Raw genomic sequence first — 72,089 nt, forward strand, 5'->3', positions numbered from 1 at the left:
CATATGCTATAAACAGTCTCAGTGAAAGCAACATGCAGCAATTGACTCTTAGTGTTAGACTTTCTGCAATGCTTTTGATCCAAGCAACTTCTTTATCAAATCTCTGAGCAGGCTTTGGCACATGAAAAGTACTCAAGACTCTGCTCCAAATCTGTCTAGAAAACTCACAATCAAAGAACAAATGTTGCACATTCTCATTCTCTTTCAAGCAGAAAAAGCATTTAGGATCACAAGAGATATGTCATTGCAATAATCTGTCCTTAGTGACAAGTCTATTCCATAAAGCCAACCAAAGTATGAAAATACTTTTAGGGGAAGCAAGATTATTGCAAACAACCGTTTTCCAAGGCATCTTAGGAACCTGAGGTCTAATAGCATAATAGAATTTTTTTAATCCTCATTTTGTTGCCCTGAATAAAGTCATCCCATCCCCCTAGATCATTCACTACATCTCTACAACTCAGAATTTTCTTTAAGAACCAAGAGCATTTAGCAGGGATAGGGGCAGTCCAGCTATCTTTATATTTGAAATAGTAAATGTGAACCCACTTTACCCATAAATCATCAGCTTTATGAGCAATATCCCAGAGAAGCTTTGTGATAGCAGCTTTGTTACACTCAGGGAGAGAAAGAAGATTCCAGCCACCACAAACTTTAGGAAGACAGACACTGTTCCAAGAAACTAAGGACTTCCTAGGAGGAGCAGAAGAGCCAGTCCAAAGGAAACATCTGAACCTAGCTTCAATCTCCTTCAGGATCTTCTTAGGCAAAATGAAAATTTGAGCCCAGTATGTCTGAATGCCAAAAAGAACACTCTTAATTAACTGAAGCCTCCCAGAATAAGAAAGGTGTTTAGCCATCCACCCTTGAATTCTTGCAGTAACCTTTTCAACTAGAGGCTTACACTGGGAAATAGTAAGCTTCTTAGAGGAAAAGGGCACACCAAGATACTTGAAAGGAATAGAACCCTGAGAGACCTCAAGAAGATCACTAAGCTTAGTCTGAATATCAACAGGAACACCACCAAAATAGACTTCACTTTTATCAAGATTAGTAGAGAGACTTGAAGCTTTGGAAAACTTAGAGAAGACATGAAAAAGAAGCTTAACAGACTCACTGTTTTCTCTAGATAACATAAGAAAATCATCAGAAACATCATATGAGTTAGGAAAAGTTTCTCACATCTAGGGTGAAAATTGAAATCAGGGTTCAAGCTTAGCTCATAGAGACATCTGGATAAGTATTCCATAGCAATAGCAAAAAGAAAGAGGGACATAGGATCACCTTGTCTCAAACCTTTCTTTGCTTCAAAAGGAGGGGCAGGAATACCATTAATGAGAATAGAATAGTAGACAGAAGTTACACATTTCCAGATCCAAGCAATAAAAATCTAAGGGAAGCCAAGCTCTTGAAGAACAGTCTTAAGAAAATCCCATTCAACTTAGTCATAAGCCTTCTTCAAATCAACTTTAATCATAGACCTAGGGGTAATAAACCTGTGATTATACCCTTAATAAGCTCAGTTGCAAGTAAATTGTTATCACCAATGTGCTTCCCAAGAATGAAGCCTGCTTGAGCATCATCAATGAAATTTCGAATAACAGAAGCAAGCCTAGCAGTAATAATCTTGGAAATGAGCTTATAAACCACAGTGCAACAAGCAATGGGCCTAAAATCCTTGACATGAGAAGCATTGGGAACTTTAGGAACCAGAGTAATAGAAGTGCAATTCCATTGCCTTTGCAAAACCCCATTCTCAAAGAAATCAAGCACACTAGCATAAATATCATCTTTAGAAACATGCCAGACTTTCTTAAAAAAGAAAGAGTTAAAACCATCAATACCAGGGGCCTTTGAGTTGTCAATGCTCTTAAGAGCACTATCAATCTCAGAATGAGAAACAGGCTGGATAAAAAACTGCTGAGCATAAGAACTAAGCTTCTTACCTCTTCTCATAGTGACCAAATCAACAGCAGGGAGACAAGGAGCCTTAGTCCCTAAGAGAGACTTATAGAAATCAAGAATTTCAGTTGTAACAGCAGCAGGGTCCTTGAGCAAAACCTGATTAGAATCAAAGATAGAATATATCCTGTTCCTGGCTTGTCTAGTCTTCATCACTGAAAAGAAATAGTGAGATGCCATCTCCAAGATTAATCCAATTGATTTTGGATTTTTGCTTGAAAATGCTTTCCTGAATATCATTCCAAAGCTTAACAACTGCAATAGCATCAGCTTCCTTAACATGAAGCTCACTGTCTTCTGTATTCTGAATAATCAAGTTCTGAATGTCTAAAAGATCATTGTGAGCCTGATCAAACTTCTAAGAGACATTGCCAAAATGCATGCAGTTAAGAGATTTGATACTATCTTTAACAGCTTTAAGCTTCTGCCAGATTCCAACATTACCAGTATTCTAAGAATGGGAGACAGTGTCTAAGAATTCAGGGTGATCTGCAATACAGTTCATGAATCAGGGCCTCCCCTTCCCAGCAGGAGCATAACAAATATCAAGAAGTAAGGGACTGTGATCAGACAAGGAAGGGGCAAGATAGACAGTCTCCACATGCCCATAAGCATCAAGCCAACTTTGATTACCAAAAGCTCTATTAATCCAAGTAAGAGTCCTAGGACCAGAATGAGCTTTGTTAGACCAAGAGTAAAAAGCCCCTTTAATCTTAATCTCAGTAAGATCCAGCTCATCAACAAAATTCTGAAAATCTCTAGTTTCATACTCAGTAACACTATTTCCATTAAGCCTATCTTGAGAGTTAAGAACATAATTAAAATCTCCAACACATAACCAAGGAATTTGCTGCAAAGAGATATTTTTAATACCTTCCCAAAGAGGAAGCCTATCATGAATAGAGTGCATACCATATACAAAGGTGTGCTGAATCTTAGAAGATAAGTCCTTGTTACAAACAATGAAATGAATGAATTGCTCATGGATTTCCACAATGTTAACAGTAACTCTATCAGCATTCCAGCCAACCCAAATCCTACCCTTAGGAGAGCAGCAATAGTTACAAACCCAAGTCCAGGAAGGGCCAAATTTCTTCTGAACACCAATACTATTTTTAGCTTTCACTTTTGTCTCAAGAATACCAAGAAATCAACTGAATGAGAGTGAAGAAGCCTCTTTACAGAAGCAACTTTTCTAGGGTCATTCAGGCCCCTGACATTCTATATAGAGAAAATCATGAGACCAAAGGGGAATTAACCTCACCCCTGATTGGATTGATAGTAAAACCACCATCACCTTCTGTCTCATCTTCAATTAAAGCCACAAAAGCATTTGAGGTAACAGCTGGCTGATTAACTCTAGTATGTTGGCTCTTTGTTTTCCTCCCAACTATTCTCCAACCTGCATCTGAGTCATTCTGAGCAGTAGAAACATTTGGATTGATGACAGACTGCCCATGAATAGTGAAATCAGCAGTAGCAGCAGTAGCAGGAACAACATGGTTGGTTTTAGCAACCCAGACTTCCTGCTTGGGAGCTGTAGTCACTGACTGCTTGGGAGCTGCAGTCACTAATTGCTTAGAAACTGTTGGAGCTTTGGCAGAACAATCATGGCCAACTTTATTGCATTTAGAGCAAAAAGGTGGGGTCCATTCATAGACTACCTTAAGTTCCAGAATTTCCTTTGAAGGGCTTTCCACAAACACAGATTTAGGAAAGGGCTTGGTAACATCAATCTCTATCAAAACTTTGGCAAAGGAAACTCTTAGTTGTCTAGTAGTGCATTCATCAGAACAAATTGGAATACCAAGCAGACTACCAATACGACTAAGAGTTTCAGGACCCTAGCAATTTAGAGGTAAGTTTGGGAACTTAACCCATAAGGGAATAGTTCTCAAAATCTCAGCACCAAAATCAAATTTAGAGCTCCAAGGCTTAATGCATATGTGGACCAGAACAAAGAATAGTGTCCTTATCACTAATTGAACAACAATTAATGATAAAATACCCATCATCATGCCAAAATATATCTGGTGTTTTTACATTGTTCCATTGTTGAGCTATAAAACGATGAACAACAGTAATAGTAGGGTAATGAACCACCACACAGAAAACTAAGGCATTAGACCATTTCTTATTACCTTCCATAAGTTTAGAATCCTACAGCTGAGCTATCTATTTCCCATCTTGAACCATCGGGGCAATATAGGACAGGGGAGCTCCCTTAGCAGTCAACTTCCCAAAAAAAGAACTAGGCCGATCTTCACCATCTGTGTGTGTATTCTGCTCCGAGGGAGGTATTGAATGAGAATCGGGAATAGTTGGTTCAGTTCGTTGAGCAGCAACTCCAGCATCCAATGGAACAATAAACCCAGAAACCCTAGGTACTGTGTAACACCCTAATAATTCTCTCTTAAAACCTGTAAATACCCTGAACAAAATCCAAGAGAACTACTGGCGTGCTACCGCAACGTGTTCAAACGTTAAGGCTATATCAGAAATTAGCAGCGGAAAAACTAAATCAGTTATAAATAAGTTTCAAAACCAATAACCAAAACCAAACTAAATCTTACAAGTTGGAACCATTAAGGCCCTTATTCAAAACCCAAGTTAGTTAAAATAGTATAAAATGAAATTGAGTTTAATGAATTCAAAATTAAGTAGCAAAATAAGTAGTGAAAAGTAACCAACACTCCACTCAAAATCCCACAACCCTGATGCGAATGCTGCGTATGTAAGAACCTGTGGTTAATCTGCTCCCCGATATTACAAGTGTAAAAATTGGATCGTCACAGGGTCATTGAAAGGCGAAGGCCATGACCAAATAAAGACATATAAAGCACACAATCAGCAAAGCTGAGTACATACAAGCTGCGAAATAAATTAAGAAATACCTAACATGTTACTAATAATCAAGCATAAGCATCATTAAATTATAGACTTAGCACATGACTCAACCATCAAATTTATTAAGACTTCACTAGTTAATATTAACTGACTCATTTATTTATTTCATTGGATTTAGCAATAGACAAGGTTGTCCAACCCATGTCCCATTTGGAACATCAATAAAAGAAAAACCCCATGCCTCCTTTCGGAAACATCAATAAACATCCAACGACCACGGGCGCGACTCCGTGACCGTAGTTAGCATGAGATCTCACCTAACTCCTAGTTTTAAAAAAATAATATTTGAAATAGGAGACTCGTAAATCATACGGCCTCGATAAAAGTACACGACTAATACCCCATGTACCCCAACCCCTGATTGTCATTACTCCAGATGTGCACCAATCCAGAGTTTTATTGCTCATCCATCTTGAACTTTACGTGATTTACAGGTTTAGATTTGGTGATGACTCATATACATTACAATACAAACATTCCAAAGACAATTCAACCAAACATGGCAAATTCCCAATTTAAATTCTTGATTTATTAGTGACAAACAACATTTATTAATTATTCCTTTACTACCTCGGTGTATGAACACCTTGAATGCATAAGGCACCCCAAAACCTTAACCTCGTCTTTTCCTCCTTTACTCATCCTGTTTGCATAATCATGAATGAGTAATGATTTAATCTTTACACCAATCACATACCTTTGCCTTTAAGCGCACCTTGCATAATTAGAGCACAAATAATACTTGCATTACAAACTAGTGCACATCATTTGAAATTCACAATGTATAACCAAAAAATTTAACCCAGTCAATCCTATACATGGTACTAAGTTCTCGATCCGTCCTTAAACATGCACCTACAAGCAAGGTTTCGTAACTTGTACGTACCTTGAGCAAACGAATTGGTATGCCACTTTATTAACTATAAATCACCTTCAATAAGCTCCTCTCCTAAACTAATTAATAATATCTCAATCAATACCCAATCAATCAAATTTACAGCAATACTAACTTACTTTTAAAACCTTCAAAAATCCAAATCCAACAAAACTTTAAAGCCTTCCCTTTAGTTAAAATTAAAGGTTTATATATAGTTCTTTAAATTTTCTTCATAAAAACCTTAAAATACACTCTTATACATGAAATTACAGTAAGTTTAAAGTTTAATAAAAATCATAAAATTATTTAAAAACCCCTAATAATCTCCCTTTTTAATGGGTGATTAAACCCTCTTTATAAAACATCAAAAGTAATACTTAGAAACTATTTCCAGCACTTAAAACTTCAATAAAACATATACTTATGCTTAATTAACTTTAAACATAATTAATTTAATTAACCAAACTCAAGGATGATATTTTAAGTATAAAAAAACTTCGTTAAAATCAAAAACTGCCCAAAAATCATATTTAGAGGCTGAATTTGGCCACGAGATGGTGGTGCTCACTACTAAAGAGAGTGATTCTTTCTTAAAACATTGTTTCCACGTGAAAAACACTAATTTTTTACCAAAATCAGATGAGTTCAGAACCTGATCGGGATTAAAACGGGATTAATATTAACGAACGGAAATCTAAAAATTAAAACTCGAATTTAAGTGTTCAAAATAATTTGGAATTAAGTTAAACTAATATTTAGTTATAATCACCAAAATTTCAAAACATCATTACTATAAAAGCCCTAAATCAATTGTTCATAAAAACCCTAAAATCATGATTTTCAATAATTAAAAACCCTAGGTTATAAAATTTACAAAATCTAAAAATTATGACATTTATAAAATCTGAAAATTCATCAAAATACAATTTGATACTAATTTAATTAATTTCAAACAATAAAATCAAAACCCATAAATCAATAATTATAATTACACAAATTAATAAAACAAAGGAGAAAGAAAACAAGACTAACCTTTTTGTGTGGGAAATTTTTGGAGATTAATGGGGTATTTATAGGAGAGAACGTTGTTGGGTAAATAGAAAGATTGGGCCTCATAAAATTAATGGGCCAAATGAATGAAATGGACTAAGCTTTAGTTGTATTAAAATAAATTATAGAATGAAGGTTCATAAAATAATTTGTACCAAAATAATTTTTGACCCAAATTAATAATTTGAATATTTTGAAATTAAATTACGAAAAAATACAAAACAATATTATAAATAAAATTAAATTTCATTTATAACGTATTTAAAATTACAGGGGATTACATACTGTTCTATTGGAAATCAAGGATGCTGGTGTAGAAATGGCTTCAGCAAATAGTGCAATAGTCTCAGCATCACTCCGGGGAATAGAACCACAAGACGGATTGACCAGTGCCGGCACCGGAGTGACCAGCTCATCTGCCTCTTGAATTGGGCTTGGCACAAAAGTAGAACCCGAGTTTCGCAAATTCTGCAAAATTGTATCAAAAACTGGATCATTAGAATTCCTATGTTGTGCTAATTGAGGTGTAGAATTGTTCTGCTTCTTCTTCTTAGCCATCGGAAATCAAGATTGATGAAGGAACCGATCAAAATCGAAGAACCATGGAGAAGAGAGAGAAGAGAGAAAGTCAACAAAAGTCAAACCTCACATAATGCATTTGACTTTCATTCGATTCATAAGACCAAATCTTCATCCCAACCATTAGGAAGTCTCGATAAAGTAATATCAAATGTTTTTATAATCCAGTCTGTAGAAATACTACTAAAATAGTAGCCGCCTAATAAAGCAATCTATACAACTTTGGAAAATTCTCGTAGAGATTTATCCTTACACCATTTGTCATGCCAAAGCAGAACCTTTGGACCAATATTTTAACTTAAAATCATCCAAGTACATAAAAACATACAATACCTCCTGAAATAAATTTTCGGATGCCTATGCCTTGAAAAAAGATCTTCTTGCTCCACCATCCCAGGTTCTTGCACTGATATTTCTCTACAAAATCTCGTTTTCATTAACATATATCAACAAATGGCCACCTTGCCTTGATCTTCACATATTGTTCCATCAGGGTAACCGCCTAACAACAAGTTCTCCATGGGACAACTCACTTCCCACATAAACTAATGTAAACCCTTAACAAAATAATTGGAAATTTGATAGCCTTTGGCAAGTCCTATTTGATTTTTCTAGCTTTGAAGCCACTATACCTAGGATAGTGAGCATTAATACAAACCAAATAGGCAAGATGAAAAGTGCTTCTTATCAATGATAATCTGCATGGGTATCATTGTTGACAAAGCTTTGATTCCAATACTACAAGTTATTTATGAGAGAATCTCTCAATAATAGATACCAAGCAAAACTGCACTGGAAAGGAACATCAAGTGGAAGAACTTGTAGGAACAATCCACACCCAATAAACAAATAAATCAATAAGAACTACAATTTTGGAACAAATAAAAATGAATATGGTTCCTTAATGGGTAAGAAAATTGCATGCTCTGAGTATTTGACTATTTATATCAGACATTCCTAAGGGTACGATCTATGTTAAGACTCTTCAGTTTACCTCAAGTACCCGTATCGGACCCTGACACTCAAACATGGGTATTCCACTTGGACACTTCACTTTTAATTCAAAATCATGGAATTTTGTCACAAAATAGCTGAGTCGGACGCTTGGACACATAACCATGTTGGACATGGATACCCTAAGTTCAAGGAACATAAGGTACGATCAAGAACCTAATATAAATCTAGTTTATAGGACAAATTAATTTGGTTAGATTTCAGAGAAGGAATGTGGCACTTAATTGAATGGGTCGAGAATGCAGGCTTTTGTAGAAATTGGAATTGTTATATGAAACCATCTGATTTAAAAGGTTCAATAGTTCATTCTTGCCCTGGGATTTGTATGATAAGCAACTGTTACACAGTTGGTTATCATCTTTGCACAAATGATCTTTTTTATCTAACAAGAAATGCAGGATTGCCAGCTGTTCCCATCAGATCTGTACACAAATTTTACAACCAATTTTTTGCATCTAAACCTCAGACTGAAATTAAAATATTTACTGCTAGCTTTTTTGACATAATCTAGTGTTTTTGTGGAAACCCTAGAATATGTACATACCACCCCCAACAAACATCTCAAAAACAATATTGTCACAACTGGTTATACAACTATATTGATGCAAAATTCCTCAAAAAAAATTAATAAAAAAATAGTTGTCACCAATGGTGGAGCGGAGCCAGGGTGGGATAAGGGGACAACCCACTTTCCAAAAAAAAATAGATTAGATATATTATTGTGTGTAATATTTTATGATACAAATAGCATGGTGTAATGGTTAGAGAAAGTGTAGTTCTTTTCAAGAGACTAGAGATTAAACCATAGTGTAGTATTTTCCATTATTTTAACTCTAATACTTTTAGTTTTTCAAACCTAATTCAGGTTTCCCTTTTATGTATTTGAAAAATATTGAAATTTTGAATATAATAAATTTTAGGGATTACCCTGGTTATATATACTTTTTTGTGTTAAAAAAAATCTCAATCTCCACATTATGATTGTAATAGGAAATTATGAATTATGACAATTGCATTTAATAACCTATAGTATCTAATGTTTGAATTTTTCAAATATTCTAAATTATAAGCAAATATTTCTAGAGCAAAAATTGGAATATGATGTTTGGATTTTTGACTAAATACTCAATATTTTGGATTTGAGTTGTAAACTTTAATAATTGAACTTTTTATGTGTTCAAGTATTATTTATTTATTTTTTTTTTTAAAAAAACAATTTTTTCAATTGTCAAATTATGTGATGTCAATAGATATTGTTAGTGATGTAATACATTAAAAATTATATATTCAATCCTTAAATTACAAACATGGACATCTAATTCCTCCAACAAATGGAGATGAAAATTGTATGTATTGGATGAACTCAAGAACACCATTCAAACTGTTTGCCCATAATTATTCTAATTGACCTCAACTGCCTCAATAAATAGTTAGGTAAACCTATATATGCTTCTTTTGCGTTGAAAACAAAAATCCCTTCTATTTTTTATTTTTATTAATTAGTACTTATATACATTTATTTAAATAATTGTAATTATAATTTTAGATGAACAAAATCCCCATATTACAATTGTAATAGAAAATTCTAAATTATGACGATTGAATTTAATAACCTATATTATATAAATGTTTAAATTTTTAAAAATTTTGAACTCATAAGCAAATATTTCTAGAGTAAAAATTGGTATATGATGTTTGGATTTTTAACTAAATACTCAGTATATTGGATATTTTTTGAATTGTAAACTTTTATAATTGAACTTTTTGTGTGTGGATTTTTTCCAAATATTTTTAATTGTCAAATTATGTGATGTCAATAAATGTTGTTAGCAATGTAATACATTTAAAAATTATCTCTTCAATCCTTAAATTACAAATGTGACAAATGTGGACATTTAATTCCTCCATCAACAGAGATGAAAGTTGTATGTAATGTATGAAGTCTAGAACACCATTCAGAATGTGATTGCCCATAATTATTGTAATTGACCTCAACTGCCTCAATAAACAGTCAGATAAACCTTTATATGCTTCTTTTGCGTTAAAAATAAAAATCCCTTCCATTTTATTTATTTTTGTTAATAAGTACTTATATATTAACTATTACTAAAACAAAACATGCTGACATCATTAAATGACACTTGTCAATTTCTTATGAAATTTTTTCCCACCAAAACTATTTTTAACATCATCATTTTTTTCCCTATTTTTTTTCCTAAGTTCTAAAATTAAACAATTACAATATTTTTTTCAAAATTAATAAATAAGATTATGATTACACTTTTTCGAATAAAGAATATTGACAACAATTTTAAACAAATAAAATCTATTTAAACCGTGCAACGCATGGGATTAATCTAGTATACATATATTTTAAATAATTGTAATTATAATTTTACATGAACAAAATCCCCATATTACAATTGTAATAGAAAATTCTAAATTATGACGATTGAATTTAATAACCTATATTATCTAAATGTTTAAATTTTTCAAAAACTCCGAACTCATAAGCAAATATTTCTAGAGCAAAAATTGCAATATGATGTTTGGATTTTTAACTAAATACTCAGTATATTGGATTTTTTTTTTTGAGTTGTAAACTTTTATAATTGAATTTTTTTTTGTGTGTTGATTTTATTCCAAATATTTTGAATTGTCAAAGTATGTGATTTCCATTTGTCCACCCGATTCGAAATTTCTAGCTCGGCCACTATTTACCACCACTCAAAATTAAAGAAAGGAAACTATATTGACAATCATTGAGCATCTTCGTTGAGCAAGAAAATCAATTCAACTGCTTTACTTAAAGGAAAATTTGACAATTACTACCGCAAGTTAATACCACTTTGTAAATTACGACCGCAAGTTAAAAAAGTTGTGAATTACTACCGCAAAAAATTTTAAGATGTTGCGATTACTACCAAACCCCCATTACACCCAACTATGACGTCATTATATAACTTTAACCCATGGTTAAAGCTCTTAACCATGGTCAAATATGGGTTAAAACCCTTAACCATAACGTCATTATATCCCTAACCCATTTTCTTTTTTTTTTTTTGGGGGGGGGGGGGTGGTTAAAGCCCTTAACCATGGTCAAACATGGGTTAAAGGGATATAATGACGTCATAGTTGGGTTTAATGGGGGTTTGGTAGTAATCGCAACATCTTAAAATTTTTTGCGGTAGTAATTTACAAAGTGGTATTAACTTGCGGTAGTAATTGAAAAATTATCCTTACTTAAAAGTATATACACAAATTCAATTTTGTTTTTTGGATCTCTTCATATTTTTTTTGATTTTTTTTCACAATAGTAGAAAATTATATAAAAAAAACACATGTGCAAGAAGAACGCCAAACATAATCAATCTAATCTAGCTATATCAAAACTCCTAACAAAGGCACTCATAGCCATCCAAATATATAGAGCAATCAATCTCAATAATAAATTTTTATAAGCAAGGAAGATAAATCAAGCATACAAGACATCACGAATCTAAAAATTTCCACTATCTTGAGATGGATTCCCCCAAACTAGCGAATAACATTAAATGGATAGTGCTCCAACCAACTCAACCAAATTATTTCCAACATAGATATATGCAACTTAAATTTATTATACTTAGATTGGATCATGGGGCGGGCCATGGCTTAGGTTGGCAACCCTTGGATCCGTCATTGCATCATGCACCTACATACACATCGAAGAATAAAAGGAAATATAGGCAAAATGAAAAGAAGTACAGAAAACGAAAAGCAATAAACACGGGTCACTTCCTGATAAAGACTTAATTAAGATCCTAAGCTTGACCTTTTTGGTAATCAACATGTCAACGATCACAATAACTTGTCAAGTGCTCTACAACACATCTCAAAAAATATCCCATATGTAATTCTACAAACGAAAATAATGCACCAAGTATAGTAAAACTATATGCAAATGAGGAGAGAGGAATGTCAAGAACAAGAAGGTTTACAAATACCAAGAAAATAAGATAAAGAAGAATAAGTTGGCAAAATCTTCTCAAGAGATTCTATTTTGTTAACAAATAGGATCTTGACTTAATATTGAAGGTGTAGGGCACTTAGGGATTATAAGCTTAAGGCTCCTCAAGAAGTGAAGTTGGAGAAAGTAAGAGAGTGGGATAAAATAAGAAAGAACAAGGTCAAGCTTCCTAGAAAAGGGAATATGAGGTAGAGCCATAGAGGAATAGGATATATGGCTATATAAGTGGTCTTTCGCGCATCACCTTGATTCGAATCACAAGTACTCTCAACCAAGAACTCTTGGTTCATGGGATTCTCTTCCAACCAATCTTCATTATCATTAAAAACATTCTCAAACTCATCCCACCACAACAAATTGACCCTAATTCCCAAGTAAAATCGTGGCACAAGTTAAAAATTCCAGTGGCTATGCAATTTAGCCACTGGAATTTCAAAATGTACACTCGTAGCACAAGAGGTCATGGCTAGAAATTTTCCACGGGAATACGGCTGTCGTGGCAACTTTTGATATTTAAGCCATGAGTATTCACGTGGCAAAGAAGTTCTCATGCCACGAATAATAACGTGGCTAATAAAGTATTTGCCACATATTCTACCGTGGCTAAAAAGTTATTTGCCACAAATTCTACCGTCGCTAATAATTTTTCTTGCCACTAATATTATCATGGCTACTAAGATTCTTTCCTTCAAATTCTATTGTGGCTAACAAACTTTGTTACCATGACTAATAAGGCTAAAAATAAATAAATTTGTATTAATTATGAAAAAAATAGTTCATACAAAAGCACATACGTATATACAAAGAAGTAACAAAATTTATGTTATTTGAGTTTATAATACACTAAAAACTAGATTATTACAATTTATACTTATGTTCATGTCTTCTACTTATAACATAATATAAGGTGCTGCAAGACTGCAATTGACAAGGCAAGAATGCATCAGTTTGTTGCTAATATTGTTGTTGTTCAGAGCGTCAAACCAATCTAGCCTAAATAGGGGATCCCATATGTGAGCATTTTAATGAACTTGATGTGCTAATGAACGATATTGAGCCATTTCGACTATTCACCAAAGTCCTAAAACATCAAGAAAATATAGTGTTATCACAACAGATAAACAATTGTAGCTCTTAAGGCAACAAATAAAGACTATGCAAGTGACTATAACAAAGACAACAACATTTACAGCGACAACAAAAGATGCATCATTAACATCAGCTACTTTAGCAACAATAGCTGCAATGGCTAGCCTGGCTTCATTAGTTGTGACAATGTTATGAATTAGCAATATTGATTTTGTAATGAAGAGAGAAGGAAAAAAAATCACTAATTAAGTCTGACTCAAGAAGCAGCAAAGTGGGAAGACCGTAGGGTATCAAGCAGCGAATAGAGAAAGGCAGCAACATCTTGTAAGGAGGGAAAAGATACTATGAGTGCAGGCAAGGGAGGCACAAGGGCAATAGCATCCAAAAGGGGGAAAAGGTGAAAAAATAGATTAACTCCTAGTCACCATGAAAATAGACACTTGTAATACCCCGTATTTTTGTACGTATTTTATTTAAAATAAGTATTTTATGAAGTATTTAAATAATTTGAAATGTTTTATTTACGGTATTTTAATTATTATTTTAAATAAGTTTGAAAATATTTTATAAAAGCAAAGTTTGTTTAATTAATTATTTTATTTGAATTGGGATATAATTTAGGAAAATTTTATTTAGTAAAGTTTTATTAGGAAAGGGATTAGGAAAGATTAAAAAGGGAAAGTTTAGGAAGAAGGGTTTCTAGAGAAAGGCTATAAATATTCAACGGTTGGGGAAATCAAACCTTGCCCTTGCCCAGAGTGGAGAAAACCCAAGGTAAACTTTCTCTCTCTTATCCTATATTTTTTTTTCTTTTTCTTTCTTTTTCCCCTTCCCCTTTTCGGCCTTCACCACCGCCGGCCACCACCACACCACCGGTGGCCCGCCGGCCACCGCTAGCATCGTCAATAGTAGCAGCGGCGCCACCAAAAGCATGGCAGCAGTCGGCTGAGGTGCCATGGTTGCTGCCCGAATCTCCGGAAACAAAAAATTAAATTTTGTTTTAATTTTTGTTAAATCTTAGATCTAATTATTAAATATGAGTTTTGTGATTGATATTGTGATGTTTTATTATAAGTAGTATGTAATTTAATTTTCAGATTTTAATTCTAATTAAAAAGCCCCAATTTTGAAACCCTAGATTCATAAATTATTAATTATTGAAAGATTATGATTTAGGGTGGTTTAAACCTTTGATCTAAGTGTTTTAAAGCCTAATTACAACAAGTTTTCATTAATATATAATGCTGGAATTTTTTGTAGTAAATTAAAAATAAAGTTTCTTTAAGGAATTTTAAGGAAATTTTAGATTTTAACACCATACAAAAACCCGAAAATGGTTTTTAACACCCTTATGGAAAAAAAATTGATTTTAACACCAGAAAAACTTACTAAAAATGGGTGATCACCAAGATTTTCACTCTTCACTTAGGCAATTCAAGTTGATTGTCTCTTAACTTGCATTGATCTTGAAGCTCTTGGACTTGTTGGGAGAGATAAGTTGCAATAGAGCAAGAATTTGAGTATTAAAGTTATGGGGTTGATCAACATTAAAATGTATAGCTTCAATATTAGAGCACACCCTTGTTTCTCGATCACAATCAATAATTCATAATAATTATAGAGTCAAGGGAATATGACCAATAGAGATGACGAACCCACTAGTCTTAACAACGAGTTATTCAAGACAAAAAGTTGAGGAAGATGAATCCTCGAATCCTAAGGATTGTAGTTACTTTTAATCACAAATCTTCTACTATTGAATCGATAATTGTAATTTAATAGTTAAAAAGGGAAGAGAAAAACACCTACCAATGAAATTTAATCACGAAAGTATATAAAATAAAAAATTAAGTTGTGATTTCCAATAACACTACTTCACTCATCCTTTTTCAACAAAAAGGATGACATTTGTACACATTTGTATACAGTACTTTACATTTGACTTTATTCAAAACCTCTAGCATAGAAATGCTTGGAAGTGACACACTTAGTTCCTTGCATCCTTTGATTTATAATGTATTAAGACAAGGGCAAAGGAAAGGTTTACTATTGTCTGGCAATGATAGACAATAAAAAATAATTTTTTACTTTTCAACGTAAAGAAGTGTCATATATATTATCAACTAGTGAGCGCACCCCTTCTTTCCACAATATCATATGCGCAACAAGTGAAGTCTTCAAAGCTAGAAAAGAAGTTGATCAATGCCCAAAAAATAAGGACGTACCTCCTTATAATCATTCCTTCCCTCAATACAACTCTTCAATGAGGGTCGTTGTCTCAATGGTGGTAAGCATTCACATTTCTCACACATCTTTAACCTTATTATATACCATTTTATTATTGATAGTCTCCCAACCAATTCAACTTGGAAATGTCACTATGCCCCTATGCCCATACACCACATGCATTCTTAGATGAATGTGTGATGCTACAACTTTTCAAACACGTCGCTCTTAGTCTTGTCATCAACCCCTCCCACAAGTTTCCTGTTATAGATACAACTTATCTAGACTTATATATATATATATATATATATATATATATATATATATATATATATATATATATATATATATATATATATATATATATATATATATATATTGTTCAATTGGGTTTTTTTATAACTTTTACATTTTCTGCCCCCGAATTGAGTAATCCTCCACAAAAACGTTCAACTTCCCCAACTCCCTTGCCCTACACCCATCTATAACTACTAACATGACATTGGTTGAAGTTTGCAGGTTTTTCATTTCCCAATTCCAAGTGGCGTCTCCATTAAAAGAATTTATAAATGTACATGTGATAGAGTTTTTCAAGAAATGCAATATATGGACCCTTCTCAATTCAATTTGCAACAACCTTTAAGCACAATGTTAAGATTCCAAAGCTTGCCGATTGATTGTGGCAACACTTTAGCCTATTGAATATGAGACTAAGGTAGCGTAAGTGTTAAACACCCACTACAATCCCACAAAACATCAAATTCATCCAAACCTGGAATTAGGGTGCATATGTAACAAAATTTTTCAAAGAAATCTGAATATAAGTTGCTCAAATTAGAGTCTTATAAAAAAAAGTTCATATATATATTTGAGGAGCCATGATATTTGAACATGATCGGCGATGAAGAAATAACAAGTTCTTCCAAGATCTCTCAGTGATAAATAATGAAAATTTCATTGAATGATTTGAAAGCAAAAATGACACCGTTCATCCTAAAATTGGCCCAAGATTGTTTTTGAAAATCTGAGTCTTTTTATACAGAAAGGGATAAGCATAAATAAATTAAAGATATGAAAATAAATAAATTAAGAATCAAGGGTAAGCAATCAATCAACGACATTCCCTCAATAAATAAATAAATAAATAAAATAAAATAAAATTAATCAATGACATTCCAAGCACCTAATGTGACCCGACTCATCAAGTCATCAACCGTCTTAAGGTTTGGAGAAACACCTAAGAAGAAAAATGGTTACTTTTGTGAACTTCATTCATAAACATCAGTGATACAATACAATATAGGAGCCTATTAGTAGCTGTATAATATTACTATACCAAAATGAGAATTCTGCTGAAGATGTTCTTTCGAATGCCCCACAAATCTGAATTCTGTTTCCTTCCCTATTTCTATTCAGGTAAGCAATACTCTAACCTAAAGGCGATAATAAATAGAACAAACTGAGAACATATTGAACAGGAAATACTGGTAAATGTTATAGATATTGGAATAGGGAGTGTGGAGCAGGACACATCTCTTTCATTCCTTCAAAACCTTCGAACATTCTATTCTTTCATATAGTTGGGGAGACATCATATACATTACCAAACATAAGATGTCAAGCAGCCAGCAGCCTAGTTGCGCAAAATAGTCCCCCACCCCCTGCAGCCTTCCCAACTTCATCCTCAATGCTTTGATCAAAGGGAATTCAGATTTACTGAAAGAAGTCTTCCAGAACATGGGTGAGGCACTTCAGATAAGACACATCTCCATCTTGTAAGGCTAAGCTCTCATTTGGGCCACTGAAGATCTTCAACACTGCCCTCTTGAAGCTTCCACGATCCTTCAGCTATCTCATTTAAAAGCTGGTCCCAATTCCAGCCGGAGTAGCCCCAAAAGAACCACAAGTCAGTAGCAGACAGATTTCCTGCTTCAATATCCTTAATTTTGCCAAGTGTTTCCAATTGATCAAGGAGATAGACACCGGGTAGAACTTGAGGGTATTGATTGTTGAAAGAAATCCTCGCCAAGGAGACAAGAGGTATTTCTGGTTGAATTACTGGGCCCCCAAAAGAAACATGAGCCCCCTCAAGTACTTTTACATCTTGAAATCGAGGTAAAGAATCCCAGCTGGGGATAGGCTTGTTAACAATCAAACCTTGAAATCCTACACCATGTTCAGCACCCACAATGAGAATCTTGGCTTTGTTGAAAAGGTTTGAATCATCCAAGTGCTCAGTGGCAACTAGAAATGATCCAACAACGGGATTTGGTGTGATTGGCTTTTGTATTATCGCTGAATTTTGTAACTCTGCATTCTGCAAATTGGTTCCAAAATATTCATTTGTGACATCAGAAGTTTTTTTGGTATCTCTACTCATTGCAACTCTGACTTCATCATCTTGATTTTTTTTCTCTTCCAAATCAGCCCATAAGTTTCCTACAAATAAGTAGACAAAAATTGCATTATGACAATTGAACCCACTAACAGGTCTAATTACTTGAGTGTGAATATAATAATTCAAGAACAAGGTGAGTGTGCAATTAAGCCATAGATTAATAGTGTCTAACCTGTAAAATTATTACATCTTCGTTTAATAAAAGGCTAGTTGAACTACCTTCTTTCACTCAAGTACTTCGTAGGAACTAATAATTTAATAACTGCGTAATGGATTAAGGGTCAGTTAAAAATAGCACTTCAGACAGCGGAAGTGCTGTGTATTTCCCCTACTCTGCTAATGGAACGAGCCTCTGAGAGGCATTAACGTTGATGACTTGATGTTATAAACACAATGTCATTTGTTATTGGCGTGTAGCATTAATGCATGGTACTGATAACTGTCACAATGTCATGGATAGATAGGCAGATCACAGGTAGGTCATGGTTGCTGTGGCACGTTTTTTGGGTTTGAAGCTTATATACTTCATAGTGGATTTTAATAATTATATCAAAATACTATGATGAACATATAATTGTAGTTGTAAACAACAACAACAACAAAGACTTAGTCCCAAGATGATTTGGGGTCGGCTAACATGATCCTCATAACTCATAAGGAACCATCCAAATAGGAAAAAGAGCATAGAAAATCCAAAGATCATGGTTAGTGTTACGATTGTAGATGTAACACTAACAGAAATCTTTCCGTCAAAAATAAAATAAAATAAAAGCCTAACAAAAATTTTACACATCTCCAAATAATTGTAGTCAAATACTAACATACTACTTAGTGATTGCAATCAAAATTTTCCAGCTTATTTAATATCCAAACAGTACCTATTCAATATTATACTCACATAATAGCCACATACTGAACTCAAAGGAATAAACTCAAGCGAGCAAAGCTAGAATGAAGTAAATATCCGCAGGTGACTGGTAATAATGGTAAAGTAGAACTAGCGTCAAAACTATTAATTTTTACTTCGGCTACAAACAAGTATCCTGAAATTACTTAACTATACTCGGACTGTTAACAGTGCTTCAGCTAAGGACTAAGGTTATATAAAACATACTCCGTATTAATTTCATAGACACTACTGTAAGAGACAGATTCCAAATGTGTGAATCCCAAGGTAGCATGTAATAATATTTATTGATGTCAATAGGATAAAGTAAAAAAAAAAATAAAAAAAAATAAAAAAAAAAAAAAAAAATAACTCCTGTGTACCAAACCCTGGTTTTCACTTATGTTTGGTTATTATGACTTGTGTATCGATCTTTTTTTTTTTTTTTTTTTTTTTTTTTTTTGTTGTGTGTGTGGGGTGGGGGAGGGGGGGGGGCGTGTTGGAGGTATTCAATTACAAATTGTGAGATATGATAATATCTACGTATACCTTTCTGTCCGGCAAGATGGTCAGAACTACTCCCATGGTTGGCTATAAATTTTATAATGTCTGTAACCATCATATTTCCATCATAAACAATAGCAGTCTTCCTCTCTGCTGGAAATAGCAGCAAACTAGGATAAACTTCCTTCTGCAAGTTTTACACAAAATATGTCAAAATTAATATAAAGTTCCTTTCTCTTTTCTTTTCTTTCCTTTTTGGCCAATGCAGTTTTCACATTTCTTTACATGACAACCAAGGAAAAGAGGAATTTGGAAATGTAAAAGGCTCAAGCTACATTTTGTTAGTGCATAATATAACTATATGGATGATGGAACTTACTTGGCCCATTGATTTCAAGATCCAACTGCATTCATTCACCATGCAATCAATCGAATAAAAAACTGGCATCTTTGAGACAACATCCTTCAAGTTATCTGCGCCACATTAACATAATAATATCACTCTCTCCAACAAGATGTTCTGAAAAAGTTATATAGACATTCATAAAAGTCTTTACAAACAGAGAGTAATAGGAGATTTTCATCATGTGCCACCAAGGCTTATTGAAGTTCACCATGTTCCCTAAACGTTTTATGAATTCACCAAGTTTTTAAAATTTTGCATGCATATCCGAGGGTTTGGCACAATAACACTTTAGTAAGATGTTTAATTACCCCCTTTATTTTTTTGGGAAAAAATAATCCCACCCTTATAAATTCTTCTTCAAACGGTCTCCACTCTTATAAAAGTAGAAGTAATCCCAACTTTTTGTGAAACCTTCTTAAATTGAGCTATTTCACCGGTTACCAGATGTAACAGTCAACATTATGCTTATTTTCAAAACTTCCTCCGGCCTCCCCACCTCCCTCTTCGATCTCTCTCCCCTCATTCAGTACCCTATGGACTAACACTCCATTTTTTCCCCCTCTTTTCTTGCTTTCCATATCAATACCCTCATTCATCTCCCTTTTTGAAAGGCATCAGCTCAAACAACAACAAAAGCAGCAGCAAACTAAATTTATAAAAAAAACAAGAAGCCATAGATTAAATTTATACACCCAAGAGACCATAGATCAATAATTGAAAACATCACTAGTACAGAAAAATAACAATTTCAACCAAATCTTTAAACTAAAAAAGAACGATTTCCCAAATTATACCATAGAGGGAGCATGAGGGAAGTTGTGAGTCATAAAAGAAATTACTGTATCATTCTCTCTAATTATCAATTTGTTAGTAAATCTTGCCTGTTTCTACAATCAATGGACATGAAGATCAGGGGATTTTTATTTTTCCCCACTGCCCTTCTCATTGTCTTCTTGGAATAAGATTGGTCATTCCTTGGCAGGGGTGATATTGATGTGGTGATATGTGGGTTGTGCAGAAGGATGCGGTGGTTGTGGTGTCTAGCTGTCAGGGGTCTTGGACTCTGGAGCAGTAGAGAACGGTGAAGAGTGGGGCTGAACACAGCTCCCATTTGAGTAGGGAGATGGGGCTGTGTAGGGGGAGGAGAGAGAAAGGTGATGTGGACAGGAGAGGAGACAGGGGGGGATAATAATTTTAATTAAATTCATATAAAAATCTATACAATTAGAAAGAAACAAGTGTCACACTTGTTATGCTGGCAAACAACAGGTGATTGACAATTTTAAGAAGACAGCTCTTTTACAAGTTGGGACTGGTTTCATAAGACCATCCAAAAGTGGGATTATTAGAGGTAAATTTTCCTTTTTACTCCCTACTTATTTGATTCTGCACGTCTTTGACCATTGATATCTTTAGTTGTGTACTAATTACATTATAAATATTTGATAGATTGAAACTACGCATTGAGAGAAATCTAACAAGATATCACATGGTAAAAATTTTTCTTACATATGCATCACAAAAAATACTTATATGTCTTAAAACATTGACCACATGAACTAAAGAAGAGAGGGAGAAGAAAACCTTCACCAGCTTAATAGAGAGAAATTGAGGAACAGACTTAGGGCAGGTTTAATAGAATCGACATGCTATCAGATTTTAAATGAAGGATTTACTTACATTGTTGAGGATACATGATGAGTTTCAAAAAACATTATGTATTGTACATGGTGAAACCGATTAGGTCTGCCACAAAGGTTTGATCTCAGTGAATTAAAACATACAGCAGAGTGAACAGACTTTGACCATGACAAGTGTGGAAGGAGCCCATCAACTAGAACTGCAATCATGACTCTTTCTGGAGAATAAAGAACATTAGATCTGTCCAAATATACAAGACTGTACAGATTCAGTTCATAGGGTTTGGTGGGGCAAAGGAGATAAAAATTCTTTGGAGAAATCCAGGACGGTAATCCCGAGGAGCATTTGGCTGGAGAGGAATGGTAATCCTATTTACAAACTTTATCTTTTACTCTTTTAGTAGGTCACAGTATACTTCCTTGAATATCTTCTTATTCTTTTGTCACCATAAAAAACCTTCTTATTCTAACAATTTCAAATTCTGCAATATCAGACATAGAGTTACATGATTCCTTGCTTCTTCCACATATTTGTTTTTACATTTCATTTATCAACCCAATTTTAGTTCTTCTGAATAAAACTGACCATGCATTAGTTAGGATTACATCTTTTCACTCTGTTTAGGCATAGGATGAAGGAGCGAGTTGGGGATTGGAAAGTATTTAACGAAATCTGGACAATATTTAAAATGCAATACTCTGTAGATTATTTCGAGGAAAACAAAAAATTAAGACTTTAGCATTTACATATATGGAAAAAAAAAGATACCTGCCTTGAGAAAAAGCTTTTTGCTTTTTGTTTCAGACTCAACCATGTTTACATAGCCTTTCAAGGCCCGGTAAACTTCACGAACAATTAATTCCATTCTCTGACAAATTCCACACCAGCTACTGCTAAAAAGCACTATCACATCTTTATGCCATGCATTGAGTGCATCTTGAGCATTGGGCTCACCAGAACCAAGAACTAACTCAGAAAAAGTATCAGCTGTAACAACAGGGATGGAATCCTTTTCACGAAAATCAAGATTGACAAATGGAGGCTGTGGCATTTCAACAGATTTTCGCAAAGGTCCACTGCGTTGAAATGGAGTAAGGCTACCATTTAGAAATTCTTTAATAAATGCTGATAGAGATACAATATCATAACTTGCTTCTTCAGATAAGACATAATGTTGCTGGGACAATGGATCAATGATCACTATTCTTGGAACTTGTGAATCTTGAGTAAGAGATCTGAGAAGTTTGTAGTTACCATCACTAAAGAAAAACGAACCAGTAAAGGAACTTAAATGACGCCTAAGACCTGAAAATTCTGTTTTTCCTGCATTAGGTTGAATATCTAAATCTACATCTTGGCCAGATCCAAGTTTATGATCATTAGGAGACTGATAGGAATCCCCAATTTCAGACTCTTTAGTAGCAAAATCAATGGATACTTTCTTGTTACTGTACTCAGATGAAGCTTCAACATTAATAGGCTTATACAGTTGCTCCTGATCTACAAGGGGTGCAACTTCATCAGTAGAATCCTTAATTTTGTCATTGATACTTTCCTCAGAGGCAACAACTGACTTGATGGATGAATCCTGATTCTGACCTTTCAGAGAAGGTAACACATTTGCTATATTTATGTCTATCTCATCAGAAAGCAGTTGAAAACCTGCTTCTTTTGCAAGCGAGTTTAATTTCGCTTGCTTTCTCTGCCCAACCAATTTTGTCAAGATCTCATGTAAAGAGCCACTTTGCGAGGCCTCATTACCAAAGGTAACCTGTTGTCCTTCATCAATTATCATTATCGACATTTTATCATCCAATTTTATCTGAGAAGAAGGTGATACCAGAAACCTATGATTCTTAAACACGCTGGTTGACTCTTGATAAGTGTGAGGTGATCCTTTTGTTGGATCAATACTTTGCCAATCAGTTGGATGTGATTTCCAATACTGTAATGCAAGTTCTTTGAACAAACGAAGAGCTTTCTGACTACTTTCTCTAGTTTTTACAGAGTCTGATGTTCGATCTACAAAAAGTACAACTGATGGTTTATCAACAGCGAGGGCAGGTCTAAGGCCTTTTCCATCATCTGGCAGCTGCATATTATAATAAAACAAATCAAACAAAACTTAACAAGAAAGATGACCTTCATGTACTAGTCAGTTGATAAGCTACAAAACAGGTCAGTAGCAGTCATCGAACGCTTTAAAAGTAGTGCGGTTTCCAGTTGTCAGGACCAAATTTGACATGCATATGAAGAGAATTTGACAATAGAAGAAAAACATGGAACCTGATTTAATATTGGAATTAAATGACCTAAGTTTGATCCGACTCAGCTAGACCCGAAATTATATGAGGCTTAAATTGAATTATTATCCATAATAAGCTAATTGGAAACAGACATAAAATCAATTCGATCCGTACCCAACTCAATATACTCTTTACCTACCTGAATGAACTCGATCAGAACCTAAGCTAAACAATCGATTGTAGCCTCTACTTGTTATCATAGGACAACTAATGTTTGACAATCAGAGAACAGAGGTGGTATGTAGTCTCTCGAACATCAATTATAAGGAAAGGTTCAAGTAAAGGAAAAGAATAGAATGGGAAAGATAAAACTGAATGAAAAAATCAAAACCCTTTGGTCATCATGTTTTTTTGGTTGTGCTGGGATAGGATTTTGATGTTCCTATATGGTATTTGTTAACTAGGAATTAAAACCCATAAAACCTCCTTATAGCTATGAAATCAATCATTTCCCAAGTCCCCTCCTAGATCATTAGCCACAACCCTAACCGTTTGTTTATCTCCTATACTCTATAGACATAGCTTCCCCCATTCAAGGCAGCAACCATCACCATCTTTGATACTATGAATCATTTTCTCTTCACACTTTCTTTATCATCACAATTCAATTCAGTAGTATATGGTTCAATTCGGCCTTTAAATTTCAAATTGGGAAATCTACTTCAACCATTACCAATGAGCGGAACTTGGTGGGTTGCCATGCCTATGATGGAGATAACTGAGTGTAGAAGTACGAGTTGGTGAGTGGAACAATGGTACTGGTGGCATTAATAGTGGTCTTATAGGGTGGTGTACTAATTTTTAAACCAACTGCAATTTTTTTTACTCATACACAGAGTGCATTTTTTTCCCGTTTCCAGAAAATTGTAATATAAAATCAGCTTAAAAATTCAAAATATGCACATCTACAAAGAATTTCATGCATATTCAATTAAAAAATTGCACGCCAATCCTTATATAGTTATATGCTTTGCATACATATAAATCTTTTTCTATAATTGACATCCCCAACTGCCCGACCAAATGCCCCTTGATCCTTCCGTTCCTTCATACCTTAACTTTCATTTTTTTTTAGATAAATTATTATGTTACTCGGACTTGACACAGGTATGTGTCACTCAGCTATTTTGTGAAACATTTAGCATGATTTAAAACTAAAATGAAGTTGTCTAAGGTCCTGCCCATGTCTGACACGGATACTTGAGGTGAAATGCAGAGTCTGAGTAATATAGATAAACAATATAGTAGACTTCTTTTAAATCAAAATTAAATGATGGAAAACATATACATTGACAGTATCCCAATATCCTAATCAGAAATTAGATGGTTATTAACTATGTCGAAGCATTTTCATATTAAAAAAACTTAATTCCTGGTCAGATCCATACCAGAGTATGTTACCCATATCCAGGTCCAAGAAATGCTAAAAATTTCCATAAAATTGCACCTAAAAGGTTATTACACATCAATATGGTAAGTGGCAAAGCTCCCTACAAAGATAAATAAAGCTTTCAATTTGGTTAAAGCTTTGATCCAAAATAATTACTCATATATTCCAAACCTAATCGATTATTAGAGAGTGCAACATCCATCATAACTACCAAAGCATATAAAGTATGAACTAGATCCAAATCCTTGCTTCTTCACTATTTCTTTGTTTATAACCAGATAATTGTTAAATCAATGTGTAAAAAGCATCAAGGGGGCACCAAGTTGATAGGGGAGGATTTTGTTGAAAGAAGGTGAATACAAATATAAAGTTTATTATTATTATTATTTAAGGTGAAAAAGAAATAAGGTAACTAGTATATTTTCATGTTTTAAAGGAGTGCTGGCTGGAAAAAGTGGGAAGGTATTGTTGTGATATAGGAAGTTTATTGACAGACATGCACTTTATGAGAAATGGGATGTTTAATGGAGGACAGAGGGAGCCCTACTGCACTTAAAGCTCTGCTAGATTAATCAAATATAGTTCAAAGAATAGAAAATAACAAATCAACAATACTTCTTTTCTAATTGTATATGGTATAATAAGCATTCAAAATTGTGAAAACATCCAAGCAGCAAATCAACTGTTCACATGCATAGAGAGAAGGGGTACAGCATGAACATTCCAATAAGTTGATGATCCAATGTATGGAATTACCTCCATTACTGGCAGATCATGCATCTCAAGAGCCTTTTGAAGATGTATTTCATCTTTAAATTTCCTTAAGCAACTAGGACATCCAGTATAGGATATGATCACCGACCATTGATCAAAATCTTCAGCACCAAGAGTCGAAAACAATGACCTATCTGATACAAAGCCATATCTTTGTCTTTGAGGAGGAAGATACATATCTCTTGCCAATACCATGAACTTTGAGAAGAACGACTTAAATTTACTGAATTCTTCGAAGCTGCAGGATGTTCCAGATGTAGGCTGCATATCCTCATTAGTTGAAGCTGTCCTATTTTCAGCACTGTATTCTCCAACCCAAGGACTTTCACCACAAACATTTTGAACATCACAGTTCGTATCATTTTCTCCATCCTGTTAATAGAGGGAGAAAAAAATTTAATGGTTAATTGCTATGATAAACATTAAGTTTCACATCAATGTCATTATAACAAGTCATCACAAAACCACAAGTCACCTGAAGGTTTTTCTGACTTCCAGATACCAGGGTTTGATCAGTTTCTCTATTTAATTCCCCTGGAAAGTGACTGCCTGCAAAACTAGGTTTTCTAATGTGTCACTGAGCAATCATACATTATATTCCACATCACATATCAATACCACAAAATGCTCCTATACTCTATATAGATGGTGTTGCATAAGGATGGGCTTTCTAGATGAACTCATAAAGCCTTTCTTCAGATATACACATACAAAGATAATAAGATAACACATTTTTTCCTAGACAAGGAAGAAGAGGTTTATTAAAATGTCCATGCTTTCCTTTTAATTTAGTTATCATACGCCATTTGGTGACACCAACATAACACTCATGTTCACGACTTACTTCAAGAAAAAAAAATATGTTTATTAAACCTTGATCCTTAAGCCACAAAATGAGGCTTCACCAATTTATTTAATTGCCATCCTCCAACTTTAGGAGGTCAAATGATCTAGAATCACATCATAACAATCTATGGCTGATTCAATTTTAAAACAATACAGTCAAATATCGATGATTAACATCCAAATTTATCTGTAAAAACCCACCCCGACCCCCAATTAAGCAAGTGTACACATGTCATTGTGGAAGGGTACTATGGATAAACTACCTTGGCACCTTGAAATTTTTAAAAGAACCAAATAATGTTGGAAGTGTTGGTTACATGAGAGAGAAAGTAAGCTAGGATATAAATAACAGATATGATAAATTTTTTTGTGACAGTTCATAGTCTTGGGAGTGACCTGGCCACTCAAAAGCAGAGAAGTTGTTATTTTTCTAGGGTTAACTTTAATACAAATAAAAATCTCTCTCTATCTTCAATAATTTCGTCCCTTTCATAGCCTAATATCAATCTTGTTTCCCATATTCTGCATATTAATCTGATTTTCCAGATATGAACAAGTTTACTACATTACACTTTACACATAAGGATCTCATTATCTATAAATCTACCCACCAGATTTTCATCCATAAAGAATTCCTCATCTCCTTCCACAACATTAACTATTTTCCTAGCCACCATCAATTTTGCTTCCCTTTGCATGACTCCTGAGACCAGAGTGAAATTTAAGAACCACAACTCTGTAGTGTAATCGCACTAACAACTGCAGAACATAAACCATTATTCTCTGTAGTATGTACACATCTATGAATGTGTTCCACCCTGTACGATAGATACGATCGGTATACCGGGAAGCCTTATTCATAAGATCAAATGCCACAAATCAATTTGGCTTATCCAAAGCAATATAACATGTTTATCTCCCATGCATATATATACATGCAAATTAGAATTGATTCTACAATGTCTACAGTTAATCTCAGCCAGAGAAGGATGATCATCTATAAAATATGTTTGTACCCAAAATAACAATGCCTTAACCTTGTAAAATTATGCATGCTTTCCCACATTCAAAGCATCCATCAAACCTATAGAATATTATGCATGCTCTCCCACATTCAAAGCATCTATCAAACCAATAGAATAATGCTGGATGTTCCTTACTAAATCATGTAATATGAAACCGACTAAACAAGTTTATAACCCTCAATCATTATTGATGCCCACCCAAAAACATAAGGATATTGTATTGATGTATTGCCATAGCATACCATAACAATTATGATTTCTCTGTCTCCCACACACCAACTCACTTGTCACAAAATAAACACTAGAATTAAACACAACTAGACAAGTCGTCTGCTAAAGAAAAAACAAAATTAAAAAAATTTAAAAGAACAAAATAAATAAATAAATAAAAATAAATAAAATAAATAAATAAATAAAACCAATGGTTTCAACCTCAACAATTCTGAAGGGAAAAAAGCAAATAGCAACCTATTAAAGTAAGACTTTAGCTATAATTTCATGATCGAAATCTTTCAGCCTATCACAATGACAGTCATGGAACCACTTTTGTGGCCAATGCGGATTGTTTGTGGGTATTGCAACATAATAACACTGTCACATTGGTTTTTACAATGCGGTAGCAATGTGAGGAAGTGGACAAGACCTTGCTGGGTAAAGATTCAGCCCAAAAATAGACCCATCAGCTAAAAACCACCAACCATCCCAATCAAAGTATGAATAGCATGCCTAAGGTTTACCTTGGTGCCAATGTATTAAAAATCTCAAAGCACAGTACCTAGGTGTACCAAGGTACGCCTCTTTGAAGCACAGTTCAGATATGCCTCATGTGTGCCTTGTGCAAATCTTATGCATCAATGCATCATGCGCAACAAGTGTGCCTCTTTGAATGCACCTCTTCTTGAGCAATAAAAGTGCTCTTACCCATTCTCCTAGTGCCTCAACACCTAGACACTTTTTTATACACTGTTAGGCACTATGCATGGGGTTACTAATGGTTTTTTGAGCTAGAAAACAATTTAAAGAGACACACCTTGAGGCACACAACTTCAATTTTTACTCAATATTATTGATATTCATTGAGTGTGCCTCACATCGTTGAGGTGCACCTTGCGCATCAAGACCCCTATTGCCTTATTGCGCCTTGGAGTTTCTTATACATTGATCCCAATTTACCCTACATCACATCACCACAATCCTCCTCCCAACCCCTAAAAGGAAGGGGGCACAAAAGGTCATTCCAGGTTCAATAGGAGTTCACCTTAGTACTTAGCAGCTTAATATAGTGTGTTTGAATAAAGATAGAAGAATGAAAAGAAGGGGAGGGAGAGGAAGGAAAAGGGAGGGGAAAATGATGAGTTTTCTTTCCAAATCTCTCCATTGTTGGAGAAATCAATTTCTTACAATTTATTCCCTTCGGCCCTTTTTAGTTGGGAGGAAATGGGAGGAAAAGAAAAGAAAGGAAAGGAAAATTATGGCTTCCTGTTAAACAGAATTTCATAGGAAACTGACGGAAAATGGAAGGAAAGCTCCCTTCACAAAGTCTTCCCTTTCCTTTCCTCCCAAAATTGGAGGAATTTGAGAGGAAAAGAAAGAAATTAAATCTATCAAACTTAAAATTAGTTTTCCCTTCTCTTTCCTTCTGTCATACCAAACAATAGATTCCTCTTTTTTCCTTTACTAATATTAAACCAAACATTAGATGATATAGTTTATTTCCTTTCCCTTCTCTTCCTTTCTTTTTCTTTCCTTTACTAATATCGAACCAAACAAAGCCTTCATTTGTCTTTCCTCCAATTCCTTTCCTTCTTCATTTGTTATCCACATGAAAGATATTCCATCTCTCCATTTACCTTCCCTTCCTTTCCCTCCATTTCCTACAAATCCAAAGAAAGGGTAAGTCGTCCTAAACTTCCATTGGGTTTTTTCTTTTTTTTTTTTCCTTTTTTTATGATAAAGGAAAGGAAGGTAATCGCTAAGGTTAAACAAATCAATATGCTTCCGCCCCCCCCCCCCTCCCCACCCCATTAAACTGATTTAATATATGATTAGCCAAGTAACCTTTATTACAAAAGAATTTATGATTGTTAATACAAATTATAGCTCCAATTTACATATGCATAGCTTCTGCATCTGAATGATGGTGTTCAGATTTGGCATAATAAATAGAGAGAGAGAGAGAGGAATAGAAAAATTCAAATATGTGTAGCAAAGAATGAAAAAACAGAGGAAGAAGAACGAATAAAAAAATTGACTTCTCTCGGTTACACTATCTCAGCATTTAACTCAAACATGCTATAATAGCTAAGATAAGGTATTAAAATCAGTTTATTGTAATAAGTACTCCCTCCGGCCCACATTAGTTTTGACAATTATTATGGCATGTATTCTAAGTGATAAGCAGTTTGATTATCAATCGTTTTGTTATTTAAAAAGTAGATTTGAAAAGAGATGGTGGGGTACTATATCTTTGAAAAAGTAAAAATTATATGAGATAGTATATTTTGTTGAATGTGAAATAGTAAGGGACTGTAACTTTAGATAGTGGAGATGAGATGTATTAAATAATAGTACCATAGCAATGTCTTTCAAAAATTAGAAGTATAACAATAATTTGGGACAATTGAAAAAGGAAGGTGTAAAAATTAATTTGGGATAGAAGGAGTAACTAAATAAATACTACCTTTGTTTCATATTATTTGCAACATTCACTATAAATGGATACTACACATTATGTGTAACAAATGTTATGTTTCCTTTCTAAGTTGTCATTTCTCTGTATCTCTCTCCTCATCACATGTGTCTCTATCTTTATCTCTCCATTTAACACTCACAAAAAAATAAAAAATTTGGTTAGGAGTCCGTGTCAATGCCTTTGTTGCACATAATATAAAGCAGAGGTATTAAATTAAAAAAACTAGTAACAAGAAGCCAAATAAAAAACTAGGAATACTGTACTTTATCAGTGCCAGAATTAGATTTCATCAACGAAGGATTAATTAGTTCTGCAGTGAGGAAATAACACCAACTAAATTGCGTAATACTCCTTCCTAAGTCTTGTTTTTATCAAAAACCTATTCAAATTGATTGATTCTACAAAAATACTTTTAAACTTTCAACAATATAACCAATATAGGATCATTTATAGTATGAGGCAACTAGAATTGCTTGATCTCAAAGCCTCACAACTTAAGACATTGAAACATGCAAATAAAAACACAAATGCAAAAAAATCTAACCAGCAAAGAATAGGAAAAAACACTTGCATCAAGCTCACACAAATTCTCGCAGCCTCTCTTTTATTTGGAAAATCCACCAACTAGCCTATGATATATGATGGAGCACAGAAGTACAGAAGCACAGAAGCACAGAAACAGAAAAGGAGCAAAAAATCATGATTGTTTGACATACCTTGCGCAGTTCCATTGCCAGTCTGATCCACAAGCAACTTTGAGGTCCATCCACAAGATTCTAAGAGGACAATAGCCTTATCGGTTGATGCAAGAAACATCTCCATGTCCTTGGAATTGCCAATTCTCTTAAGAGGAAGGTCTACAGTGGCAAGTGACATTATATAATAGACAGAGGATAATATATCTCGTTCTCTGTTGATTCCCTGATACTTAAAAGACATGCCATGATGATAACAGAGAACTGTAATTCCCTCTGCAGCACCAAGAGAATCAGCCAGTGTTTTTTCAAGATTGCGGTATACAAGCATCAGCTTCAAGGAGCTATACATCTCTTGTTCTTTAGACAATTTCTGAGATACCTCATTCATCAAAGAACGAGACTCTCCACACCCTATATGAAAAAAACGAATAATTTGACAGTGTATACAGAAATCTATTCAATTACATAAGATTTCAAAAAGTAAAAGAATAAATAATCTCCAAGCCCAAAAAATAACAGAAATGCAAAAATAACATAGAACCAAATTCACACATTATTTACACAAACATCAGAAGGGTGACTATCAGACCTAAAGAATGATGATGCATTGACTAGATAATCTATATTCTATTACAGCTAACAGCCTACCATCAAGCCCTAGGATGAAACATGGGCTTGTTTTCTTCACAAAAATAAAAATGGACAATTGTTCAAACACATCGATTTCATATCTTTCTAGCATCTTTTATAAACACAGCTAAAAAATTTTTGCTCTATTTTTTCTAAAACCTTTCTTTTCTTTTACTCCTTCTGCCCCAATATAAAGCTTACACTTATCTATTGCACAAGTTTAGGAAGGTGAATAATAACAAGACATAGATTTGGTTGATCAAAGGTGAATATAAAAAAACAAGATAGTGGAGTTTGGTTGTTAAAAAACGACTAAAAAAAGGAATATAGTGTGGTTTGGCTGATGAAAAGTAAATAAGTAAATAGATTTAGATGATATTGGTCTTTTATTTAGGGACTAGATTTTTGGTTGAAAGGGAACTTTTATTTAGGGAAAGAAGTAGTAAATAAAAATGGAAAAAGTTTACACCAATTCCCACAAAGATACAATGCTAGATTGCTTACACACCAAGCTTCGGCATGATCTAATCGCAAGTTTTAACTTTGCCATGAATGAGTTGTGAAAGTTTAGTCAAAATTGAGGTTCACCGTTAAGGCACCTTGGGACTCAAAGTACCTTACCTTCAATGACACATAATGGGAAGGACTTGAAAAGTTGAAAGAAGCAAAAGCGATAAGAGAACAACCTATGGAGTCCAACCTTTCCACATCAATACAAATATTCTATCAACCACAAAGCACATGAAGATAGCTTAGTTTTCAAAAGAAAGGCATCCAAAATTTCACATGGACAGCAGCATTTCATCTATGATCTTGTTTGCACCTAAATAAAAATGCTAGACATTCGATGAAAGAGAGAGCAGGAAATGGCCACCAGAATATTGTTTTCAAAAGTGTCTAAACTTGCTTATTGCTTCTCCAAATCGTAAAACACCCAAATTGAATACATTACTCCTTAATCCTTGGGTGATCCATCCTAATTACCTGATTCATCTTTTTACATCATGTCCTATGCAAAACCACCTCAATTTAACCTCTTTTTCACAGCATTTTGGGTGTTAGTTTCTATCACAAGACATACTCCATACAAAGTAAAAACTTTGGTTTATAAAAAAAGTTGGGCGCCTTTGGGTTCCCTTAGTGAGTCTAGTCGAGCTTCATCAAATTCGCTTCACTTAGACAATAAAAAAGGACATGATCCATTTTTCCATGCAGCCTGCCTAACTCCTAAGGTTCACGATTTTACACACAAGTCTCAATTCCAAAATCTAACTCCAACAAACACATTACTTCAAAATATATATTTCAAGTGGTTTCTCTGCAAATAACTAATAATATGTGGTGATTAAATAAGTACGTAAGGTGCCTTTTGCTTTACGAAAAACACACGTGTTGAGGTTATAGGAAAAGCAAATCAACAAATGGTGTCAATTTCAACTTGTCAATTATTAAAATTATCACCGTCTTTCACGTCCTACTAGCAATCAAATCCATAACAAGCATTTTACATATAACAGCCTCCTCTAAATTGTTAATTGAATATTAATATTATAAACAAATTAAAAAGAAAAAAAAAAAAAGCGATTCATTTTTACAATAATTAGCCAGCATCAAAGTAAAAACAATTTCCCAGAAGAAAAAAAAAGTACAAGGAAATGAAATATTAATCATTCCATATATTGTTACTGACATTTTATCTCACAAAGCCTAGGCAACAGATTAGATTTTGGGTATGATTTATGTTATAAATTCTAGTAGCATTTGGTGGATACTATAGGTTACAAATCTTTCACTTGAATACTATTGATTATTTTTTAAAAGATTTATTAAATGGCTATAGTAAGCTCATAGTGTCGTCTACATCAGATCCGAAGATGTAATGGTGAAAGCAATCCTCCAAGTGAAAGTGAATGTGAACATACCATAAGATTTATATCTCACAAAGCCTTGAAGTAATTATATTCGAGAAAAATATAGTTCTTCTCTAACACCAATTCTCCATGTGAAAGTGAGTGTGACCATACCATAAGATTTGTATCTCACAAAGCCTAATTGAAATAATCATATTTGAGAAAATTATGTAGTTTTTCTTAGCTACAAAAATAAAACCATAGCAAATTATGCAAATCTCCATAGACTCTTCCTTCTACTCAAATCATACATAAATAAACACCCTAGGCAATTGAATTGACAAACTAGAAATGAATGTTTATAAACCTCAAAGTGCCAAAAGGGATAACATTAGGCTTCCAAAGTCCATAAAAAGAATTTTAAAAAATAAAGAGAACTAAGTTACTTCCTACGTTGTTTTTTACTTGATCTGCTTAACTTCTACACTATTCCCCACCCCTCCTTTGATTATCTTTTGTGAATTATTACCTCCGCTATCCTAACACTTACTCACTTTTCGTTTTCATCCGCTTTTCTAAGTTCTACTCACTTTTACTTTATTATTATATGATAATTTTTTGTTCACTTTTAATTATACACCACCTCACTTTGTAGAGCCAACTTTTATTTAATAAATCTCTTACTCTCGATCTCTCAACTCTTTAATCAAAAGTACCTACATCTACATGTATGGTTCCCATTTTTTATTATTCTTAGTTTGCGTAGATACAGTTAGTAAGACTCGACAAAACAAAATAGGTAGTATATGTAAAGAGAAACATATTCATATGGGATTTTGTTAGATTCGTCTCAAAAAGTATATAATATACTTCCTCTATTTCTATTTACTTGACTAACATTGTTAAAATGAAAATGTCATATTACTTGACTCATACTATATGTGGTAAACTTTTGGTGGGTAAATTCTCTAAGTTACCCTCAAAAAGTGCACATAAGGGCAACTTTTGGGGTAAGAAGGTAGGTCATGTGCAAAAAGGGCCACAAAACTACAATTTATCTCTCCTCTCCTTAAATATTGTGCCCATAGCTATGGGTCAAGTAAATAGGTTCAGAGGAAGTATAACTTTAATAATTTTACCTAAGGAGAACTAAAGGTTAAAGTTCTACATTGGCAAGCATGATAAATGAAACTGGTCGAGTAAAAAAGAACGGAGAAAATATTGTCTATCCCCACCTAGTCACCTATTTCCTACTCTTGAGCCCTGACTTCTTCGAAGGAGGATATATGAGAGCATCAATAACTAACTAGAAATTCTATAGTTTTTGCATCATTTGATGTTTAAAAGTGGTAGAGATGAGGGAATAATAACTTAATTACCATGGTGGGATAGTACATGGAATGGTGTATAAGCCCTGATCCGATGCAAGTGCCTCCCACAAATAAGAGTCCACACTCCAAAATAAGGATTCAGATTTGAGAGGAAATTATCATAACACTACCACTTTACCAGAAAGGAGTTTTTCGAGACATTAAAATCCAAAGAGGTCGGCAAGTAGCTACTTCCGTTCATATTTTGGACTACTAGTCGACAAACTAGAATTGAAACCACTAGATTGTCCCTCTTCACTTTCTCATGATTAACTGAAAAAAGGATTTTAAAAGCCTCTCTGACTTCTTAGAGACAATCTATGGGATACTAAAAGGAAAGATGAAATTTAGGAATACAAAACGATAGGGCTAAACAACTAATCAAGCGATGCTTTAATTGTTAGAAGCATTGCCCGAAAATAGAGAATTTAACAATTTGGTTGTAGTTTTACTTCATATCACAAGTCCTAAACTACTGTACCAGCTTATCAGATTCCACATTTGCTTTCATTTGGACAATAGCTTTCATCATTCTACTGTCGCATTCGATATATACGGCACTACAAGCTAACTATAAGCATTAAATGAATCTCCTATAATATTACTCCGAATTAGTTTCAAAATTCACAATATAAACTTTTCTCCTTCTATTTTGACCTACAATAATTTCCTAACTGTCCATTCACACCATAAACCAATCAAATCAACCATTTAACATTCAAATTTCGCCCAATTTATTGAATAGAATTCAAGCAACAATTCAATCAGTTCAAAAACAGCTGCAATTAATCGAACTATTGACAAATTCAAGAGATTAAAGAGATAAAAAGATAACATACAAGGGACAGTGATGAAGAGGAGAATATGAGGATGAAGACGAATCTGAGAGGAAAAATTCTTGGAAGAGAGTATCTGCCATTGGAAATTAGCAGTGTTGTTGGATTTGGCGTTGATTGTTGAAGACAACAAAGAAATTAACGCAAGCAAAGTGAATAATTTAAGCACCGCCATTGTTGAGGCTGCTAATTTACATGGATGTCTGCGACAATCGACATCGGAGTCTTCGAGTTTTCTCAGCATTTATACTCTTTTGTCCCGATTGGCGATTGCCAAATTACTATCGCACTAAAATTTGTACTCTGATCCCTCCGTTTTTAATTTTTATGCGCCTAAAGGGAAATTTTGTCTAAATCTACGTTGAAGATAAGATAGGGCATTTGTGAACAACTATCCATTTTTTTTTTTAATTTAGAACTATCCGAAGTTACAAAACGTTAAGGTGCACTACCCATTAACGTTTTCCGTCCAATTAAGACGTTATTGAACCTACTTTTTCACTTTTCTCACGTATCTTCTCTTTCCTCCCTAATTAACTTTCCGGGCTTGTCTAAAGGGAGTTTTGAGATGCATTTGCAAATACATATTCAAGGGCAAGCTGGTAAATTTGCATGCTTGAGTGGAAATCCACCTCACTTTTCGTTATGCTTTTTGTCAGCCCGTTTGCATAGGTATCTCGTATTTCTTGAGTGTATTTGGGAAGAATTGTACACCATGTATTTGTACTCTGTATTTTGTATTTGGTCACATGCATTTACAATTAGATTATTTTTTCTCTGTCTTCCCTTTACCTATCCTTCTGTCTTCTCACTCTCTTTCCCCTCTGGAATTCAAACCCTTAGTTTCTCTTCTAGTAAGACAGAGAAATTCGAAATTCAAACCCTTTGTCTTTTCATTGTAGCTTTTTGTATTTCGTATTCCCCTTTTCCTCCATCTCCATCATGGTTTGTGGGTTTCTGGTGGTGGGTTAGTTGAAGAATTCTTTTTGGGCTTGCCGCGTGGAGAATTCAAGGATTTAACGCCAGATTTGTGATCAATTTGACCCAAGTAAGCGAGTTAGTTATAAATTCATTAGTTTTTCCCAAATTTATAATGTTTGTTGAAACAATTTTAGTTCTTTGTCAAAGTTAATTTCATTGTAATCGTTTAATCATAAAGTTTGGGTATTTAAAATGCGAATGTTCAGGGTTTTATGGGGGGGTCTGGTGTTGTTGATATTCGAAATCATTAATAGGGTTTTAAGAATTACATAAATTTTGTTGATCCTGACGCCACAATTACAATTGTCCTCCAAAATTTTTAGTTGTTAGGGTTTGTATAAATGGTGTAGGGGTTGTATTATTATGTTAAACAAGTAGGAATTATGTATAATTTATTCATTAGTTCAATTTATAATTTTCCCCAATTTGGGGGTTTAGAAATTGGCAAAGAGTTACGGGGTTTGTGGCGTTTTATTAAAGTTCCCTGCAACTGTTAATTATTTGAGAAGGTGGTTTAGGTTACTCTTATTTAGATGTAATTGAGTTTTTGTATATATGACAAGAAGTAGTGCGTTTCGTTTTTTTGATTTGATTGAGTTGTTGAGTATGTGAGATGAAATAATTTGATCATTTGAATCTGTGTGAGATGAGGCAGTTTAAAAAATCATTCTTATTTTGGTTATATTGAGGTTTTGAGTATGTGACATGAAATAGTGTCTAAGCTTAGCTTTGTTTTTTTTATTCAATTTGTTAGTTTTATAAGTTGTGTAAATTGAATATCTGTTTGCATGCCTTTGAGATCGCAGGAATACTTTTCGCTATGAGAATCGAGTAGAGGCCAATATGGGCGAATGTGACTCCCTGACTCAGTTCGTATCATCATTTCCAATCTTCTGATCCTTTTGTGGTTTTAAACCATATGGAGTTAGTAATCTCATGGATTAAGAATGGGGTGTAACCTTCACGGGTTAATCGTTGTTGCTTATCATTGTCCCTTAATCGTGGTTGCCTTAAATTGATCCGTGAACGGTTTAGAAGCTCCTAAAACTTGTTGGCGACTCCCTACTTTGCCTTATCCCTAATCGTGTCCCTAATTTTATATGTCAAATCCTACTTTCTAAGAGTGCCAAACATATGCACAACATGCTTATGTAGGCGCATTTTGACCGACGCCCACATGTTCGTTTTGGGAAAAAGGGGTATAAAAGTTGGATTATTCCTGAATAATCCAATGTTGGTTTATTTTGGGAGAATGAGACAAAGGTTTGATTATTTGAAGTAATTTTTCCTTATTTTAATGGGTCTTTCGTTTTTCAAAATAATGCTTACTCAAAATCTGGTCTTAAACCTTCTATGTGGTATATTGAGAAGATTTGATATACTAGTAATTTTATTTATTTTTTGGAATTTTAATCAATGTAAGAATTATTTTTCTTGGGGAAAGGTTCACCTCGGCTATTTAAGCCTCTTACTATTCCAATGCCTTTTTTCTTGCATTTATCTATCTTACTTCTTCTTATAATATTCTGTTTCTCCCTCGTTCTATCTCTGTCTTCTCCTTCCGGTTTTTTATAGAATAAGTTTAATGTTGGATACTGTAGACACCAACACTAGTAGAAAAAAGCGAAAATGCACCGTTTCAAAACCCCCCTAACGCACCGATTTTGAACCGTTGAGTATTTGAGGTATGCCAATTCATCCAACAAATGCCACCGGTTCAAAATCGGTGGAAAAAAAATTGTTTTTGGCACCAGTTAACCAGTGTCATTAATTATTTATGCACCGGTTAACCGGTGCCAAAAATATTCCCGGTGTTTTTTTGATATTATAAATTATTGGCACCGGTTAACCGGTGCCATTTCATGTAAATTTTTTCCCCTGTTTTCCTGCAATAATATTAAAAAAAACCCTGCTTTTCCTGCAATAATAACCTATTTTTCTTGCCATTATAATTTATTTTAACAAAAATAATAATAATTATAATTATTACTATAATTATAATTATAATTATTACTATAATTATAATTATTGTAATTATTATAATTATCATTAATAATTATCAATAATAATATTATATTAATAAGAAGAAGAATAAGAATAATTTCTAAATTGAAATAAAAACAACAATACATATATAGATAAAAAAAATCCCAAATGCATTACAATAAATAAAAAGTATCAAATATATATACAAACAATACTAATTAATTAAGGAATAATGTAGTTAAAAAGTTAACAAAACATAAATTCAAATATAAGTGACATTTACAAGTTAAAGGTGATAAAAGACGCTAACATGTCTTGAACTTCATTAAGTTCCTTGCTTGTCAACGGACTACCCTTTTGTACCTCGCAAAACTTGAAATACATAAAAAATTATGTTATAATTAATTAATTAGGTTAAACATTATGTATTTTCTATTTCTCTCTCATAACATGTCAATATTAGCTAGTTTAGGTGTCTAAGGCTTGAAATCACAACAAAATAACATTTACTAAGTTTTAAGACGCATTTTAACAAAAAATGGCCCAAATATGGCCTATATGAATTCTATTTAGCCCATTTTCTACCTTTCTTATCAAATGAATTGAACTATTTATTTCTCATAACATGTTAATATTACCTATTTTTAGGTGTCTAAGGCTTGAAATCACATCAAAAGAGCATTTTACTAAGTTTTAAGATGCATTTTATTAAAAATGGCCCAAATATGGCCTATATGACTTCTATTTAGCCTATTTTCCACATTTCTTATCAAATGATCTATTTCTTTCTAATAACATGTAAATATTAGCTAGTTTTAGGTTTCAAAGGCTTGAAATAACATCAAAAGAGCATTTTACTAAGTTTTAAGATGCATTTTCACAAAAATGGCCCAAATATGGCCTAAATGTCTTCTATTTAGCCCATTTTCTACATTTCTTAACAAATGATCTATTTCTTTCTCATAACATGTTAATATCACCTATTTTTAGGTGTCAGGCTTGAAATCATATCAAAAGATCTTTTTACTAAGTTTTACTACACATTTTAACAAAAAATGGCCCAAATATGGCCTATATGACTTTTATTTAGCCCGTTTTCTACCTTTCTTATCAAATGAACTATTTTTTTCTCATAAAATGTAAATTTTATCTAATTTTAGGTGTCTAAGGCTTTAAATCACTTCAAAAAAGCATTTTACTAAGTTTAAAGATGCATTTTATAAAAAATGGCTCAAATATGGCCTATATGACTTCTATTTAGCCCATTTTCTACATTTCTTATCAAATGATCAATTTCTTTCTCATAAAATGTGAATATTAGCTAGGCTTAGGTTTCTAAGGCTTAAAATCATATCAAAAGAGCATTTTACTAAGTTTTAAGACGCATTTTATCAAAAATGGCCCAAATATGGCCTATATGACTTCTATTTAGCCCATTTTCTACATTTATGATCAAACAAACTATTTCTTTCTTGTAACATGTCAATATTACCTAGTTTTAGGTGTCTAAGGATTGAAATCACATTAAAATAGCATTTTACTAAATTTGAAGACGCATTTTATCAAAAATGGCCCAAATATGGCCTACATGACTTTTATTTAGCTCATTTTCTATATTTCTTATCATATGAATTTTTCCTCATAACATGTCTATGTTACCTAGTTTTAGGTGTCTAAGGCTTGAAATCACATCAAAAGAGCATTTTACTAAGTTTTAAAATGCATTTTTTTATTAAAAATGACCCAAATATGGCCTATATGACTTCTATTTAGCCCAATTTTTTACATTTCTTATCAAATGATCTATTTCCTTCTCATAACATGTCAATATTAGCTAGTTTTAGGTGTCTAAGGATTGAAATCACATCAAAAGAACATTTGACTAAAAATGGCCCAAATATGGCCTACATAACTTCTATTTAGCCCATTTTCTACATTTCTTATCAAATAAACTACTTATTTCTCATAACATGTCAATATTATCGATTCATAAGTGTCTAAGGATTGAAATCAAGGGCAGCTTCCAAGGTCACAACAGCCCAGGTAGGTGCTGTCGAGGCCGTGGCAGCCTAGTTAGCTGCTGCCGAGGCCGCAGCAGCTTAGGGTAGTTGCTGCCGAGGCTGTTGAAGCCTCGGCATTGGAGACGGGGGCTCGGGAGTCGTGATTGAGTGTTTTTTTTGGGTTTATTTTTAAGAGAACAAGTTAGAGAGTGCAGATTGGTTATTTGACACAAAAAAAATTACCTCGTTGATAAACCTAACCCACGCACGTGGCCAATCCACAAAGCTACCTTGATCTTGCCAAAGCTTAGTTATCCTAACCTCCTCTATGGGCACCGACATTGGGATGTCTTCGAACCCCGTAATCACCGAATTAATCCCAACCGAGTAATGTTGTGGCCTGACCGTATCACAGGTCGTCTCTTGTGCACTACCATATGCCACCAAATGCAATTCTCCACTATTTGATAGCCCCAGACCTAGAAGTGCACACCGGGTGTCTTCCTACACTTGTAAAAAAAGAAGTTAGAAAAAGTTCTTCTCCTAAACAATTGATAATATAACAAAATTCATTATGTTAGAACCTAACAAATCACCTGTAAATTTGAAAATTCATGCGGTGTTGGTATCAAGCTCCCTCGAGTCTGCATGTGTAGGATTAGCAACCTGTAATAGTTCATAAATGATGTCACCTTAGATCTCATGTAACTTAATATTTTATAACTTGTAATAGATATGAAACTACCTCATATAGCACATATTCTCAATGTATCTCATCTCCTCCATGTCTCTCATCTTCTCCTTGTCCTTGTGGATGACTACATGAGTCGACCGGTGTAGTCAAGGGGAACGACAAGCTCGGTAAGTTCATCTGCTTCGCCTAAGAATTGAATTCACCTACTATCTCGTTGCGTACTTCTTCCTTAATTTATGCCACCTTGGCATCCAAGTCATCCGGTGAGTTAACACTTGCTTAAGATCGACCCGATTTTATGCATTCTTGACTAATCACCTTTTCCCATCCTAGAAATGACCCTCCCGAACCTACTACTCATCCTGGATGGTAGGGCTTTCCCAAAGCCAAGGTGAAAGGGTCTTTCTCTACACTTGGGACCAACTTGCCCTTTACAAGTTCTTCAGTGTACTCAAGCTGTAGCAAAAGGAAAAAGGATGTCAATAATATAGTTAATGTTTTGTATAGTGATAATTTTACAAAAGCTTCTTAAAGTTCAACAATTCATAGGTAACTTACAAGTTTATCTGCCATATTTTTGGTTTCCGGACCCTTAATGACCCATTTTCGGTTTCCTTATCAACCGTATGGAGAGAACAAATGAAATCGCCAGCACGACTCACCAAAGTAGTGATCGTGGAACTAGAGGGTTCTTTCGATGACCCTAGAAGCAAAGTGGGGTATACACCCTCTTCGATCCACGTTCCTCTCCATTCACCAAATGTCTTAGCCCCCATACGATGGGTGTACTGCCTCTGCAATGCATTTTTTATATTTTGCTCTCAGAGTTCCTACATAAATACAAATGTTAGTATCATTACTTTAAAAAGAGTCAATATATTATTCAATTGGCATCAGATTTACCCAAACTTACAATTACTTTCGCTTGACTTTTTTGAATAACGAAAGATTCCCATTCATCTTTTGACACACTCTGCAATTTTTGCAACGAGAGAAGGTCATCCTCAATGACTTCGTCATTTCCACCTTCATTATCCTTTCCCTTGCAAGATTTCTTCTACTTTGGTTTCTTCTTCTTATAGATCCATCCATTAGTTAAGGTGGTCTTGAAGCCTTTGAATCTTTCCGCTACAAATGATTCAAACGCCCTTCTCTTGTAGGCATCATTAGGAATATTAAACAGCTTCTGCAAGCACAAATAAAAGCAATTATTAGTTTCTATTTACAAGCAACCGTAAGATGAATGTATTTATAATTGTGTAAATGTGCCAACAAAAAACTTACTCTTGTATCATCCCAAAAGGTTTGAATCAAGCCTGGAGGTACTTGCCGCCATTTAAGTGTAATGGGGATTTTGCGTGCACACATGCCAACTTGGTTAGCATATTGTCGACACCATGTGCCCGTAGGTTGGCCTCTGTTGTCATACTCCAAGACCATGGGACCGGTAGGTTTCTTAAAACTTGACGTCGGACCCCTACTCTTTCTCTTAGCTGGTGCCTTTACCCCCCTCCACCATCTGTGTTCTTTTGACCCTGTCCTTGGCTTTGAGTTTCAGAAGTCGGGTTCTCACCTACAATCTCACAAACTGTATTTTCAATAGGAGACACACGTTCAGCTGAAATTTCAAATTCTTCAAGCCTACACTCAAACTCATCTTGAGCCTGATCCTCTAGCTCACCCAAATCAACCTCCTTCTTCACATCATATGGCTCGTCCTCGTCCTCATCCTCATAGCCATTATCATCATCATTCTTCATATCCTCTACACAATAAAGGTCATAATAATTGTCCTCCATAAGATATAAACACCTGTCATAACAAACATAAAACATTATTAGTTTATAGGAAAGTAGAAGCTCATTTATGCCATTTTCGCTTACTTTTGATAACCTTGTATTTGCATGAAAATGAATACTCTTATGCAATTTCAAACTTCAAACATATTAAACATATGAATATGAGTTGTTAGAATGAGTAAATGTTAGTTTATACACAAAACAAAGGATTTAGGTAAAGTGGAAGCACATTTATGCCACTTATGCTCCTATAACCTTGTATTTTCATGAAAATGAGTAATCTTAGGCAATTTCAATACAAACATGTTAAATATAATGAATATGAGCTGTTAGAATGATTAAATGTTAGTTTATATACAAAACAAAGGATTTAGGTAAAGTAGAAGCTCATTTATGCCATTTTCACCTACTTATGCTCCTATAAACATGATAAATATACTAAATATGCTCTTAAACCATTACTGTAGGGAATATTTCAAGCATCCCACACTTGAGCCCCACTGTGATCATACACTTAAATATGGTGGCGTCCAAAGGGAAGGAAACTAGAGTAAAAGTGTCGCCAACAAGTTTTAGGAATTTGTAAACCGTTCACAGGGTGAAGGTTACACCCCTTCACGATCCATGAGATCGCTAACTCCATAGTGGTCTGGAACAATGACTGGATATTCGGGGATGAAGGTCAAATCCAACCTAAAAGAGATCGAACCTGCCCTAATAATAGGCATCTACTTTATTCTTCTCGTATTCCTGTGCGCTTTCCGACTAACATGCAATCAATAGATTAATCCTAAACCTGTTTAATCTATGTTGGTTGGATATTAATGCACAAACAAATCTATTATTGGCGATCACTTGAATTATAATCATATTATCCCTAAAGAAGATTATGAATTATCTTATTAAGCGTGATTGCAAGTACAAATTCCCTTTAAACATGCATAAAAGGTGTGATCAAGCAATAACAGTGATATTATCAAGTAACATAATAATAATCATCAAAATAATAATATTCATAATAATACTCACAATAAAGTATAATAACATTAGCAAGATCCTAGGCATGATACTAAGAAGATTAATAACAAACCCTAGCATGTCACTAAACATTAAAGATCAAATCTGTATCCCTAACATGATACTAACATGATATTAGGAAAGAAATAGTAAGTATCATACATGATATTAGAAATCTTAGTTAATACCCTAAACATGATACTAGGAAACAATAAAAGCATCCTAACATGATACTAGGAATTGAAAAATAATCTAAGCATGATTTCTGTATCAAAATAATTAAAGTAATTAATTACTTACATGGATGCCTCGTATCTCTTTCTAATAACAAAATTCACGCGTTAGTAACTTCAAGGAAAATAATAAATAATTAAATTAAATAATTGAAATAGAGATTTGGGACCAAACCCTCAGAAATTATAAACCTTTCACGTCTAGGGTGAATGCAACTTCGAACTTGGCTAGGTGTGTCTAGAACTAATGAATGTGAAATTTTGTGAGAGGGAAGGTTTAGGAAAAGAATAGGTAGAGAAAAAGCTTCTAGCTTTTAGAGAAAGAGAATAGAGAGGGATGATGGTTGTGAATAATGATTGTGAATGAATGAAAACGGGGAGATACGACCTCTATTTATAGAAAAAATAGTCCGAAAATAAATCAAGTCCTATTCGAAATAAAATACCTCCTGTCGCTAACGAAAAGGGTTAGCGCCAGACGACAGGCTTAGCGCCAGACGACAGGCTTAGCGCCAGGCGACAGACTTGTCGTCTTGTGCTAAGTTAGAAATCAAACGCGCTTTATACGAGGAATCCTCTTCTTAATACGATTAAGCATCTAATTCCGCGTTGATCAGATTAAAATCATATTTATGACAAATAACTTATTTCTTTCAAAATAAAACTCTTTAAAATATAATTATTAATCCTCATCTCATTAGAATTTAAAAGAACTTTCCAAATTATTCTAGAAGATTAAAATCATTCCTAACTTTTGGAATAATAATTAATAGGCCTTCCTCTAGATCATTGGGCCACATATAAAATTCATTTCGGGCCAAATTTAATTTAATCCATAACTTCCTCATTATTCATTGGAATTAGGCTTATAATATATCGTTGGAAAGCTCTTTTCGACCCCAATCCAACTACACTATTATTGGACCCTTATCATAGACTAAACTAAATTGGACTGACTATTTTCATAAATAGAGTGTAAGAAGACATATTTTCAAAAACAGAAAGAAAGATATTTTAATAAAAACATCCACATCACTAGACTTTTCATACTTTCACTTTGCCCAATAATCAAATGACGTCAAAGGTATTTATAGGCGTCGTTTGAGTGCGCCTACGTTAAATCATGTTGTGAATATGCTTGGCACTCATAGGAAGTGGGAATTGACATAATACAATTAGGGACAAGGAAATTAGGGAGCCGCCAACAAGTTTTTAAGGAACTTGTAAACCGTTCACGGATCATAAAAGGCAACCACGAATAAGGGACAACGAAGGCAACAACGATTGACCCGTGAAGGTTACACCCCATTCATAATCCATGAGATTACTAACTCCATATGGTTTGGAACCAAGAAAGGAGGATCGGGGATGATGGTACAAAGTGAGTCATGGAGTCACATTTGCCCGTATTGGCCTCTACTCGATTCTTATAGTGAAAAGTGATTCCTGCGATCTCAAAGGCATACAAACAAAATATTCAATTTGCTCCAAACTATTATTATGCTAAATTGGTTCAATATTAATGCAACACATAATTCTAAAATATTGTGATCACTTGAATTAATAACAAGATTAAAAAGGAACCTAAACTGGTTGTTCAAATTTTCTTATTAGGCGTGATTTTTCAATTATATATTCCCTTTAAACATGTAATACGGTGATAAAAAATATAATAGAAATCAACATTAATATTGGAAGCAATTCAACAATAAATTGTTAGTCAAATCAAATATAATAATCCTATCATGATGCTAGCAATCAAAATAATAAGAGTAATTAAATTAATTAATTACTCACATTCCGCACGTTCCTTTAAATTGCTACATCATGAATAAATTGTTAGTAACTTCAATAAAAAAATATAAATTAAATGGAAATTAAATAAAATTAAATAAAAATTAGAGTTGATTTGGTCCAAAACCTCAATCAATTATACCTTTCACGCCTTGGTTAAAGTATAGAACTTCAGGTATTGTATGGACTCCTTGGAGTGCTTAAAGGAAGGAATAGTGAAAGAATGGGGAGGCTAGTGTTTAGGATAAAGAGGGAGAAGAGAATGATTTGATGATCAAGCATGTTGATGATTGAAAAAGAGGAGATATAACCTCTATTTATAGAGAAAAAAGAAGGGTCGAAAAAACAAGATAAGATCCGAATTAAATCGAAATAAAACTCGATAGACTGCAGTTTTTGCGGTTTTTGTTTTTATTATGTCTTTTGATCTAGAAATTGGAATAAGATAAATAATATGTAGTTGGAAATCTCTTGAAGTCTAATTTCTAACCCAATTAGAATCAGATTAAAATCCTTATGGCCGAAATACTTAGACAGTGTCAGTTTTGGATAGAGTTTGGTATTTCATTCATATCTTTTCCGTTATAGCTCGGAATTAATATTATAATATAACATTGGAAATATAATTTCAAGGGCTATCCAACCATCTATGATTTGGATAAAAAAATGAGGCACGAAAATAATATCTGTCTATCTTTGAACGTCTTTCAATTCGAATAGAATTAGGACTTTCAAAAAGAAAAGTTTATTCAATTTCAAACTCTTTAATCTTATCTTTTCAAAAAGGATAACTAAGATCTTTTAAAAAAAATTATAGAAGCTCCAATTAATCCCAATTGGTTTATGAATGGGATTAAATCATTTGGACCCTCCACATGATCATTGGGTCGTAGGTAAGGTGGGCTTAGGTTCGGTTTGGACTCAGTTTAGTATTTTGGCCATAACTTATTCATTATAACTCGGATTTGGGCTTATAATTTATCGTTGGAAAGCTCTTTTCAAAACCCATCCAATTATTCAATCGTTGGACCCAGATTATGGACCAAAAGAAACTAGACTAAATATTTTTATAAAATGGACACGAAATGAATTATTTTGGGTTTAAAGGCACGAAAAGAGGAAAATAAGTATGGTTTGGGGGAAATGGGAATATGAATTTAAGCATTCTAAGATTAAATACTCAACCCGACCAATAACGGTGGTGAAAGGTTGTTCATCATCGTGTTTGGTTTTGGGGAGATATTTTTAGGTGTCTACATTATTCATCACTGGGTTTGGTTTTGGGGAGACACATTTGGGTGTCTATAGAAGCCCCCAATTTGAATGAGTTTGGAGAAACGCAAGTTTCAAAAAAAATTCAAAGTATTGATTGGGACGGAGAATGATTCACAACGTTCTGTGATCCTAAATCATCCTTGTAACGCCGATACCTACAAACTAGCATTAGTTAAACAGATAAAAGAGTTAAGAAACACTTATCTCGCACTGTCAAGCACACGTCTCTGGAGTAACTAATTTGTTGTTGTATTATTGTTGGTGTGACGACCTCCACATTGCCTCGTGAATGCCATCTGAAGGTAATAGTTCCTCGATATCTTCATTTTCTTGTGCCAATCATCCACAGTGCCTCGAGAACATCGACGAAGGTGACTGTGCCTCGCCATCTTCAGGAGTTGTGGCAGTGCCTCGCCACGGTTGTGCCTCGTCGCTATAGACAATCTCCTCTTTACCTCGGGACATCGTCGAAGATCGCTGCTTGTAGCTATCTTCAATTTCATAGTGATAATCTTATGAGGAAAACTGTCGAAGACCATCGCTTGTTGATCTTCTTGGATATTCACTTTATAGATGCCTCGCTGATTTTGCTGCTGTGCTAGTACCTCGGCGCATTTTGTGAATTAACCAGTATCTCGGCGCTTATGCTTCTTTGTGAACCATTACTTCGGTGCTTGTGATGAGCCAATACTTAGGCATTTTAAGCTAAGTGAGACGATCATTTGTCAGGTCGATCACTTATTGCGATTGTAATCGACCTAACTACTTAATCATGTCAAATTGCTTATAGGGGCTAACTGGCGTACTAAGGAACCCGAAATTGCTATATAAGGTCCGCATAATCATTTATGGGGGCCAGACATCCTGTTGCCATATCAGCGCATGCTGCTATGCTTTATCACCAGGATTTTTCTCTATTGCCAGGCAACAGGCATTAGCGCCTGGCGCTGGAGTCAGATTTTTGAATAAAACCCCTTTCTTCTCCATTTTTGCTACTCCTGCTCTTTGTTGCTCGGTTTCGCTCCGAACTTTCAACTTGGTCGTTTCCTTTCAACCAAATTCGCTCAAATCTTTTGCAAATTAAAGCTCTTCATCTCTAATTTACCGCCCCATGTAAGTTTTGCTCAAACTCCTCTTATCTTGAAAGAATTTACGCGTTTATGTTCGCGGTTTTTCATAAAATCTGAGAATGCTCTTGCTCGCCTGTTCTTTGGAAGTGATAGCTTCCCATGCCTTGAAACTCTGTTAAAAACCCTATCCTTCAAGATTTTACCGAGCCCAAGTTAATTTCCGTAGAAATCTTTCATCTCGGGAAGTTTGCGACTACTATTCCAAATGAGGTGCTTTATCAAAATTCGAAAGTGCTCAATCAATCAGGCTAATTGTCAATCTAACTGCGATTAGGGCGACTCTAGTTGATTTGCTCAGCCATTTGCGTTCTTTTGCTTCAAATATTTTGTATAGGTTTTTTATACCTGCATTTATATTTTAGACTATATGACTTTTCTCATCTTTTTTTTAGGTTTAACCTAAGGCTTAGTGTTGCTTGATTCATTGCATAATACACATATGACTTGTCATGACTCGACTTAAAGCGTTTTGACATACATGGCTTGACATGACTTAAGGTATAAACTTGAATTAATGTGATTGACCGACTCAAGGTCGACTCAACTCGATGTGACCCGTGTGTACAGAGTATTGACTCATGAGACTCGATGTGTACATGACTTATGTGTGCATTCGACTCAAAAATGCAGAAAAAACAAAAATTTCCGTCATTTTTGTGGAGGGTACCGAATTTCTCCCAAAAAGGAAAGACGCAAAAATACAGGAGTAAAGTGTTACGATGCATATCGAATGAGCTTTAACAAATGTATATGTCGATGTCGTATCTTAGGATGTATAACATCTTATGCCATTTCGATTGTTGATTTTAGATGAAAGTATTTAGGTAACTTAGGCACGAAGGCTAAGTACTTTATACTTCATGATGCAATGATGACAAGGTATGCTTCAACGTTATGTTAAGATTTCATGACAAATGGTTTCTAAGGGAAGTGTCATTTGGGCATGTATCTGTGACGTGTGTGAAAGTGGTACTAAAGTTATGCTGCAAAGGCTAACGGTATGGAAAAATATTATTTTGAGAGGAGTCAAATGATGGTGACTCTCGGGCTGGGTAAGCTAATAATGTAGGGATCAAGCCCCCAATTCTAGCTCTAAGTGGAAAGGGATAAGCATTGGAAATTCCTTAATATGATCATGGTGTAAGTGTGTGAATATGAATATGAATGTATTTAAATTACGGCCGCACCTCGATGTGAGGTTGCCTACGTATCCGTTAGGAATCAGGCCGTACATAACTCTAGCCGAACCTCGCACAAGTATGTGTATACCTTAAAGAGGTCTTTGAAGGGTTGTAATGTGGTTAGGCTAAAGGTTGAAGAAGAAAGGGATGAAAGCTCAAGAACCTAGATAAGCCCCCAAGGTGTGCAATCTTGCATTTAAAATCTTTACATTTTTATGCTTGAGGTTTCCTCACTCTTTTTCTTTTGTTTATTTTTTGTTCTCTCTTTATTTGCTTTTTGCATTTTTTAATAAGTGTCGGCAATCCCGATCATGCGGTTTATCACTCACTTGGCATTCATGTTTCTTAGGCACGGTACCTAGCACTTGATAAGAGACGCAATATGAGATGTGTTCTTATCAAAGATATATTCATATCAAAGACATTGGAACACTTGCCCTTTTGCACACTTTTATTGCTATTTTATTGTTTTGAAATTTTTATAAAATAACTCAAGCTTTATTCTTTTAAAATTGCACAAATTTCACACCATCCTATCCCAAGGTTAGGTAGATGTGGGTTGAAAAAAGAAAGGTTTATCAGTAGACGAGGCTCAAAGTGGCTTGTCAAGAAAGGATTTATATTATTTTTTAAAGGGTGAAAGTGATATGATAGGCTACAAAGGGGTGCCTCGAATCATTGGTATACCTTATGCTTAGTTCGACATGGATTTTTTTAATGCAATGATCATATGCAAGAAAATAAATGCTCATTTTATTTAAAAAGTGAAGGATAAAAATTCTAAGAATAAAACCTAATGAAAATAAAAGGTACCTATGCTAGACTTATTGGGGAAAGAAAGAATAAAAGAAAATAGAAAAAAGAGGTCACGAAATCTTGTCATTGAAGCTCGCCTCGTGTCTATTGCTTTATCATCACCCAGTTTTCTTTCCATTTAGAGGTGTGGAAAGCTTGTTATTATCAATTAGATATTGGATGACCTCTTTTAGCTTCCAATAGCTCTCAGTAGTATGACCCCTACCTTGATGGTACTTGCAATATACATTTGGATCCTAACTAGGCAACCTCTTCTCAGGTAGGGGATCTTGAATAGGTCCGATGGAAGTAATGAGTCCCTTGGCATGGAGTCGATCGAAAGCAGCATCATAGCTAATCCCAATAGGAGTGAATTCGTTTCTTAGTTGCTTTCTAGGTCCTTGATTATCCATGGATAAGACTTCATTGAGGTCAAAGGTACCAACATCTTTTCTTGAGTAGGTGTTTTCGGAAGAAGAAGGACGGCCGTTCCTCTTTCCTTTCCAACCACTGTTGTTATTGCTACTAATCTTGGCCTTCTTGTTGCTTGGAGGAACATGAAGGAGATTTGAATCAATGAGGTCTTGAACGCGATCCTTAAGGGCGAAACATTCTTCAGTGGTGTGACCATGGCCTCTATGATATTGGCAATAGGATTTTGGGTCCCAATTAAGAGACAGACTCTTAGGTACTGGATCTCGAATCGGACCAATAGGGTGAATGAGACCTTGGCTCTGGAGGTAGTTGAAAAATTCGCTATAAGTCATTTCTATTGGTGTGTATTCATCAACGGCCTGTTTGCCCTTGACTTAGGAGCATTTAGTTTTTCATTAAATCCTTGACGGGAGGAAAAGGAAAAATAGTGATCCTCCTTTTTGTCCTTTTGGTCTTGACAATGAGAACCTTGTTCGATAACCATTATCTAGTTTGCTAGTCCTTCTATTGCACCCATAAGCATGACAACAATATTGCGTAGTTCAGGAATGTCCTCTTCTAGACTTGACGAGTTTTCCCCGGTATTACTTAAGAAAACTTCTTCTTCACTAGCCGTTATTACGACCCTTTTTCTTCTATCAAAGAGTGATACTTTAACAAAAAGTGTTGTCTTGTTTAAGCACACTTCTCTCCTCAATAAAGTGCTGCGGAAAAGGGAGTTAGGGATACTTTTTGTTAATTATTTGACTCAAACTCTATTCAACATGTAGTAGATGGAACTCATGGAAGAAGGTAGGAAGAATGAAGGTTGTGATATGGAGAAAGCATGTGGAGAATGGAAAGACAATGTAGATGGAGAGACATGAAAGAATTAGGAATAGAATATACACCCAACTCATATGACGGAAATATCGACTCATGCATGAACCTAAGACATGGTTATAATGACATATACACAAAGTGTGTGCTAAGACTAGTGAGTGTAGGTGACATGTTTGACTCGTGTCATGACCATATGACTAGACTATGTGATTGTACTTAATTAAGGACTAAATATGACTACTGCCATTAATAAACTAATTAAACTGATTAATTAGACTCGTCGTGAAGACTCGAGCAAAAACATGGACTGTCGCCGGAGCAACAGGACTGTCGCCAAACGCTAAGGACCAGTGCCAGACGACAACATTGTCGCCTGGCGCTAATCACTAGCGCGTGGCGCTACAGTCCAAACCTATGCGCCATTGCTGGAACATTGGCCTAGGACTATTTCCAGCATTTTACTCTAAAGGAACAAGCCTAAAGTCGTACTAAGTCAAGTTTGATCAATTTACTTAGACTTTAATCATTTATTAATTAATTAATTAATTTAGCAAAGTCTTTTAGTCGTTAATTAGTTTATTTAGACTCATTCACAATTCAAACAAACAGTTAGTGGAAACACATATAAGTTATGCACAAACAAATAATGCAAAGTAGTCAAATATGATGCAATGAGTTTGCAACCTAACCATGACTCTAGTTCTCTAAAGTTCAGGATATGGGTTAGTTAAAGAGGGTCCATGGTTATGAGTCTGGATGCACCGCGTGGAAGCCTTACCTTTGGAAGGGTTGGTGCGAGTGGATGGGACCCCGCGAGTTATATATCACTCTTTGATAGAAAAAAAAGGATCGTAATAATGGCTAGTGAAGAAGAAATTTTCTTAAGTAATACCGAGGAAAACTCGTCAAGTTTGGGAGAGCAAGTTCATGAACTACGTAATACTGTTGTCATGCTTATGGGTGCAGTAGAGGGACTAGAAAACCGGATAATGGTTATCGAACAAGGTTCTCATTGTCAAGACCGAAAGGACAAAAAGGAAGATCACTATTTTCCTCTTTTCTCCCATAAAAAATTTACTGAAAAACTCAATGCTCCTAAGTCGCCGGAAAAACGGACCATTAATGAGTATACACTAATAGGAATGACTTATAGAGAAGCTTTCAACTACCTCCAGGGCCAAGGTCTCATTAACCCTATTGGTCCAATTCCAGATCCAGTACCTGAGAGACGGTCTTCCATTTGGGGCCCAAAATCCTATTGCCAATATCATAGAGGCCATGGTCACACCAACGAAGAATGTTTCGCCCTAAAGGATCGCGTTCAAGACCTCATTGATTCAAATCTCCTTCATTTCCTCCGAGCAACAAGAAGGCCAAGATTAGTAGCAATAACGACAGTGGATGGAAAGGAAAGAGTAACGACCATCCTTCCTCTTCCGAAAACACCTACTTGACAGGCTATAGTCGTATCACCCAATCAAAAGTAATTCTTAAATCCACTAACTAATGCAGATAGGGAAGTAGGGTCGAATCCACAAGGAAACTGGTCTTTCTATTCCTAATTAATTAAAACAATCTAAATTATTAAGTAACAAATTAATAATATGGAAAGGAAATTAAACTACAAAGATAAAGGGTTAAGAGAAATCAATGAATAAAGGCCTAGGGCATAGGTTCACCAATAAACAATATTCAAAGGTAAGACATAATAATCAATCATCAATGCATCAATGCATCAATTAATTAGATCATAAAGGGCTCTCGCTACTTATTACGATCACATAATTAATCTACTGATATTAAATCTCATCTCTCGAATCTCGACTTAACCATTTATAAATTAACCTGCCTATTGAAACTAAGCCTCAATATCAATTCTCATCTCTCAATTCTTGAATCAATATTGCTAAACTCATACATAAAATACCAACGCTAATGTAGTTGCAAAGCATTAAATCAATCAATAGGAAATTAATCAAGCATTGACAATCAACAACAATAAATTACCCCTTCATATTATTTATGGATCCCCATAAACCCTAGAAAGAAAACTACTCAGACATAATTAAATCTAAACTAAACAAAGCAATTAAACAAGTCATGATGAAAGAAATAAAATAAATAACTGAGATTAAAGTAGAAGAAATCGTTACCAAAGTAATCGGAATTAAAGAGTTGAATTAAGAACAAAGTAGAGAACAAAGTTGTAGAGAGAGAAAATAATCTAATAGCTAAGTAGAGAGAAAGTCTAAGAGAAGAGGTTCTAAACAAAACATTTTAAAACGTATTTATATCAAACTCATAAATCCTAATTAGAAATTAAGTAAAAATCGCAGGAAAATAACTCTTCAAAACACGCGCCCGATTGGGCGAGGCACCACCCGATCGGGCCCGCCTTTTTCCATCGGGTGCATCTCTCACGCCCGGCCAGGCGCGAGGCCTTTTTCTTCATCCACCCCGCTCGGTCGGGTGCACCTTCGGGCGGGAGCTTCCTTGGTCGGGCAAGGCCACTTGGGCAAGCTTGGACTTCGATTCTTTGGTCCAATCCAAATTTCCTCTTCGGGTCTTGAATACTTGGTTCAAATGCCTCGGAATCTCAAATGTCGAGCCCTTAATCACTAGTTCAATGACTATAACCGGCCTTGTGCTATAAAGGATGGTCGTGCTCCTCCAATGCTCATAGTCACTTCATAATATCCCGGGAAAATGCTCCAAAAGTGCAATTCCCTACAAAACTCAACCAAAACTACGAAAACACTATAAAACACCAATTAGTAATAAAAGTGGCTCTAAATAGCCAAAAACACTACTAATTATGACCAAGGGACGGGGGGTAAAACACTTTATAAAATAGACATATTAAACTCCCCCAAGCCAAACCTTTGCTTGTACCTAAGAAAAGATCTCATCAATGAATAAATAAACACATGCCTCACCCCAAATGGTCAAAATCAAGCACAAACAGTTCAAGGAAAATCCGACAAGCATGCATCAACATCGACCGATCTCATTCATCCAATCACCTATCCTCCCTAACAATTGTCAAATAGAGCAAACCACAAGATAATATAGAATTCAAGATTAGTGCTCACACACTCAAATCCCATTTATGTGGCGAGTTAAAGATGTACTCGATTGCTCTCCATCTCAACCCCTTTGATGTGAACAATGCCCTCCCAAACTCACAACACTCGTGTGTTTAAAAAGACAAACACTCAACTTAATAGTCGACTTGAAATATGTCATTTCATTCTTTGCATTGATAGGCAACACTTTCACATTCACACGACTCTATGCACAAGGTCGGAAGGTCTTTTAAGCTTTTAATGTAAGGCTAGGGTAAAAGGGTAGAAAATATTTGGGAAAATGTGAGAGAAAATCCATGCTTAAGGGAGAAAAACCTAATAAAACCAAGGTCAAAATAAATAACATCTCCAACATACTCAACTCCAACAAAAGTTCACCAAATATAAGTCCAAACATAACAAAAAATCCCATCACTTACAATATCACTCACAAAAGTATCACAATGTAGAACTTGAGTGAATAAACAAACTTTATTTTGCAAACTTGATTTTCATTGAAACTCAATTTTTTTCTTTGTTTCTTCGGATCAACCTCCAACTAGAACACTTGAACATTAAATAATTTTTTTTTCTTTTTTTGCTCTTTTTTTCCTATTGAAGTTAACTTATTTTTTCACTTTTTTTTCTTGAACTTCTTTTTTTTCATATCATACTTTATTTTTTCTCAAGAAGATTAAACTTTCAAACTCATCAAAAGTAAACTACAATCAAGAACAAAATAACTTCTCAAAACCCACCCAAATTGTACAAATAATAAGCACACTACAAACTCCCTCACCTCACTCACTAATAGCTCCCCAAGCCAAGCTTGGGACTAGTAATCAATGGGGAAAAATAGGCTTGTAATGTGGTTTATAAACAATAAATAGTCAAGGCATCAACATGGGTAGCAAGAAGGGAACAAATGTATCTTAAATCATCTGAAGGTTACCTAAAAGAACAAATGCCTTCGTCCTCCATAATGTGCATAATAATGAGACATGAAACACTACTCATAGTTGCAAATCAATACTCAAATTCATTGACAGACTAGGAACTAACACACATTCCTAACCAAATCAACTAGTCAAGCACTATATTCACAAGCAGTTGGACAAAATTGACGCATGTTAGGGCATCCAAGCAATCAAACTTCAAATCATGATAAACAAATCCACAATGCTCATCATCGTGTACCAAGAATCAAAACAATATTTTTTTCATGTATGGGGTATAGGGAAGCATGATTTACAATTCATTGGAACGTATTTTTGGATTTTTTTGATTTTTCAATTTTTTTTGTATTTTTCATATAAGAAAGCAATAATACTATACTAGAAAGCAATGAATCTAATCTAAGAAAACACGCCAAAAATAAAAGAAAAGGAAAAAGAAAGGTACCAAATCCAAAAATCTCCCCTAAGCCAGATTCAGACAATGTCCTCATTGGGTCGGGAACTAGCCCAACTGGCTAATCCTCATCATCCTCATCCATGGAGCCGAATCCTCCATCGCTACCACCTGCACCAGAAGAGCTACCACCAATATAGTTAGGCTGAAAACCCCCCAAGCCGGTCCCCCAAAAGGTATGTCCTGGTCGTACCCATGGAAAGATAAATAGTCAGTATAAAAACTAAGGGCGGTGGGATTTCTATTGTATCCCTAAGGTGGGGGCTGAAACCAATTAGGGTAAATAGCATCGTCGGGAATATTTCCCCGACGAGCATAATCATGATACATAGGAAACAGGGCTCTACCCTAGTTCCTCTTAAGGTACCCTAATCGCTGGTCAAGGGAGTTTACCATCCTCCTAAGGTCGCTATGTGAATACTCTATGCGTGCTATGGCCTGAACTATACTCTAAAGGTCCTAGGCTGTCTAAGAGTCTCTATGAGGAGGAGGTGGGGCTGTATAAAACATGCAAGGTGGTGAAAGCACTACCTCGGGCTTAGGGTGGGGTGGTGGTGGAACTGGTGGTGCTTGCCCCCGGGCGTGGGTGTAGACACCCATTTGTGTCTCCCCAAAACCAAACCTAGTGATTAATACCTTTCTGTAAGGAGGGTGATCCCATCGTAGGGGGTCCTTCCTTAGATGCCCATAGCCATTTAAAAGCCTAGGACTTTACACTTGTTAGGGTGTATTAGGATTTTAATTCCTGAATGTTTGGGAGACCTTGAATTAGAAATGATACTCTCATCACGCTTTTTTGTAAGAAACAAGTAGGAGCCGCCAATGAGTTTTAGGAAAACTCATAAACTTCGTTCATGCCTTTCTCCCAAGTAGATTTCAAGGGATAATCAGAACGAATCATAAGTTTACCTATGCCCAAATTGGTATACATAAACCAGAAATGAGTTTGGGAGCGAGGGTACTAAGATAATGTTCCTTTTAGAGGGGAATCGCTATCTTAGCCCTAGTACGGCCTCTACTAGCTCTTCCTTTTTCAAAATTTCATTATCAAACAATATATGCAACGTGATACCTAAAGACTAAGTTAGTTGATTTTATTTACAAGCATTAATCACGTAGGAATTACATTACAAAAGTTGTTATTCTTTGTTTAATCAATATTCGTGAAAATAACAAAATAAACAATATTCGCCTTGTCATAAGTGATAAAACAACAATTAATTATCAAATTCTATTCTTGATTAACAAAAGAATACTATGTGAATTAATTAATTAAAAGTTTGTTTAAAGTGATCAAACAACAGTATTTATTCAATTAAAGTTATTTAAACAATAAAGGAAAAGTGATTTATCTAAGTGCTCAGGAAACTAACCGTTCTTCTTTTATGTTAAATCTCCGTTTAATGTGTTTATGCACTTTATTTCTTCTTCGTACCATCAAGAGATTCAATGGATGGATTAGGGTTGAAGAGTAATTGGGAAGAAAAAGGGAAAATAGTATGATAGTAAGAGAAGTAGAGAAATTAGGGTTTTGAGAATAATAAGGTTTTAATTCTGATTTTTCCGGTGCTCGTAATGCTGAACGAAGATCCCTATTTATAGGCGTAGGGATCTAGGTTTAGGGTTTTAGAGCCGCGCCATTAGGTGGCGCGCGCAACTCTCTGAGTCGCGCTGGGTGCCGCGCACATCTCAATGAGTCACGCGCAACTGATTAAGTTGCGCTGGTTTGCGGTTTGCCTTATACGAGAGCGTGTTTTTAAAACTTCCATAACCTTTGATTGCGGATTCGAATTAAAGCGTGTGAGATATCATTGAAAATATCTGAATATTTACTTTCCAATGCCATTATAATTAGGATAAATTTGTTATGGATCAAATGTTATGGTCGCTGGAGTGCAAGGGCGTTGGTTTTGGGCCCGGTTTAGTGTTTTGATCATAACTTCTTCGTTTTGGCTCGGAATCGGGCTTATAATATACCGTTAGAAAGCTCTTTGAAAGGGATATCAATATGCATAGGCTTTGCACGGGAATTTGATGGTTGGTTTATCTGTTTGGCTTGGTTTTCAACAATGTAGGTTCCATTGGATCCAATCATTGCATTTGACGTATTTGGGTCCGTTATTAATCAAGTTTAAACATGTATGAACATGTTTTAGGCATAATTAGTAATCGGACAAGGCTCTAAGATAATTTAGTCTCAAAATGGGTTTCAACTTACTTCATAATTCTTTTCATATTCCATAAACATTTCAACTTTGATCTAACATGAAGAACGAATTTTTGTAACATCATCGCACTTCCTTTCGGGACAAGAGGCTAAAAGTAGGTGTCTACAGTTAGTCCCCACTTTGATCAAGTCTAGAATAGACGATGATCAAAGTAGTCAAGGAAATAAATCTGAGACTCATTATGTGAAGTTCCCTAAGAATAGAGAATCTTTCAGAAATATTAAGGATATCGAAACGATCCTTGGTTCGCTAAGTGTTTGAAACAAGTAGCTATTAAGGCTAGAAATTTTTTTTCCTAGTCTTAACGAGCTAAAGAATCTAGATTGGTCCTTTGTAATTGTAGAGCGCTTTTACAAGTAAAGGTGTTCTGGGTGATGTCAAGTCATGAGAAGATATCAGTTTTAAAAGGATAAAAGGGGATGATTTCCTCTCAATCGTGTCATCGTTGGTCTAAAGTCCCTCGATATGTTATTGAAACTTTAGCCTGACTTTAATAAAGTAAAAAAAAAGATGAAAATGGGTTTCCGGTATTCGAGCCGGATGTCCACAAGATAGAAATACATGTCTCAGGACTGGAGGCATTTATCCAAATCCAATGAGAGGGAAGAAAGTCAGCAACTCTCTCAACAGTTTTGTCCAAAAGATGAGTACACATGTCTCAGGACTGGGGTCACGTGACTACATAGGCGTGACATCGTCTCGTTGCTTCTTTATACAGGGGGTAGACGGACACCCTAACTGTCAGGTAAGTTAGTAAGCGCACTAACTACCGTATTTGCTTCCATTCAAGAAGTGCCTGTTCCTGATGGTTCGGCGCGCCTGTCGACTCGTGAGCTAACGCCTACAGTAATTCTCTACCTTTTAGTTCCGAGAGGTAAATCTCGCAAAGCTTGGGCTGAAGTGAAATTTTACGTAACACCTACGCCGTACGATACGCCATTTGCATTTTTACGCTGCATGAAAACACCTTCCTTTTTGCTTCGGACGTGAAAAAAGAATAAAACCCGGACATTTGTAACGTCAGTACAGTAAAATGACAAACCTATCTATGGGTGCTTTTACGTAAAGCACCACCACGGAACGTCTTAAGGCACTCTTACGAAAAACGTTCAAAACGAATGCTTGGGGAAGGCACAAAACACGGTGTGCATGCAATATGATGCAAAAAAAACTAACAAAGAAGGAAATAAACTACAAAATGCAAATCAATTTAAAAGATTTTGATGATTTGCGCGCCATTACGTCTAATGACGAGCAAAAACCATTAAAAATGATCAAACAGATCAAAATCCAAATACCGGTCATTTTAGTGACCAGTATCCGCGCGCAATTCAGTAGGTCGCGCTGGCCAGGCGCGCACATCTTTCTGAGTTGCGCTGGTCTGTCACGCGCAACTAATTTAGTTGCGCGCGACATTTTAAGTCAGCAAAAAGAGAATCGCTGAGCGCGATTTTTCATTTCGCTTTCTCTCTCCTTCCTTCACGATTTTCGTTTCTTTCTCTCTCTAAAGAGCTCGGATTTTCTTGTTTTTCGAAGCTAAAGGAATTAGATCTCGTCCCTTACTCATATTTGCCATAATTCGTTCATTCTTGGCCGAAGTTGGGCGATTTTTGAACCGTTAAACCCCAAATTTTGAATTTGGGGTGTTTTTGATTCGACTTGTTTTCATGAATCTGTTTGTTTGTCGTTGTGACATGTTTAAGCAATATATTGCATCAAATTTCATGTTAAGTGACAAAGAATTGATCTTGTATGAGCATGTCAAGCATATATATGTTTTTTTTGTTCTAATTTTGACTTTGTGCTTGATCTTTATTTCCCTATTTTTTGCTCACATAGACTATACTGTTAATTTTAATGTAAATTGAAGTGTTTAGAACAACAATTATGCATTAAAATTATAAATGATATTTTGAAATTTTATAATAGCATGAAAATGTTCTTGCGACTTATATTTTTTTCATGCATAAGTTGCAAAATTGGTTATATCAACGATAAAAATAACCGATGGTTATTATTATTCACTTATAAAACCGTGATTTCAAGATTTGCACAAAACTAGTTAGTTTAAGAAATTCTTGAATAGATCATCGAATTGGTGTAGCTTGGTTATATTTCGGGTTCGTAAGCCCCCATTTTACATTTTCGAATGTTGTAGCCCCCCAGTGTTGGGTGACTTCGAGGATTTTCTTGTTGTCAGTAATTATACCCTTTCATGTTGCTTAAAATGGGTCTATAAATCCCGTGTTTCGTCTTATTATGATAACAACTAGGATCTTGGAAACGATTAAACTAGTGTGTTTAAACCGTTTTTTGACCATTCATAGTTTTAACAAATAAATTTGCTAAGTCTAGTAATATTGGTCATTCATAAGAACAAGTAAGGGAAAAAAAATGAAATGTTGTTCAAATTTTTCGTCTATTCTTGCTACTTTTGAATTCTTTCTTTAGAGTTCAAATTTTTTTCACTGTTTTGAAGCTCGAGAAAGTGGATGTTATCCCCCTTGCGAAATTCTATTGTGTGGAACAATGGAGAATAATGAAGACTCCTTAATTTAGAATTTAGGAGTCTTTTATTTACATTCTAACTCATGAAATAATGTATCTTGATACAATTTTCATGATGAATGATTGAGTACTAAACTTTCGTATGAGCAAGTATGTTTTATGCATCATGATTTTATTTCTTTTTCTTTATACTAGTCATACTCTCTAATCTCTAGATTAAATTGAAGTATTGGAACAACAATTATGCACTAAGATTAGTTTCTGAAGTTGAAATTGAAAATGGCTTGAGTATGTAACATGTTTAATGGCCAAGTTTAGTTGCAAACTTAGTTTTCAAAGGAACAACATGATTATTAAATCATTATGATACGTTTGAAAATTATAAGGCTCAAGATCTATGTAAACCCTTTGTAGTTTAGGCGATTCTCGAAAGTAGCTCGAATGGCATGAATATCTCTTTTTTTTTGTTGATATTGGAGCCCCCATGTGTCAGGTTATGTGCGTTCTTGCCATTTCACAAGTCTTGGAGCCCCCATTTTGGGGTAGTTCTAATGACTTGCTATTGTTTAGGCCATCCATTTAATCATGATATTGGGATGGACCTATGTATATATCCTATTTTTGTTTTTTGAGATATTTAGGATAATGACATGGCTAATGTCTAGACGTTTGTAAAGGACCTTGCGGTGATTTTATTCACAAAGTTGATTTAGAACATAAAATATTTTCTTTGTTGTTATCAATCTTTGATTTTTGTCTTGTAGGTGGTTCATTTACCATACCTTAGCCAATATTCGCGGTAGAACTAAGCGAGAACAAGTTCGAGTAAAAAAGAAGTCGAATCTTAATTCATTCCTTTTGGAAATATTTATGTATATACATGTATTATCCAAACGGTTATTGAGAATTTGAAAAATTTATTTATTTAAGAAAACAAAATTTCATAAAAGAAATTTTGAATACTATTTTTATTAGAAACATGTTGTTACGAACTAGAATTCAAAATTTGAAAAGGGTCCAATGAAAGTTTGTTTTGAAAAGCGACTTTTTCTAGTAGGCAAAATACATAATCATATTATTTTCAAAACTGGACCCAAAATGGAAAGAAAAGTCTAGCTTGTAATTGAGTGTGACTTTTTTGTCCAAGATTGATGAAGGTAAGTTGTAATTTGCAACTTATTTCAACAAAGATGTGAAAATGTGAGCAAACTTTTGTATATCCAATTTTGTCATCTCCCCCTTTTTAGTGTTTGTCATCATTGTCATACTTTGATAATTGAAAGTGAAGTTCTTCCAATTAAAAGGTGTCGTAGTTTGAAAATGAATATTTACCAAACTTAGGTTTTATGGAGTGTTAGAATAATTTATAAACTCATTCAAATCACTTTCCAGAATATGGTCTCATTTCAAAATGAAAGTTGAGGCGAGACCTATATTTTTGTAGTCCTCAATTGTAACCTTAGGTGGCTTTTGCAATTCATGTATACACATGTTAGGGGATATTTCTCATGTTTATTTGAATCCCCAAGGTTTGTATTTTTAATTTGTGGAATATTGCATATGTTTATCATGAATTGTTTGATCAAGTAATATAATTAATTATCTTGGTCAAATAATAGGAAGTGGTATTCTTCCCTTCGTCATTTAAAGTTATTAAGATGGTTCATAATAATCTTTGCATGACATTAATTTTGTAGCATAAATAGCGTGTTCAAATCTGTAAATAGAGAGAAGTGGGGATGTCCTGGCTTTTTAGCCCCCAGTTTGATGCAAAGAGCGAAAAATTATACTATTTTTTTTTAGTATATTAGTTGCCAAATGGGAGGGATCATCCCGACTTACCCCCTAAAAAATAAATAAACAAAAAATACGGATTTGTATAAAAAGGAAGGGGAATCCAACTTTCCCATAGAAGAATAAAGAAAGAGAATTAGACATGTTTTCGAAAAGCAAGGAGTATTGACTAAATATTTGAATCATCGTGATGACTTGGCAGTGAGGCATACGTGTGATAGCGATAACGATCATTTTTTCATGTAGCGATCATGTTCAATCAATGTTCCTCGCTTAGAGAAGATGGACATACCCCACGCAGGCAGACGTATAACTGAGAAGACCAATTCGCAAGAGTTGTAAAAGACATCTAAAGTTGACGTCGAGGTTGTCGATATATCAAATCAATTTATTGTATTTACTCTTTTTCTTTTTAGGCAATGTATATAGAACTTGAATTACCTTGGTAATAAATAGCCCTATTATTAAAAGAAAATAAGATGATTGTTGTTTTTTAGAGTGATAGTCATCTCATTTTTCTTGGCAAAAGATATGGAAAACATCGAATTTAGCTTGATTCGATTGCTTTACTAAATTGGTGTCATCAAGCCAATGGATATCAAATCATCCAAATCATTTGATTTTTTTTTATGATTTTGTAATCATAACTCAACACTTCATGCATTTTATATATGGGCATGACTACTCAATAGTAGGTCCATATGTGCAAAGGCCTAAGATTGGCCATATTTTCATGGAATGATGATTTTGGTATATGGTTATGGTCTACCTCAAGGAGGGCCTTTCCAAGGTCGTAACGTGGATAGGCTTGGGGTTATGAACAATGTACAGGCTCAAGTATACTCCCAAAATCCTTTACTTTTGGTGCTTATCAAATTAGAACTTTTCTGCTTTGTGTGACAACTCCTACATTAGGTGCCTTTTCCTTGTCATCTCTTCTTTTTTTTTTTTTTATTTTTTTTTTTACAAGTTTTGTTTTGGGTTTAGAATGATTTTTTTCTTTTTTCTTTTGCAGTTGATCTTTCCTTTTGGGTTTAGACTAACTTTGTGTCCCCCTCTTATGTTTCGTTCCCCCAATTTCCTATTTGTATCTTTGCACCATTTCCATCCCAAGGTATGGAATAATGTAGGTTGAATAACTAAGGCTCAATTGACGAGGCTCAAAAGGGCTGCCAAAAAGATGGAATTTCTCTAAGGTTAAGAACATGGGATTATATTTATGGAGTTTCAAGCTGCCTCCTGTGTTGGTGAAATCATCATATCCTTTCTTTGTGGGCCTAAGATGGGCCTCTTTTCATTCAATACATCTTGTAAGCCAAAGATCATCAAGATTCTTAAAGTGTTGTGTATGTATGCCTTTTGATATTGCCTGTTTGTATGTATAAGTTTTATTTAATTCAAGTCAATAACAATAAAGAGATTGAAAAGAGAACACGATAGACGTACTTGAAAATATATTTTTTCATTCATTAATTAATGAGAGTACAAAATAAGTAAATTCGACAGCATGAATCTCTTAATCTATCATAAAAAAACAAAGGAAAGAAACAAAACAAGACCTAGGGTGCTACATCTTGAATTGTTGACAACTTCTTGAGATTGCGTCTTCGAGCTTTGTTCGTTTTTGACGTAGGTGAAATCCTCTCTAAAAATCAAGTCCATCTATATGATTCATGGTTTCATTTATCAAGTCCCTTTCAAATGATTTTCCTATAGTATAGACATTTTGAAATGTGTCTAAACCAAGGTATTGTAAATGACACTTGTATGGTGGAGACATATTGTCTATGAACTTTGGGACAAGTTCATGATCCGGAGGTCTTTGTGGAATAAGAGCAACCTTTGATCGCCACCTGGAAAAGAAGTCAATGAAGCCTTATTCTTTCCCTTGCTTAAGCAATTCGAGATCGCGCAAGGTAGTTGTGAGCTCGATGTTATCTTTATATTGGGTTAAAAGCGCTTATAAAACGTCACTCCAAGTGGAAGTTTGTTTTGCATCAAGGTTATAAAACCATGATCTAGCATTTGGGTCTAATGAAAGAGGAAAATTACATGCATATAGGCTTGGCTCAACCCCTTTCAATGCCATAATTCCAATAAAACTCATTAAGTGAGTCCTAGGATTGTCTGTAACTTTAAAGGTTGGCAAATCCGCAGTCAAGAACTTTTCTGGGAGATTCTTGCCACTAGGTTGTGGTGCAAGCTCATAATTTAAGTACTTATTCCCTGAGTTAGCTCGAAGGACAAGTTTCTCCAAGGCCTCTACTCTTTCGGCTCTTGCTTTTTCTTGCAGAATGTTTTCTTTTTCTTTTTCTGCTTTTATTTTAGCCTTTTCTGCTTTTTTATGAGCCTTCATTTGGGCTTCTTATTCTTGTAGGGCCTTTAGGTTTTGGAGTTCCTCTCTAAGTTTCTCCAATACTGCTTTGTCACCCATGATTGGAATAGTATGCGAATGTGGAAGATGATCTAGTAATGTGTATCACGAGAAATTGAGTGCGTTCTCTTAAACCTTTTCTGCCAAGCATTCAAACAATGAACCAAAGTCAAAAAGATTGTTTTATTTGTTTTTTTAAATCCTTGTAATACGAATTCACTTTAAGCAAGTTTGTTGATGAAGAATGTCAAAAAATTCACGAATAATCATTAATGGAATGTCATGATTTGTGTTGAGTTCAACAAGGTAATCATCTAAAGATTTTACTTTAAATGAATTGTTTTCGAAAAAGGTAGAAGAGAAAGTCAAGAAAGTTGGATTGAAAATGCTCATCAAACTTTAGAATTATTACTCAACCCGAACATACTCCTTAAAATGATCAAATATACTATGGTACTTGTTGATCACTTAGATTGCAATAGAGATCTATATCATTTTTTTTTTCAATTATGATTCTCATATTGCTTATCATTACAGGATAATATTTTACTATTTGCTTAAAAAGAATGATGGCCTCCGAATGTAAAATCCAAGAAATAATTAAATCATTTTCTCGGCTCGGTTTTATCATTCATTATCTTCTCTTTTTTTTTTTGAGAATAATATATATATTTTTTTGTATCATACTTTTTTTTTAATTATTATTTTTAAGAACGACATTTCTTTTTTTTTTTCTAACTATTTCTCTCTTTTTTTTGTGTGTGAGGCAATCATCCCAAGTAAAGTTCTCGGGATTTTCTTTTTAAACCATAGAAGAGATAAATAAATTATACTCTTAAATCAAGGTTGACCAATTACAACTAAAAAAATAATGAGCACGAAAATAGGCACGTTTAAGAATAAACATATTGATGACGTCCTATTAAGAAGTAATGTCATTAGCTTGATTATAAAGTACGTAAACGAATCATCATAATAAAAAATAGTATCGCGCGCAATTTTCCGTCTTGCACTAAGGTTGAAAGTGCAACTTCAAGAGTAGCATCTGCCACATGCATTTTTTATTTTATTTTTTTGCGAAAACGCAAAAGGAATGCTAAAAATCTTGTTTTTTATTTTTTATTTATTTTTTTTTTTGCAAAAACGCAAAAAGAACGATAAAAAACATTTTTTTGAATTTTTTTTCAAAAACGCAAAAGGAACGATAAAATACATTTTTTTCGATTTATTTTATTTTGAAAAAAACGAAAACGACGATCAAAGTAAAGGTAACTAAGTTAGACAACGTTGTTAGTCAAAGACATATTTTTCGCACCTACTTAACGATTAACCTTGAAGCGGTAATAACGTTTTCTCCGTATGATATTGCTCGTAACGAGTCAAAGCCAACGTTGAACAGTGGGCGCGCGCATGACACAGATTTGCGCGAAGGTGCCGCGCTCAACTTCAGAACTTGCGCTTGGAGGGCGCGCGCAACTTTGACAGTTGCGCGTGCCACCTAGTAGGTTCGACATTTTTTATTTTTGCGTAAACGCAAAAAGAACGATAAAAAAACTTTTTTTTTTGTTTTGTTGCGAAAACGCAAAAGGAAAAAATTGGAATTAATTAGATTAGACACAAACCACATATTCATGTAGTCACATAAGCACATAAAAGGAGCCGTCAAAGCATACAATGTCATTCTAAGGTCAAGGCTTGGGTGTCCAAAGGTACCATAGCTTAAGGGACGATGCACAAATCAATCACTCAACGTGTTGACCCACGACATAGCCCTCCCAACATTTTGTTGGCGATATGGGTGGGATGATTGTTATTGATTTTGGGATAGAAGCCTAGTGTGGGCAACCCCTAGTCAATGAGCCAATCCCCAATGGTTAAATTGTGCTATGATTATGTATGATGCAATGTTTCTTGTTTGATTTTTACTTTTGTGAAAATGGAAGATATTATGCGTTTGAGTCTTGTTCTCTAACTAGCGATTATCCAAGTTAGTTGTCATTACAATCCATAGGCAACCTAGTGTTGGAAACCTTGAACCATAATTACGAGCTAATCTTGTAACCTCTAAGTCCCCAGTTGAGTCGCCACTGTAAGGAGGGTGATCCCATCGTAGGGGGTCCTTCCTTAGATGCCCATGGCCATTTAAAAGCCTAGGACTTTACACTTGTTAGGGTGTATTAGGATTTGAAGTCCTGACTGTTTGGGAGACCTTGAATTAGAAATGATACTCTCATCACGCTTTTTAAGAAACAAGTAGGAGCCGCCAACGAGTTTTAGGAAAACTCATAAACTTCGTTCATGCCTTTCTCCCAAGTAGATTTCAAGGGATAATCAGAACGAATCATAAGTTTACCCATGCCCAAATTGGTATACATAAACCAGAAATGAGTTTGGGAGTGAGGGTACTAAGATAACGTTCCTTTTAGAGGGGAATCGCTATCTTAGCCCTAGTACGACCTCTACTAGCTCTTCCTTTTTCAAAATTTCATTATCAAACAATATATGCAACGTGATACCTAAAGACTAAGTTAGTTGATTTTATTTACAAGCATTAATCACGTAGGAATTACATTACAAAAGTTGTTATTCTTTGTTTAATCAATATTCGTGAAAAGAACAAAATAAACAATATTCGCCTTGTCTTAAGTGATAAAACAACAATTAATTATCAAATTCTATTCTTGATTAAAAAAATAATACTATGTGAATTAATTAATTAAAAGTTTGTTTAAAGTGATCAAACAACACTATTTATTCAATTAAAGTTATTTAAACAATAAAGGAAAAGTGATTTATCTAAGTGCTCAGGAAACTAACCGTTCTTCTTTTATGTTAAATCTCCGTTTAATGTGTTTATGCACTTTATTTCTTCTTCATACCTTCAAGAGCTATAATGGATGGATTAGGTTAAAGAGTAGTTGGGAAGAAAGAGGGAAAAGTAGTATGATAGTAAGAGAAGTAGAGAGATTAGGGTTTTGAGAATAATAGGGTTTTAATTCTGATTTTTCCGGTGCTCGTAATGCTGAACGAAGACCCCTATTTATAGGCATAGGGATCTAGGTTTAGGTTTTAAAGTTGCACCGTCAGGTGACGCGCACAACTCTCTGAGTCGCGCTGGGTGCCGCGCGCATCTCAATGAGTCGCTCGCAACTGATTGAGTTGCGCATGTTTGCGGTTTGCCTTATACGAAAGCATGTTTTTAAAACTTCCATAACTTTTGATTACGAAGTCAAATTAAGGCGTGTAAGATATCATTGAAAATTTCTGAATGTCTACTTTCCAATGCTGTTAAAATTAGGTTAAAATATTTTATGGATCAAAATTTATGGCCGTTGGAGTGCAAGGGTGTCGGTTTTGGGCCCGGTTTAGTGTTTTGATCATAACTTCTTCGTTTTGGCTCGGAATTGGTCTTATAATATACCGTTGGAAATCTCTTTGAAAGGGATATCCATATGTATAGTCTTTTCACGGGAATTTGATGATTGGTTTATCTGTTTGGCTCGGTTTTAAACAATGTAGGTTCCATTGGATTAAATCATTGCATTTGACGCATTTGGGTCCGTTATTAATCATGTTTAAACATGTATGAACATGTTTTAGGAATAATTAGTAATCGGACAAGGCTATAAGATAATTTGGTCTCAAAATGGGTTTCAACTTACTTCATAATTCTTTTCATAGTCCATAAACATTTCAACTTTGATCTAACATGAAGAACGGATTTTTGTAACATCATCGCACTTCCTTTCAGGACAAGAGGCCAAAATTAGGTGTCTACAGTTAGTCCCCACTTTGATCAAGTCTAGAATAGACGATGTTCAAAGTAGTAAAGGAATTAAATCTGAGAATTATAATGTGAAGTTCCCTAAGAATAGAGAATCTTTCAGAAATATTAAGGATATCGAAACGATCCTTGGTTCGCTAACTGTTTGAAACAAGTAGCTATTAAGGCTAGAAAAAGTTTTTCCTAGTCTTAACGCGCTAAAAAATCTAGATTGGTCCTTTGTAATTGTAGAATGCTTTTACAAGTAAAGGTGTTCTGGGTGATGTCAAGTCATGAGTAGATATCGGTTTTAAAAGGATAAAAGGGGATGATTTCCTCTCAATTGTGTAATTGTTGGTCTAAAGTCCCTCGATATGTCATTAAAACTTTAGCCTGACTTTAACAAAGTAAAAAAATATGAAAAAGGGTTTTCGGTATTCGAGCCAGATGTCCACAAGATAGAAATACATGTCTCAGGACTAGAGGCATATATCCAAATCAAGTGAGAGGGAAGAAAGTCAGCAACTCTCTCAACAGTTTTGTCCACAAGATGAGTACACGTGTCTCAGGACCGGGGGCACGTGACTACATAGGCGTGACATCGTCTTGTTGCTTCTTTATACAGGGGGTGGTATCCATATGTATAGGCTTTGGACGGGAATTTGATGCTTGATTTATCTGTTTGGCTCGGTTTTTAATAATGTAGGTTCCATTGGATCCAATCATTGCATTTAACGCATTTGGGTCCGTTATTAATCAAGTTTAAACATGTATGAACATGTTTTAGGCCTAATTAGTAATCGGACAAGGCTCTAAGATAACTTGATTTTAAATATGGGTTTCAACTTCTTTTCATAGTCCATAAACATTTCAACTTTGATCTAACATGAAGAACGGATTTTTGTAACATCATCGCACTTCCTTTCGGGCCAAAAGGCCAAAATTAGGTGTCTACACTTTAATTTCATTTTATTATCGAACAAATCAAAAGTGTGAAAAGTCTAATGATGTGGATGCTTTTATTAAAATATCTCTTCTTTCTGTTTTTGAAAATATTTCTTTTCTTACCCTATTTATGAAAAACACGCATTCCAGTTTAGTTTGTTCCACGATATGGGTCCTTTAATAGCATAGTTGGATGGGTCTTGAAAAGAACTTTCTAACGATGTATTATAAGCCCAATTCCGATGAATAATGAGGAAGTTATGGCTATTATACTAAACTGGGCTCAAACCGGATCTTACCTACGGCCCAATGATCATGTGGAGGTTCCAAAGGTTTAGTCCTACTCAAAAACTAATTAGGATTAGTTAGAAACTTCCATAAGTTTCCAAAAGATCTTAATTATCCTTTTTAAAATGATAAAATCAAAGAGTTTCAAATTGAATAAGACTTTCCTTTTTTTAAAATCCTAATCCTATTCGAATTTAAAGATGTTCAAAGACAGTCAGATATTTTTTTTTCCTCATAATCTTTATCCAAATCTTATATGGTTGGATAGATCTTGAAATTATCTTTCCAATGATATATTATAATATTAATTCCGAGCTATAACGAAAAAGATATGAATGGAATACGAAACTCTATCCAAAGCTGACACCCTTACACTATTTTGGCCATATCTTTTTATTTGAAATTTTTTTTAATATGATTCTAATTGGGTTGGAAAGTAGAGTTCAAGAGCTTTATAACAACATATTATATGACTTATTTGGACTTCTGGATCAAAAGATATGATAAAAACAAAACCTGCAAAAATTGTCTTACACAGCCTGACGACAGATTCGTCTCCTGGCGACAAGTTCATCGCCTGGCGACGAGCTCTGTCGTTGGTGACAGGAGGGTGTTTTATTCCTTTTCAAACTCTGATTTTTTTCTTATAAATAGGGTCTCTGGACCTCCGTTTTTCAATAACCAGAATTCTCTAATTCTCTTCTTTCTCTCTATGCTAAAACTTCTTCTTCTTCTCTCTCTCTCTCTCCCTCTTTCTAGCCTAGCCTTTTACAAACACAATTCCTCATACATTAACACTAGACACACCTAGCCAAGTTCGAATTTTACTTTGCCCTAGACGTGAAAGGTTTGATATTTCTAAGGGTTGGTCCCAAATCTCTATTTCAATTATTTAATTTAATTGTTTTGTTTTAATATTTTCCTTGAAGTAACTAACGTGTTTATTTTGTTATTAGAAAGAGATACCAGGAATCCAAGTAAGTCCTTTAATTGTTCAATTGATATTATGAAATAGAAATCATGTTTAGGATGTTTTATTGCTTCCTAGTATCATGTTTAGGATGTTATATTGCTACCTAGTATCGTGTTTAGGGTAATAACTAAAATTTCTAGTATCAATTATGATTTCTATGATGCTTCCTCTTTTCTTTTTTAAAATCATGTTAGTATCATGTTAGGGGCTAAAGCTTTGATTCTTATTGCTTAGTGACATGATAGGGTTTGTTATTAATCTTGTTAGTATGGAGCTTGCTATTATTATGCTTTATCATGATTATTATTATGATTATTAATTTATTATTATTTTTCTTGATGATTATTATTGTTATTATTATGTTGCTTGATGATTATTAATGTTATTTTTATGTTGCATGATATATTTATTGTTATTGCTTGATCACTTATTTTATGCATGTTTAAAGGGAATTTGTACTTGTAATCACGCTTAATAAGATATTTAATAATCTTGTTTAGGTTAATTTGATTATAATTCAAGTGATCGCCAATAATATTTTTATTTGTGCATTAATATTTAACCAACATAGATTAAACAAGTTTAGGGTTAATATAATGATTGCATGTTAGTTAGAAAGCACACATGAATACGA

At 34.5% G+C, this 72,089-nt stretch overlaps 2 protein-coding genes across 3 annotated transcripts in view; both read right to left on the reverse strand.

Annotated features, from left to right (window-relative positions):
- The window catches only part of LOC110730713, a 7,422-nt gene extending 68 nt beyond the window's left edge, over positions 1–7,354 (reverse strand). The window contains exons 1-9 of the mRNA XM_021910538.1: positions 7,082–7,354; positions 3,222–3,806; positions 2,555–3,094; positions 2,407–2,433; positions 2,219–2,320; positions 1,497–2,061; positions 1,183–1,305; positions 410–1,069; positions 1–201 (exon numbers count right to left, since the gene is read on the reverse strand). The exon at positions 1–201 is cut by the window's left edge and continues 68 nt beyond it. Of these exons, the coding sequence (XP_021766230.1) occupies positions 1–201; positions 410–1,069; positions 1,183–1,305; positions 1,497–2,061; positions 2,219–2,320; positions 2,407–2,433; positions 2,555–3,094; positions 3,222–3,806; positions 7,082–7,354 (3,076 nt within the window). The remainder of the gene's footprint in view (positions 202–409; positions 1,070–1,182; positions 1,306–1,496; positions 2,062–2,218; positions 2,321–2,406; positions 2,434–2,554; positions 3,095–3,221; positions 3,807–7,081) is intronic.
- Positions 7,355–16,953: 9,599 nt separating this feature from the next.
- On the reverse strand, positions 16,954–36,471 carry LOC110730665. Of its 2 annotated transcripts, XM_021910483.1 has the most exons (8): positions 35,969–36,471; positions 31,298–31,690; positions 26,494–26,567; positions 26,001–26,390; positions 22,317–23,640; positions 19,881–19,975; positions 19,547–19,688; positions 16,954–18,152 (listed from the first exon to the last, which is right to left on the reverse strand). In XM_021910483.1, the coding sequence occupies exons 1-8, from the start codon at positions 36,207–36,209 to the stop codon at positions 17,503–17,505; spliced, it is 3,309 nt and encodes a 1,102-aa protein (XP_021766175.1). In that variant the 5' UTR covers positions 36,210–36,471; the 3' UTR covers positions 16,954–17,502. The 2 variants fall into 2 exon arrangements, with proteins under 2 accessions (XP_021766175.1, XP_021766177.1); XM_021910485.1 differs by lacking the exon at positions 35,969–36,471 and having other exon boundaries at positions 26,494–26,575; positions 31,298–31,445.
- Between the last annotated feature and the right edge of the window lie 35,618 nt (positions 36,472–72,089).

This window comes from Chenopodium quinoa, unplaced genomic scaffold (genome assembly GCF_001683475.1).
Source record: "Chenopodium quinoa cultivar QQ74 unplaced genomic scaffold, ASM168347v1, whole genome shotgun sequence".
Taxonomy (NCBI): Eukaryota; Viridiplantae; Streptophyta; class Magnoliopsida; order Caryophyllales; family Amaranthaceae; genus Chenopodium; species Chenopodium quinoa.

Bases quoted from the DNA above. Each gene is read 5' to 3' on its own strand.
- LOC110730665 (XM_021910483.1), bottom strand. From the start codon at position 36,209: ATGCTGAGAAAACTCGAAGACTCCGATGTCGATTGTCGCAGACATCCA. The intron at 31,691-35,968 runs GTATGTTATCTT...TTTTTCATATAG, and splicing joins CCTCTTCATCACTGTCCCTT to GGTGTGGAGAGTCTCGTTCT. The intron at 26,391-26,493 runs GTGACTTGTGGT...CTCTATTAACAG, and splicing joins GAAGTCAGAAAAACCTTCAG to GATGGAGAAAATGATACGAA.